The 72,089-nt window shown below is 43.8% G+C and overlaps 3 protein-coding genes across 4 annotated transcripts; all 3 read right to left on the minus strand.

Annotated features, from left to right (window-relative positions):
• Positions 1–4,404: 4,404 nt before the first annotated feature.
• On the minus strand, positions 4,405–11,131 carry LOC311105422 (sushi domain-containing protein 6-like). 2 transcript variants are annotated; one of them, XM_084147573.1, is made up of 5 exons: positions 10,897–11,131; positions 8,956–9,062; positions 8,405–8,608; positions 6,793–6,925; positions 4,405–5,594 (listed from the first exon to the last, which is right to left on the minus strand). In XM_084147573.1, exons 2-5 carry the CDS (start codon positions 9,047–9,049, stop codon positions 5,285–5,287), a joined length of 741 nt encoding a protein of 246 aa, XP_084003699.1. In that variant the 5' UTR covers positions 9,050–9,062; positions 10,897–11,131; the 3' UTR covers positions 4,405–5,284. The 2 variants fall into 2 exon arrangements, with proteins under 2 accessions (XP_084003699.1, XP_084003698.1); XM_084147572.1 differs by having other exon boundaries at positions 4,405–5,597; positions 10,897–11,020.
• Positions 11,132–14,689: 3,558 nt separating this feature from the next.
• Positions 14,690–43,015, minus strand: LOC311105377 (serine/threonine-protein kinase PAK 4-like). The gene is made up of 10 exons (XM_084147515.1): positions 42,857–43,015; positions 24,854–25,075; positions 24,096–24,319; positions 23,542–23,974; positions 22,940–23,389; positions 22,474–22,607; positions 21,749–21,875; positions 16,031–16,156; positions 15,807–15,941; positions 14,690–15,676 (listed from the first exon to the last, which is right to left on the minus strand). The coding sequence occupies exons 2-10, from the start codon at positions 25,052–25,054 to the stop codon at positions 15,521–15,523; spliced, it is 1,986 nt and encodes a 661-aa protein (XP_084003641.1). The 5' UTR covers positions 25,055–25,075; positions 42,857–43,015; the 3' UTR covers positions 14,690–15,520.
• An 8,101-nt stretch (positions 43,016–51,116) lies between these two features.
• On the minus strand, positions 51,117–70,289 carry ccdc9 (coiled-coil domain containing 9). Its single transcript, XM_084148311.1, has 15 exons — positions 70,198–70,289; positions 69,599–69,656; positions 69,117–69,221; positions 67,960–68,121; positions 64,764–65,207; positions 62,830–62,913; positions 62,543–62,710; positions 62,114–62,298; positions 61,134–61,198; positions 58,303–58,423; positions 58,105–58,222; positions 57,455–57,974; positions 57,059–57,220; positions 56,327–56,440; positions 51,117–53,001 (listed from the first exon to the last, which is right to left on the minus strand). The coding sequence occupies exons 2-15, from the start codon at positions 69,599–69,601 to the stop codon at positions 52,997–52,999; spliced, it is 2,256 nt and encodes a 751-aa protein (XP_084004437.1). The 5' UTR covers positions 69,602–69,656; positions 70,198–70,289; the 3' UTR covers positions 51,117–52,996.
• Between the last annotated feature and the right edge of the window lie 1,800 nt (positions 70,290–72,089).

The raw sequence follows: 72,089 nt of genomic DNA on the forward strand, positions 1-72,089 counted from the left end.
AGGTAAAGCTAATCTCGGAAACCCAGAACTAAAATTTCAGTTATGTTACATGCATCTGTCCACGAGAGATTAGGGAAACAAAATCAATATACTTTAAAATGACTAGAAAATCGAAACTGTGTAGAAATGATAATGGACCTACATTCATACAGTTTATTGACTGTGTCCAGCTCCCTAATAACCACAGAAATTAAAGCTAGACAGTCAGGGAGCATCGAAAATTACAAAAAAGATGGATTGACAATTTTTTGCAAATTTTGACGGCAAGGAAATATTTTTTAAAAAATGTTCAGTGCGACCTTCCGGACAGCGTTGAAGACTGAATGCGGCCCCACGGCGCAAAATGAGTTTTGACACCCCTGCTTTAGAGGGAAGGTAAAGAATGCTGTGAAGCATGATCCATTTGTGGAGACCCACACTGACGCTGACTAAAACATGTTGAACTACACTACCGGTCAAAAGTTTTAGAACACCTACTCATTCAAGGGTTTTTCTTTATTTTTACTATTTTCTACATTGTAGAATAATAGTGAAGACATCAACTCTATGAAATAACACATATGGAATCATGTAGTAACCCAAAAAGTGTTAAATCAAAATACACTGCTCAAAAAAATTAAGGGAACACTGAAATAACACATCCTAGATCTGAATGAATGAAATAATCTTATTAAATACTTTTTTCTTGACATAGTTGAATGTGCTGACAACAAAATCACACAAAAATTATCAATGGAAATCAAATTTATCAACCCATGGAGGTCTGGATTTGGAGTCACCCTCAAAATTTAAGTGGAAAACCACACTACAGGCTGATCCAACTTTGATGTAATGTCCTTAAAACAAGTCAAAATGAGGCTCAGTAGTGTGTGTGGCTTTCACGTGCCTGTATGACCTCCTTACAATGCCTGGGCATGCTCCTGATGAGGTGGCGGATGGTCTCCTGAGGGATCTCCTCCCAGACCTGGACTAAAGCATCCTGGACAGTCTGTGGTGCAACGTGGCGTTGGTGGATGGAGCGAGACATGATGTCCCAGATGTGCTCAATTGGATTCAGGTCTGGGGAACGGGCGGGCCAGTCCATAGCATCAATGCCTTCCTCTTGCAGGAACTGCTGACACACTCCAGCCACATGAGGTCTAGCATTGTCTTGCATTAGGAGGAACCCAGGGCCAACCGCACCAGCATATGGTCTCACAAGGGGTCTGAGGATCTCATCTCGGTAACTAATGGCAGTCAGTCTACCTCTGGCGAGCACATGGAGGGCTGTGCGGCCCCCCAAAGAAATGCCACCCCACACCATGACTGACCCACCGCCAAACCGGTCATGCTGGAGGATGTTGCAGGCAGCAGAACATTCTCCACGGCGTCTCCAGACTCTGTCACGTCTGTCACATGTGCTCAGTGTGAACCTGCTTTCATCTGTGAAGAGCACAGGGCGCCAGTGGCGAATTTGCCAATCTTGGTGTTCTCTGGCAAATGCCAAACGTCCTGCACGGTGTTGGGCTGTAAGCACAACCCCCACCTGTGGACGTCGGGCCCTCATACCACCCTCATGGAGTCTGTTTCTGACCGTTTGAGCAGTTGTAAATGAGAACTTGTTCTCAACTGGCTTACCTGGTTAAAAAAAAAAAAAAAAAAAAAAAGACACTTGCACATTTGTGGCCTGTTGGAGGTCATTTTGCAGGGCTCTGGCAGTGCTCCTCCTGCTTCTCCTTGCACAAAGGCGGAGGTAGCAGTCCTGCTGCTGGGTTGTTGCCCTCCTACGGCCTCCTCCACGTCTCCTGATGTACTGGCCTGTCTCCTGATAGCGCCTCCATGCTCTGGACACTACACTGACAGACACAGCAAACCTTCTTGCCACAGCTCGCATTGATGTGCCATCCTGGATGAGCTGCACTACCTGAGCCACTTGTGTGGGTTGTAGACTCCGTCTCATGCTACCACTAGAGTGAAAGCACCGCCAGCATTCAAAAGTGACCAAAACATCAGCCAGGAAGCATAGGAACTGAGAAGTGGTCTGTGGTCACCACCTGCAAAACCAGTCCTTTATTGGGGGTGTCTTGCTAATTGCCTATAATTTCCACCTGTTGTCTATTCCATTTGCACAACAGCATGTGAAATGTATTGTCAATCAGTGTTGCTTCCTAAGTGGACAGTTTGATTTCACAGAAGTGTGATTGACTTGGAGTTACATTGTGTTGTTTAAGTGTTCCCTTTATTTTTTTGAGCAGTGTATATTTTATATTTGAGATTATTCAAATAGCCACCCTTTGCCATGATGACAGCTTTGCACACTCTTGACATTCTCTTAACCAGCTTCACCTGGAATGCTTTTCCAACAGTCTTGAACACCTCCTTCTCCATGCTTTATGGTGGGAAATATACATGCGGAGATCATCCGTTCACCCACACCGCGTCTCACAAAGACACGGCGGTTGGAACCAAAAATATCAAATTTGGACTCCAGACCAAAGGATACATTTCCACCAGTCTAATGTCCATTGCTTGTGTTTCTTGGCCCAAGCAAGTCTCTTCTTCTTATTGGTGTCCTTTAGTAGTGGTTTCTTTGCAGCAATTCGACCATTACGGCCTGATTCACACAGTCTCCTCTGAACAGTTGATGTTGAGATGTGTCTGTGACTTGAACTCCGTGAAGCATTTATTTGGGCTGCAATTTCTGAGGCTGGTAACTATAATGAACTTATCCTCTGCAGCAGAGGTAACTCTGGGTCTTCCATTCCTGTGGCGGTCCTCATAAGAGCCAGTTTCATCATACCGCTTGATGGTTTTTGTGACTGCACTTGAAGAAACTTTCAAAGTTCTTGAAATGTTCCGTATTGACTGACCTTCATGTCTTAAAGTAATGATGGACTGTAATTTCTCTTTGCTTATTTGAGCTGTTCTTGCCATAATATGGACTTGGTCTTTTACCAAATAGGACTATCCCCCCCCCCCCCCCCCCCACCTTGTCACAACACAACTGATTGGCTCAAACGCATTAAGAAGGAAAGAAATTCCACAAATTAACTTTTAAGAAGGCACACCTGTTAATTGAAATGCATTCCAGGTGACTACCTCATGAAGCTGGTTGAGAGAATGTGCAAAGCTGTCATGAAGGCAAAGGGTGGCTATTTGAAGAATCTCAAATATAAAATGTATTTTAAAGACATTAAAATGTACTTTTTTGGTTACTACATGATTCCATATGTGTTATTTCATAGTTTTGATGTCTTCACTATTGTTATATAATGTAGAAAATAGTAAAAAATAAAGACAAACCCTTAAATGAGTAGGTGTTCTAAAACGTTTGACCGGTAGTGTATGTTCTATTGCGTATCACTTCCTACTTGAAACTGTTTGATGGGGAAACAACCATAATGTACCAACTCTGTTTTGTCAATGGGTCTTTCCATTCACTATAATTAAACCTCAATCAGGGCTAAACACACAGAGTCATTACTCAACTGATTCCAGTAAATAGGTCAGTATAGTAGTTCTGCATTCCTCATAAGCGGATGTTTTACTTCTCCATTTGGACACAGTAAGCAGGCTTGAGAAGTTAAAGTGAGTCTACTCAACTTCCCTAACAGTGCCTTGCCCTGGCCATCCTGCTTGTACAAAGTTGTGTGTAACATAAAATAATTCGTTGGTCAGCATGTCAAATCCCATGTTAGAACTTTAGCTCAGGCAGGTTAAAGGGGCAATCAGCAGTTGCTGCATCCATTGTTGGATTCATATGTACCTGTTGATTCTTGAAGAATATAACTTATAAATGCCTCATGAGCTTAGTTCAACTGTCATACCCCATCAGATTCCAGCATAGAAATGTAAAGGTAATTTACGATTGAGCAGACATATGCAGCATTTACCGTGAATGCAGTCTCTTCTATCGCGGAATATGTAATGCTTCAGCTTTACAGATTGAATAGAGCCCCAAGCTTGTTTTACGCCAATGTTTAAAACAAAGAAAATGTAAACAAACATTATATAACCTCAAAACATCGCTAAAACACATCCATAGTCTGTCTATGAATAGTCTGTCTATGAATTTGAGAGTGGTTACATTTCTCCAGCCCCATCCCTCAGCTTTTTACCGAAACGGGGGTGGACTTTGTTATTGTTTCAACTGTTGATTGCCGCTTTAAGCTGAAATTCCCACATAGAACTTTAACTTAATTATTCAACATGGCACAACAAGAGCTGGTTATTAGACTAGCTCTGTCTGTGCTGTGTCCCAAATGGCGCCCCATTGCCTATAGAGCTCTGGTCAAAAGTAATGCATTTTATAGGTAATAGAGTGGCATTGGGGTGCAAACTGTGTCTCAGATCAACCATGTGATCTACTTTCCTTTGACTAATTCGTCCCAGAGAGCACCATAACCGAGTAAGGCCAAGAGGTTTAACAATGTTGACTTTTAATCTTCTGTGCAATACAATAATTGCAATATTATGTAAATGTTACATTACATACATCCATTACATTTTGTTCTATTGAAAAGAAAAAGAGAAACAACTACATTCAATGTCTATAACAAATAAGTACATCCCGGGGGTTTCTGCCCCCCACCCTCCCCAAAGCAGATAGAGGAGAGGTGAAAGGTGGGAACAGGGCGGTGGAGGAGAGAGGGGTTGGTGGAAACTTGGTGTGGGGTATGCTTGGCATGGTGGAGGGTGTCAAGTGCGTGCCTGGTGGGTGTAGGAAGTGAAACGCTTCCATGTGGTCAGTCTGTCACCATTCCCAAAAATGCCAGTCAAAATTGGACTGGGTTGTAGCTAGAACTCAAAATATGTTTCAGGGGAGAGCGAACACAGATTTAACTCCTAAACTGACCAGCACGTGATCTCTGTGTCCACTGTCCAGTCGCCTGCTGGTTTCCATATCGACGCTACAATTCTGCCATTATCTCAAATCATAAACCAACAAAAATGAAAGGAGGGAGAGTAACCTCCATTTCCACTCTCACCAGCTGGGTTTACCCATAGTGCACAATCAATCAGTCACAATAGAGACGCGCAGGTCCCTGTGATATAACAGTAATGGCATTACCAAAGTCACCTCAACAAACGAGGCTCTGGTCCCATCACTGATGGGATATAAACCATGTCTCCATGGCAGGATACTTCTCATAACATTACAAACAGCCAATCAGAACTGGTGTGCTATGTATAAGGTTGAAACCTGATAAGAAAGTGGATCCATGCTGGTAGGCTTGAATCCATATAAGTGCCTGAGCACATGATTTTACATGTCATTGGTGGGTAACACAAATACGCCAGTCACTCAAATGTCCTTATCATCGGAAAGTGCAACTTGTAAGGCCTGCACGTCCACCTCACTCTGACGGGATTGGATCTCCTCGTAAGGGGGAGGAAGGATCTGGGGGCGTTGATTGGATGGATTGATACGGTGACTGTAATCTGATTGGTTGTGAGCTAATGATGGACCTAGAGACTCCTGGGCCAATAGGAGCTGGGTGGGCCCTCTGCAGGGGGGCAGGTGTTGCCCCCAGCTCCCGTAGACAGCCTCCTCATAGGTGGGCAGAGACACAGGCAGGCCATCCACCATCAGATCCATCTGGTCAGAGGAGCGCCTGCTGAACAACAGTAGAGAGATGATCAGATCACTTCAAAGACACAGCACTCACACAGTGGGTGGAGTTATCTACAATCTAACAGATACTACAGCTATGAAACACCCACCACTGATGATAGCAAGATGCCTATCAAACCACTGAATTCTCTTCTTCCTCTTTCACTCATCAGATTATAACATTTACATTTTAGTCATTTAGCAGACGCTCTTATCCAGAGCGACTTACAGTTAGTGAGTGCATACATTATTTTTTATACTGGCCCCCTGTGGGAATCGAACCCACAACCCTGGCGTTGCAAACGCCATACTCTACCACACACACACACACACACACATCCCTGCCGGCCATTCCCTCCCCTACCCTGGGTCTCCCGGTCGCGGCCGGCTACGACAGAGCCTGGATTCGAACCAGGATCTCTAGTGGCACAGCTTAGACCACTGCGCCACTCGGGAGGTTATTATAAAGATGCTTTCATTACAGAATGTGATGCATTTCCAAGCCTCTACTCTACAATGCCACTACAGCGCTGTAACCATCCCTACAGAGCAACACACCTGATTCAACCAATCATTACATTTACATTTTAGTCATTTAGCAGACGCTCTTATCCAGAGCGACTTACATGAGCAATTAGGGTTAAGTGCCTTGCTTAAGGGCACATCGACAGATTTTTCACCTAGTCGGCTCGGGGATTAGAACCAGCGACCTTTCGGTTACTGGCACAATGCTCTTACCCACTAAGCTACCTGCCGCCCCATCTCTCTATCTCTCCAGTTCATCCCTCTCTTTCTCACTCTTTCATCTCTCCTCCCTCTCGTGGCCACTTAAATGCTCCGTACCTCTTTTTCCTTTCACTCTCTCTCCATCTGTCCGTTTTTCCTTCACTTAACCTCTTCTATTTTACATATCCGTCCATCTGTAATTCCCTGTTTCTCTCACCCTGCTCTCTCCAAAACCCTCCTCTATTCCCTGACAGATAGTAGTAGTATAGTGTATTTCTGAATACATTACCAATTTACAATCATCAAGACCTTGGTTAGCTGAATCAGGTGTGTTAGTCCTGGGCTGGAACAAAACCTACATTCACTAATGCTCCAGGACCAGGGTTAGTAGTGACCACACTGCTTTAGAGGATCCAGTCGTATGAATATAGCTGTGTGAGTGACAGGGATAAGAGCCAGTCATATGCGCTTACCTGTGTGAGTGACAGGGGAAAAGGCGGGACTTGATCACCAAGCAGGCCGTGGTGGTGAGGAGGAATATGGACACGCCCACCGCCGTCGTGGCAACGCTGGGGAGTGAGTGGGCCACCTGGTCCTCATAGTTGTCTGAGAGAAAACACAACACAAACAATCAACACACACACCCATCAACTACCTACAACACACTTAGCTCTGGTCCAGTGCGTTAGTGTGTGCACTCACTAATACCCCTGAACGCACATTAACACCCTGGACCAGAGCTACAACACACTCAACAAATACATTCAGTAAGTACACACATAATTTTGGGGAAACACACTACTGACACACATATCGACAGTATAATACATGGTCTCTCAAAGGGAGTCATGCATCTGGCGGTGTGGTTTCCTATACCCATGACGCAGTACATTTCCGTGAGGTTTAATATGGCAGAGGAAAGAGACTGGTTAGTTTGGTGACTTTGCTCACTTTCCGTTTCTTGATGCTGGTTTCCTGCCTCGATGCAGCACAGGCCGAAAGAGGAAGCAAGACTGGCTCTATGACTCTAATGTAGCATGTTAAGAATCTGCTCTGTCGGCTTTTGCATCTCACCAAGTAGGTCATTGACCTCGTATGGAACTAAGGGGTTGGTACCAGAAAGTGACAACAATCGAATGTTAGCACTTAGCAGGCCACACACCATCCTAACACACTGCTCAGCTCCTCTCTAGCGCCACTCAAAGCCTATGAAGGCTATACTCAAGGCCATTGAAACTATAGCACAACGGTCATGCGTACATAAGGGTTATAGCTTTTAAATCTACTGGTATAGAGTGGATAGAGTGCATGCTTCCACTTGCCTCTTCCACATCCAATAAGAGGACGAATGAAGGAGGGTGGTCATAGCATTGCTATTAATCAGCTTATGAGATGACTATGTGGAAGAAAGCCATGTAGCATTTAAATCATCAACCCACAACCTCTATGCATTCATACAGCCCAGGCAAAGTAATTGTTAGGTGTTTGAGTTAATGCATTTACAAAGTCGGTGAGTCATTGAGTACAGGACCTACCTTAAATCACACTGCAACCTTTGACCTGACTGCAGTTGACCTAACACTTATCTCATATCAGTCACTCATGGACATACTCCACACACACTGTCACTCTCACTCAGATATCATATTAAAAACGGCTAATTTTTTTCTCCGTCCCATGGCAAAATGAGTAGAATTGCAGGAAATGAACGAGTGTAATTTCTTTTCTAAAATTGCAAAATCTTTTCTCCGCCCCATGGCAAAACATGTAGAATTGCAGCAAACTTGCTTTAAAACTGCAACATTCTATCTCCGCCCCATGGCAAAATGTGTAGAATTGCAAGAAATTAACTCTAAAACATCCATGTTTTCTCTCTGCTGTCAAGAGGGGGCCACTAAAATGTTTTGCTGTCAAGGTGGGGCTCTGACTGCATGTGTGGGTATGGATGTGGGTCATGATGAGTTCAGATTTTTGTGGTCCCCACCCCCATCAAAGTTGCCCATCCCTGCTCTAGTCCATTACACTAGGTGCAAAGGTTTACCCCTCCTCCCCCTCGGCTGTGGTGATTCAGTCCACTACACTCACCTTGTGTGAACAGACAGGTGGGCACGCTGGGGATCCATTTGCCGTGGAGGCAGCGCGAGCTGTTCACCTCTTCTGGGAGGGTGTAGCCGGGCTCACAGAAGTAGTAGATCAAGCTCTTCTGGAGGAAGCCTCGGCAGGGGGAGGGCTCGCAGCGGAAGCCCCCGTGTTCTGGCACCAGAGGGTGGCTGCAATTCCTTTGCCTGCCTGCGGATGAGGCATACAGTTCAGTTGTTAGACCTTATTGTTGAATCTAACCTGCAGTTATTGTATCTCAAAGCTCTGTGATTCAGGTTGAAGAGGGAAAAAGCTTTTGGTAGAGAGTTTATTAATAGATACAGTAGTATGGATGGAGTAAGACAGGTGGAGTCTGGGAGGAGGAGTCTTGCAGGTCTGGGGAGAGGGCTGAGTGTCAATGGATTACAGCTTTCGGGTGCAGTGGTGACTGTTTCAACAAGTGCATGGTGGTGCAACTTGGATGCCTAGCAGAGGTGATGACCGGGGTGGGCAATTGTGGGTGGTTAGGGTGGGTGGTTGGGGAGGGAGATGGGTACCTGTGGTGAGGTCTGGAAGGGCGACCAGGAGAAAGAGGCCGTAGCCCAGAGTGACGTGTCCACACAGCCATGGAGACACCCGCCGCACAGACATCAAAACAGTCTTCCTACAGGTGCAATAAACAGAGGACTCAGTGCCCTGCAGATAGTCACGCACACACATATGCACACACACAGTTGCAAAATACCAACAAATATCTAATCATGCACATGGAAAGCATCCCCTTTTGCCCTAACAAAGGCAGGGGACAGCAGTTCACAGCTGCAGCTACCATAAACACCCACAGCCTGACCCTGAATGAGTGAATCAATGCCTAACACTGTACCCTTTCATTTCCCAAAACTGAAACTAAACTTGGGTTATTGTTTAACACCTGACATTTACCAACATTACTTATATGACTGGTAGTGTGAAACTGGTAGTTTCACTGGGCCCATATTTCCTGTATTAGCACTGGACTTGGCACACACGTATGGCACGAACACAAATCCCATGGTGTGCTGGGTTTCGGAGTGCTTTCATATTGGGGGTGCCAGTCATCTCTGGAGCAGCAGGGGAGGTCCCTGCCAACTCACATAGCCTACAGATGTAGGATATTAAATTGAGCATGTTTGCTACAGCAAGAAAATAATCCTGCAGCAACAGGAAATGTGAATTATTAAGTGGATTATAATTAATTGACATTTTTGTAGGGGTCGATACAATTTTCATAAGGGAAAATCAAGTCTGAAATTTCTAAACGGAAATTACAAATTTCCGAAGCCTTTTTAAACCTCAAATACACTACAAATGTTACATTCCTGCATTGCTGAAAAGTTCTCCTGCAACAGAGTGATCAAATTAAGATCATACATCTGTATCAATCAGGCAGTGAGCTGTGACCACAATGTAGGTGGGTGGCATCTTACTCACTATCTTATTAAAAGATTACTTCTGTTCTGCACAAGCTGTGAAGTATGCCATTATAAATTTCTCCAGCTCCATTATAAAGCATTACTTTAAAACACAACACTATAAAATAAAATGTAATTAGTATGTATGAATAAATGTACTAATGTGGACACAATAAGTTGTCATCAACAAATCTAGTAAAAAACATAATTTCTCCTCCATATGGATTTGGTAACTGTTTGTCTTCTGTGTGCCTGTAATGATTGCCATGTTTGATTGGTTAGTTAACAGTAATAACCCATGGGTTGAATTACTTCTGCTATGTGGTACTTTGCACTTTCTGCTCCGATTGTCAAACTACTCAGCTGCATCCCTGTGAGATGTTACTGTAAGTGCCATACATGGATGACAGTGACACACAGTAACACTTTTCATGCCATCCCACTGATCCAAGAGGAATAGGCAAGTGAACAATTATAATATGACACACTACCTATGTCTTTGTGTTGTCATGGAAGTGAGGAAATGTAATCAATGGATTTTATGCGTCCTATCAAAACACATCCAGGCACAAATTATAAGGAAGGACCTTGTAGCCTACGGCAGAATATGGTAAGCAAAGGCTATTATGTTAATTAAAACCAGGTAGGCTCAAATAAATAAGGCTAGTGTTTGTGGAACGTTCATGACAAACCGACTAAATAGCCTACCAGCGCTTGCTGAACATAAATGCGCAACGGAGCTGAATGCACATGTGCATACCCAGAAATCACCAGATATCCCCAAATAAATACAAATGCCAAAGCTGACGCATTTATACCATATCCAGAATGCTATTATATCAAACTCACAATCACAATTTTCCCTAGGCGACTAAACTCAACTCCCAATAATTCAAAAAATATTCCTACAGCCTACATCAACACTCTGTCCTACAGGCTAGCCATATCCTACATCTCACACGTTCTATTATTGGGGTTAAACTGTTTAAATCATTTTGGAAAAAAATTACTGGCCAAAGATAACATCTCACCAATAAGGCTACTCACCTGTACAATCTAGATATATGAATATTCCGTCCAAGGATTAGTCCAAGATGGAATAAAGCAATACTTCCCCGTATGTTTGATATACGATCCGCTCGAGATTAATATCTCGTTTTTTTTATTCGACAAATCTCCTCCAGATGAATGGGGCATACAGCAACAACTGGATCTATTTCACAGCCGCTGACAATTGAATCATCGCTCAGCTGTGTTCTTGACAGGAACAGAGAGACTACCCACGCTGGTGACATTGGGCTAGTCACTTTTGCATGGCCTGGTACCCCGGGTGGGCGGAGTTGTCTCATTTTAGACCATTCCATTGGTCCTTAAGCGAAATCCCTCGACACCCAGGGCACCCGGCCATGCAATACGAACACTGTATAAAATGAGTCTTCACACAAACCCCGCCCTGAGCACGCGTCTGCTGGACCTTGCTATATTCAGGAAATTCGAGCTACATTTCGCAGAACTGTGAAAAGTGCCTTGTACGCCAACGCAACATATTTTAGTTCCTTCCAGAGATACATTAACATTGTATTATGTAATATTTTACCTTATATTTCTCCACCAATGTATCAGGTTAATAAATATGAAAATAGACAAACTACAAACGCTGGTTGTACCTAAAACACAATATAACTAAAGGACTTATTAGCAGTCAACCACCTATAGGACATGGGCTTAAAATAGATGACGATTTAAAACCATATATCATAGCCAAATGTTATCGATCATCAACACCATCATAACCATTATCATCCTCATATAGCCAAAGGCCAAGTCTAACATCATTCATCATGATATTATGTGTTATACTGAAAATTACTGGGATGAAACTATTAATGTGTCACTAAGACCATTAATAACCAACTGTAATGTCATCAAGTTACCCTGTCTTTCATTTCTTATAAGGCAGCACAATTTAAAAATAAATTAATCCCTGGTACCTCTCTGGGAGTGGCATATACAAGCCATAGTCCAAACTCTACACAGTATGTGATCATAGTCACTGATATATCCCTCATATCCTTTCTCACCACCTGTTAGGGTTACAACATAATACAGGCATAGCCCTATCTATAGGATGTATTCCTTGTGGTCGGGCAAAACGTTCCTCATTAAAGATGGAATATGTTCTCCTTTTCCCACTGTGGTTAAATGCGGAAGACCCATTTCAGTTGGATGCATTCAGTTGTGCAACTGACTAGGTATCTCCTTTCCCTTTGTTATTTCCCTTTTTGCAGTCACTGATAAAGCCTCGATTTACTATTACAGTATTGCAGGATGTTTTTGTAAATAGCAGACTCTGGCTATACACGGGCTCTTTAGATGTTTTTTTTGCAATGAGCAAATGAGTACCATCTGAGGAGAAAGACTATTGCTAGAACACAACTTTTGAAATGGTTGACATCCTCAATGGTCACACAATACACAATGAAAAGGGCATGACAAAACTTACATTTTAGAAAAACTGTATTTGCAAAAATACAGTTTGTTTTATTTTTATATATATAACCAGTGGAAATGCAAAAATCCAGGGGGGGGTTGGGACTCTTCAGAAAAACTGTCAACCATCACAAACTTGACAATACTGGTGCATAAATGATTTAGCGTACAAGAAAGTGTTAAAAATATCATACAGGCAAGTTGGAGAAATGTACACATAAATATATTTCCAAGTAGGCCAGTCAGTAGGAGTCACAGCTCCTAATTGGAATTTGAGCATCATCTCAACAAACACAAACCAACGATAACAATGATGAGTTTACTCTGAGGCACTAGAGACTCCTGGAGATGAGTAAAATCATGTACATTTGCAATTAACAGTAATTGCAAAGAAAGGGAATAATATTGATCATGTTACTTTTCTGAACGTTAAGGCATTAACACACACACAAAAACCGATAAAACTATGTTAAGCCGTTCTAACCTTGACAGCCATTCATTTAAGTAGAAGCTACATGAATGTCAAATACCAACTGAGAAATGTATGTGATTGGTTTCATACCAACCACTGCAAACTGTAGTTGACATGAGTGAAACCAATGGCAATTGAAATCTTATCTGACATGTGGGGGTTAATGAGATGCTTCAACTCTGTAGTTTGAGGAATGATAAGTCTTTTTTGTTTTTGCATTCATCGTTATACAGTATTTGATAAAAAACGAAATACCAAGTGTGTGTACCATCACTTCATGGTAATTATTAATTTAGAAATATACAGTATGCAAAGATGGCTTTAATGAGTATCAAAATAGGATTTGTTTAGAAAATTAGTTTGTGTTGAAAAGTGATCAGTTTAGAATATTGTTGAAAAAGCAGACAGTGAATTACTCTTACTAACTTTGATTGTCATTCTTTCAGCCCATCTTTTCACTCATTTTTGCAAAACTAAACTGGAAGAACATTATTTTTTTACACAGGGAACACAGACAGATCACATATTATTCAGGCTTGCCAATCATGTCACTTTTAACAGACTTCCACTTGTCTTTTGGAAATATGGAATATTGTCACACATTTAAATTCAATCAGACTACCTTTTGAGCATCAGTAAAAAGTACTGAAATGGTTTAAGTGAGTGATAAATACAATCATATTTTAAAACAATTAGTTAAATCTATATTAAATACTCAAATTTACTCCAAGCAAGTACATGAGACAGAATGTTAACAGTACACTAACCTTTGACACTACAATACTTCACAATGTAGTGTTAGTGTCTACTTATGGAATCTGTTCTGATTTCCCAACTGAAAATGGCTACTCTTTTCTGTGCACTAAGGCCTCGTGTTCTTTGGATGCTCTCTACTGATGCAATTTGTTTATGTCTTATGATAGTCTTGGCAAAATAATACATTTTCTAATACATTTAGTTGATTTCCTACCAAAGTTCAATACATTTTTGAATATTGTTGAATTCTGTTTTAATGTCTGGATTCGCGATTCCACCCGCATCGCAGCCTTTTGTAGGGCCCTGCATGAAGTGTGTGTGGGTGATTGCGTTGAGTGTTTACTACTTGAGTTGGCATCTGTGTGTCTGTGTTTTCTGCCATACAGTTCCTGTCATTGCTACATTGTGGACACAAGAGTTCAGTTCTAGCAGCTGTTGCACACTTCATTCAGCTAAGTGCAGATTTTTACCTTGTGTGTCCGTTTCCTGTTCTAATAAGCCCTTAAAGCTGGAATCCTTAATAGCGAAACAGCCACGTCCATTTGCGATATTACAACAACAAAGCAGTAACTGCAAACAACGAACACTGTCCCTGTCCCTCACACCCCCCCCCCCCCCCCCCCGCCCCCCCAACCCCACACCCCGGACACCTTTGCACGCACGATAGAAGAGCACACTATGTACTTATTTTTTTACCATGCTCCTCAGCTCAGAAAAATAAAAAATAACAATGGTGGAGGGGGTCACCAGTGACGCCGTTTCCCCCTAATGCAGATTCTATCTTTAAACACAGAGCCTGTTTGTGGCTCAGTACTACATTCACATAGTCCAGACCGGCCAGGTCAGGTGTTAAAGAAATGCATCATTAGGAAAAATGAAGAAAATAAAACTTAAGGAGAAAGCTACTTATTTAGGCAATCTGGAGGATTCCTGTATATACAGGTGTGCGGGCGGGAGGGGTGGTGCTTTCATAAGGCTTGTCCTTACATTGACCTAGTGGTTACTACTATAGACTAACAGTTGAGGTATACAGCAGCGGATCGAGGGGTTACAGGGAGCACAATCTATATAACTAAATTCCTAAAGTAAAAATAAGCCTTTAGAACAAAAACCAGCTAAAACTCTGCCTTGATGTTCACTTTATCATGATGTCCTATTAAACACAGGTCAATTAAAAGAAACAAAAATATGAATCTTGTAATAAAAAATTATTACAAAAACTATACGATATATTGGAATCAACCAGGAGTGCAGCTTCTATCTCAGAACAGTGCTTCAAATCATCTCACTGTAACCAAAAAAATCACAACATAGAGAAAACAAAGAGGATATCTATATTCATTATACTTACACAAGAAAAATAAAGAAAATAAAATCATCTGAAAAACACAACTCCAGTGTTTACCTTTGCTTAGTGTTTGTAACAGGAACCAAGTGTTTATTTTCATTTAAAAAATAATTGTATGCATCATGTGGTAAGAGAAAAGCATGGTCCTCTTTCAGTAGTAGTTTATGATGTCCTGTCTATCGGAATAGAGTTGAGTGTGGGCCATGTAGTGAGGAAGTCCTGTAGTGAGGAAGCATGGTTCAGACCATTCAGCTAGGATGCTAACAGTGCTTTTTGTGAGTCTCCCCAGCAGGCAGCTTATGGTCTAATGATCCCACAGCACTTTCCAAGCCTCATTCTGCACCAAACCGCTCAAGCTATAAATCCTTCTAGTGTCAAACTGTTTTCTCCCACAGGAAAAGGGACAGACAGAGTTCCTTTTCATTTCAAAAGGTTCTTTAAAAAATGCTTGACCAGTAAAAATGCTAATATGAGCTGAGCAGTGTTTCTCCGCTGGCCTCCCCCCCTCGCTCTAGATAAGTGTGAGTCCGAGGTGTGAGCTTGGGGGGGGGGTTGAGGGTCCATGTGACACTACCACTTAGTGGGGGAGAGGCCTCCGCCTGCTCTCATCTCATGCGGTTCTGCCTCATGAGAGGCACGATGCAGGAGGGCGGGCCAGCCTTGCTCAGGAAGGGGTGCTTGAGCAGCTCGTTGGCTGTGGCCCTCTGGGTGGGGTCTCGCACCAGCAATTTGTCCAGGAAGCCCTTGAGGAGAGGAGAAACCTGGGAACGGAGAGAAGGAACAATAACGTCAAAGGATGAGTATCAACTTCAAAACGTTGAATAACAGGGACATAGTTAACCATGTTGGGGCCTTGCGTGAGAGATGGGCTCTTTCTAGTGTGCCAAGTACCTTGTGTAAGTTCTTGAGTTTGGGTGGTAGGTTGTCACGGATCATCTTCATAGCTTTGAGGGGGGGCTCATTGAAATAGGGGGGCTCTCCGTCCACCATCTCGATCACCATCACCCCCAAGGACCAGATGTCCACCTACAGGGTAGAATATTGTATACACACAGCGATCAGCGATAGTTGAGAATTATAATGCACGCACACAGACACAACTAACTGGACCTTACCTCAGGCCCATAGGGCAGTCGTGAGATGAGCTCCGGGGCCATCCAGTAAGGTGTGCCCACCAGGGACTTGCGCCGCTGGACCTCTTTAGACACCTGGGCGCAGAAGCCAAAGTCTGAAAGCTTCACCTGGAGGGGGGGACGGACGGACGACGACGACGACGACACAGAGGAGAGGGTCAGAGCTACACTACTATTCACACATACAGGGTATTTTCTAAATAATGTCACCGCTGAGATTAGGACACCTGAGTAACTGTTGATCAAAAGCTTTGAAAATGTACTTAAATTATTTGTAGGGGAAAAACTTACATTCTAAAAAAAAAATACTGCTATCTTTGCAAATGACTACATTTCAGACTTTTCAGCTGACATGGACGTTGTGTGTTATACAGTGAGGGAAAAAAGTATTTGATCCCCTGCTGATTTTGTACGTTTGCCCACTGACAAAAAATGATCAGTCTATAATTTTAATGGTAGGTTTATTTGAACAGTGAGAGACAGAATAACAACAACAAAATCCAGAAAAACGCATGTCAAAAATGTTATAAATTGATTTGCATTTTAATGAGGGAAATAAGTATTTGACCCCCTCTCAATCAGAAAGATTTCTGGCTCCCAGGTGTCTTTTATACAGGTAATGACCTGAGATTAGGAGCACACTCTTAAAGGGAGTGCTCCTAATCTCAGTTTGTTACCTGTATAAAAGACACCTGTCCACAGAAGCAATCAATCAGATTCCAAACTCTCCACCATGGCCAAGACCAAAGAGCTCTCCAAGGATGTCAGGGACAAGATTGTAGACCTACACAAGGCTGGAATGGGCTACAAGACCATTGCCAAGCAGCTTGGTGAGAAGGTGACAACATTTGGTGCGATTATTCGCAAATGGAAGAAACACAAAATAACTGTCAATCTCCCTTGGCCTGGGGCTCCATGCAAAATCTCACCTCGTGGAGTTGCAATGATCATGAGAACGGTGAGGAATCAGCCCAGAACTACACAGGAGGATCTTGTCAATGATCTCAAGGCAGCTGGGACCATAGTCACCAAGAAAACAATTGGTAACACACTACGCCGTAGTGTGTTACCAGTGCCCGCAAGGTCCCCCTGCTCAAGAAAGCACATATACAGGACCGTCTGAAGTTTGCCAATGAACATCTGAATGATTCAGAGGAGAACTGGGTGAAAGTGTTGTGGTCAGATGAGACCAAAATCGAGCTCTTTGGCATCAACTCAACTCGCCGTGTTTGGAGGAGGAGGAATTCTGCCTATGACCCCAAGAACACCATCCCCACCGTCAAACATGGAGGTGGAAACATTATGCTTTGGGGGTGTTTTTCTGCTAAGGGGACAGGACAACTTCACCGCATCAAAGGGACGATGGACGGGGCCATGTACCATCAAATCTTGGGTGAGAACCTCCTTCCCTCAGCCAGGGCATTGAAAATGGGTCGTGGATGGGTATTCCAGCATGACAATGACCCAAAACACACGGCCAAGGCAACAAAGGAGTGGCTCAAGAAGAAGCACATTAAGGTCCTGGTGTGGCCTAGCCAGTCTCCAGACCTTAATCCCATAGAAAATCTGTGGAGGGAGCTGAAAGTTCAAGTTGCCAAACGTCAGCCTCTAAACATTAATGACTTGGAGAAGATCTGCAAAGAGTGGGACAAAATCCCTCCTGAGATGTGTGCAAACCTGGTGGCCAACTGCAAGAAACATCTGAACTCTGTGATTGCCAACAAGGGTTTTGCCACCAAGTACTAAGTAATGTTTTGCAGAGGGGTCAAATACTTATTTCCCTCATTAAAATGCAAATCAATTTCTAACATTTTTTACATGCGTTTTTCTGGATTTTTTTGTTGTTATTCTGTCTCTCACTGTTCAAATAAACCTACCATTAAAATTATAGACTGATCATGTCTTTGTCAGTGGGCAAATGTACAAAATCAGCAGGGGATCAAATACTTTTTTTCCTTCACTGTAGATTGACAGGCTCAACCCTTTGTGTACAAAGAACAATCCTCTATCTAGCAATGTCCTGCTTTATAGTACTACAAATCAAAGCAGAACACCTCCCACAGTTTTCTGAGAAAACCTTTGCAATGCCTGGGTGGATAAATATCCTGTCTGCCAATGGTGACTTCTGAAGAACTGTGCTCACTGACTAAAGCATGCTTTGAATTGGTAAGGGGAAATTAAACATGCAGTGAATACAGACACACGCAAATGCACTGGTGCTAAGGGCTCCACCCTCTTCTGCCGAGAAACAGCTGAGGGTGACTGACTTCACTTCCCCTTGGTTCAACCACAATAAGAGCTAAGTGGAGCCCTTAGCATGCTAACCATGACAGCTACAAGTGACTTCAGGGGGCTTGAGGTTGACAGTTGGGCTCAATGAAAGATCAAACTGTTGCATCATGTACAAACTGTTGTCGGGTAAAGTAAGAACTAAATTAACAGTGTGAGCTTCAAGCCCTCCATTACCTCTCATATATTACAATACTTTGGGAACAAACATGACTGCAACAAGTTCCTCTTTCCCATATCTTCATTTTGACAGATGGTTTCATATCGTTTCGCCTGTTATGACTGGGTGGTATGGAGAGGGTTGTCACGATACCAGTATCCCAATACTCTGAGGTATATCATGGCAAAGAAACAAAACATGAATCAGACATTCTACTGTTGGATACACAGAGCCTTCTTTTGTCACTCAGTCACATTATTTATTTTCCAAAGCTAGGCTTATATCACACAATATCTTATATCATACAGCAAGTTTTAGTCTATTTTGTGTTTTTGCCATGGAAAATTATAATATCATTGTGTATGAAGCATGGTTGGGTTGTGGTGAGGGAGTTAGGTGTACATACTCTAGTCTTATACAGTGGGGGAAAAAAGTTTTTAGTCAGCCACCAATTGTGCAAGTTCTCCCACTTAAAAAGATGAGAGAGGCCTGTAATTTTCATCATAGGTACACGTCAACTATGACAGACAAATTGAGAAAAGAAAATCCAGAAAATCACATTGTAGGATTTTTTATGAATTTATTTGCAAATTATGGTGGAAAATAAGTATTTGGTCACCTACAAACAAGCAAGATTTCTGGCTCTCACAGACCTGTAACTTCTTCTTTAAGAGGCTCCTGTGTCCTCCACTCGTTACCTGTATTAATGGCACCTGTTTGAACTTATCAGTATAAAAGACACCTGTCCACAACCTCAAACAGTCACACTCCAAACTCCACTATGGCCAAGACCAAAGAGCTGTCAAAGGACACCAGAAACACAATTGTAGACCTGCACCAGGCTGGGAAGACTGAATCTGCAATAGGTAAGCAGCTTGGTTTGAATAAATCAACTGTGGGAGCAATTATTAGGAAATGGAAGACATACAAGACCACTGATAATCTCCCTCGATCTGGGGCTCCACGCAAGATCTCACCCCGTGGGGTCAAAATGATCACAAGAACGGTGAGCAAAAATCCCAGAACCACACGGGGGGACCTAGTGAATGACCTGCAGAGAGCTGGAACCAAAGTAACAAAGCCTACCATCAGTAACACACTACGCCGCCAGGGACTCAAATCCTGCAGTGCCAGACGTGTCCCCCTGCTTAAGCCAGTACATGTCCAGGCCCGTCTGAAGTTTGCTCGAGTTTTTTTGGATGATCCAGAAGAGGATTGGGAGAATGTCATATGGTCAGATGAAACCAAAATACCAAAAATATAACTTTTTGGTAAAAACTCAACTAGTCGTGTTTGGAGGACAAAGAATGCTGAGTTGCATCCAAAGAACACCATACCTACTGTGAAGCATGGGGGTGGAAACATCATGCTTTGGGGCTGTTTTTCTGCAAAGGGACCAGGACGACTGATCCGTGTAAAGGAAAGAATGAATGGGGCCATGTATCATGAGATTGAGTGAAAACCTCCTTCCATCAGCCTAGCCAGTCTCCAGATCTCAACCCCATAGAAAATCTTTGGAGGGAGTTGAATGTCCGTGTTGCCCAGCGACAGCCCCAAAACATCACTGCTCTAGAGGAGATCTGCATGGAGGAATGGGCCAAAATACCATCAACAGTGTGTGAAAACCTTGTGAAGACTTACAGAAAACGTTTGACCTGTGTCATTGCCAACAAAGGGTATATAACAAAGTATTGAGAAACTTTTGTTATTGACCAAATACTTATTTTCCACCATAATTTGCAAATAAATTCATAAAAAATCCTACAATGTGATTTTCTGAATTTTTTTCTCCTCATTTTGTCTGTCATAGTTGACGTGTACCTATGACGAAAATTACAGGCCTCTCTCATCTTTTTAAGTGGGAGAACTTGCACAATTGGTGGCTGACTAAATACTTTTTTTCCCCACTGTAATTGTCTATGAGGGAGGTAGTGATGTAGAGTTGGGGTGAGAGTTAGGCAGGGGTTAAAGCAACAAAAAATCCCATGACTGAAACTTAGATCGATCTCAGATCAATTGTCTGGGGCCAAGTGAACCTCCCTTTCATGTAAGAAAGACATGACCATCATGTTGGACCAATTCCCGTCCACTTGCTTAGGTCCTACCCAGGATCATTTTTATGTAGAAGGGTTGAGCTCAGTTCTGGTGACTTTTTGAAAGGACATTCTACTCCAAAATTATTGAAAATAACATGATGCCGACACCATCTAAAATATAATTTCTACCTCCAGAAATAGGCCCAATAACGTATTGGTACAAATGTTAGTTATTTTAACATATTGGACCATGTGCATATAACCTATGCATAGTCTATATTATCAGATGGGCTATTAGCAATAAGCATTATCACCTGTAGCCCAACTGATGAAGCATGGCTATAACATTTACATAGGCTAAAGCATGGGGTTTGTCCATCTGCATTTACCCCATTGGACACAACATCCTGATTGTTGTTATTATTTTATTATAAATATGAATATATCAATTATTCAATCGAAAAATGTGCTTTTTAAAAATAATAATAATAATAATAATAATAATAATAATAATAATAATAATAATAATATGCCATTTAGCAGACGCTTTTATCCAAAGCGACTTACAGTCATGCGTGCATACATTTTTTTTGTGTATGGGTGGTCCCGGGGATCGAACCCACTACCTTGGCGTTACAAGCGCCGTGCTCAACCAGCTGAGCTACAGAGGACCACATCTATTACAAAGTGTCATTGCCCTTTTAAGACGACAATGCCCCTTTAAGTGCTCTGTTGTGCAGCTGCCCCTAAACCACGCTTGAAACTCCAATTGTAAAACTGCATTTGTAAAACTATGCCACGCGCAACTAAAGGAGTAGAGAAATAAAACGGTTTTCAAAATACATTTCCCAAAACTGCTTTCAAAAGTGCTTTCCGCAATTGCATTAAGAATTGTTGTGCATTGACTGCTTGTCAGAATACACGTTTCCCTCCTATGGCTCTCGCAACTTCAATGTGCCTCGACAGGAATATTTATCTCACATAGAACACGCAACAACAAGCCGACTAGGTAACTAGGTAAACTATTCTACTATGGGGTGTTTGATTGTGTTTTAATAACAACATTAAATGGCAAAAATAGTAGCACTGAAAAGTTCCATCCTAAGTGATAAAGTATAGGCTTTGCATGTCTTTGCCAGAAGCTACAGTAGGCTACACACAGCTGTCTGAGTTGAGTCACAGAGAACTTTAACCTCTGGAGTTAAGTGTACGTACTCTGCCGTCGTGGGTGAGCAGGATGGAGTCACTCTTGATGTCCCTGTGGATGACACCCTGGGTGTGCAGCACTGACAGAGCCTTCAGCACAGACAGACACACTGTGGCTATCTGCTCCTCGTTCATCCTGGACACACACACACAGGTCATTAGCACTCAGAGTTGACAGAGAAATAACAGATTGCAATGCATTGACATGAGGGTGTAGCTATGCGACACTGCCACCTAGTGGTGAAACAAATAACTCAACAAAAAACATTTTGAGTGGTTACCATTGCTTGTATTGTAAAAACAGCTAAGATATGAGCAATTGAATGCTATATGACTGGTATGAAATACAGACAATATTAAATCTAATCACCATAGCCCAGGGCTGCCCATGCCTCTTCCTGGAGATCTACCATCCTGTAGGTTCAGTTCAAATCTATTTAACCACCTTATTCTACTTATTAGCTGCTCACCAAAACCTTAACTAGCTGAATCAGGTATGTTAGGTTAGGGTGGGACTGAAAACCTACAGGACGGTATAGCTACAGGAAGAGGGTTGGGCAGCCCTACCATAGTCTATGGTCCTGCTGGTCAAAGCAGCAGATCAACGGTCATTGCTATCCGGGATCCTTGGTATGTCCAACTCTGACATCACCCCATTGAAGTTGAAATTTTAAATGGTTAGGGTTTAGGGTAGCACTAACCGCAGATCAACAGACAGATCAACAGATACCCACCTGGTGTGTGTGACGATGTCAGTTAGAGCCCCTCCCTCCAGGAACTCCATGACGACCCAGAGTTCATCTCCCACCAGGTAGCTGTTGTACATCTCCACCACGTTGTCATGGTGATAGTCCCGCATGATCACCACCTGGAGAGCACAGGAACCAGCGTCACTAAGGACACCGTGGGAGATTACGCGGCATATGACATCACTCATTACACCCCTGCAAAGATATGCATGAACCGCTCCCTCCACGCAGGACAAATCTTTCAAACGTTAGCAAATCAGCTCTGTAATAGCCAATGCCACTATAAAAGGTTATGAATCACACAACTAATAGCTTATAAATTCACGGCCTGTATTCCCAGAATATCCACAATCTTAAAACCTCCATCATCTCAATTGCATTCTGTTCAAGTCAATACAGGTACTAAAACAAGACTCCCATCCAAGTCCATTACAGTGACCATCGTCCCCACCTCATTGAATAGCAGCTCCCGGCGCTGCTGCTTGCGCAGGTCCATCTTCTTGACGGCCACCAGTTTGCCGGTGCTCTTGATGGTGGCAATGCATACAATGCCGGTGGAGCCCTCTCCGATCTTGATGTAGTGGTCCAGGTAAGTGCGTGGGTCTCCTGGGTCCACCACCATCTGCAGCGCGGCGCGGAACTGCTCATGGGACACCCGCTGGGGCTCCCTCTGGTGCGAGAGGGCCTGCTGTGGTGGTAGGGCAGGGGCCGGGGGGCGGGGAACAGGAGCCTTCTGCTGCTGGTGGCCATGGGGGGGCTCAGGGCCCAGGACAGGGTGGGAGGTGTGGTGGGGGTCCCCTCGTAGCTGGCCCTTCTGTGGAGCTTTGCCCTCGCCTCGGCTGGGGGCACTAGAGGGACCGTTGTGTGGCGGAGCTTCGTGTGGTCGGGCTGGCTTCAGCTCCTAGAAGGGAGAGAAAATGATGACACTGTATGAACAACACTTTTATGTCGGAGACGTCTGTCAGAGACAGACAATAGAACATTAGCTACACTGGTTTCCATTCTCTTCATATCTCCCAATGTCCTGGCGTTCACCTAGCAGCCAGTCAGTACCTGGCTGGGGGGGCTCCTTCCTCCTTCACTGTCAGCGCGAGGGTAGGTGTTGAACGGCCTGCTGCTCTGCTGTGCTGTCTTGATCACCTCCTCTGTGACAGGCAGGTTAGGCATACGGATGTTGGGCCCCGAGAGAGGCCTCTTATCCCGGGGCGACTGGGGGCTGCCGTCCCTGCCCGTGTAGCTGGACTTGGGCCTCTTGTCGCTGGGCCCTTCCCTGCGGACTACCTGGTCGTGGTGATCCTGTGGGTCCATGTTTCTGGGCTTTGGCGGGGGAGGGGGTGGGCCAGGGCGCTCCCTCTCTCGGTGCCTGCTGCCTGGCTCCTGACCCCGGGGATGCTGCTGTGGCCGGCCGTCCTCTCTCTGAGAGCGTGGTACCCGCTGGGGCAGCCGGGGGTCTCCACCAGCAAACTGGTCCGGCCTGGGCCACTCCCTAGTGCAACAGAGACACGGTAAACAGGTTACATCTCTCTGGAGTGGTGGAAACGTTTCCTCAGAGTCATTTTACAGGTGAGATCTGAATACCCCCTGGCCCCCTTCTGCCGACACTGTACCTGTCTCTGATGTCTCCATAGTGATCTGGGTGGTGGTGTGGCCGGTGGGCCAGGTCCCCGTTCTCATGGCCTCCTCCCCCCGAGGATCCTGAGTCTCTGCGGGGCTGGATGGGGGGGCTTCCTCGCCTCAGGGAGTTGGAGCGGGTCACCGACATGGTGTCAAACTCATCCAGCAGCCATGTCAGCGAGCCGTCCACAGCGATCTTACTACCCCGCACTATGGTCTACAGGAGGGAGAGACAGAGACACCCAGTAAGGAGGAGTGAAGATCAGATCGGTCAGGACAAGAGAGACTTCCTGGACTGTCACAGCTTCAGTCTAAAAAGAGAAATGATGACCGGCAGATTCTATTTTCAGTGCTGTCTTTTGCCTTTGCTGTGTTTATTGTTTAGGAAAGAAGACAATCATGTTAACTGGTTAGGTTCTGTGCATTCAGACTGTGATCCAAATCTGACGTACAGTAATCTGAGACAGTTATAGTTTAGTGCCCTTTCCCATGGCCTACACACTGAAGAAGGCCGCAAAGCCGGAACTTCTGTGTACGCTTTCCCTGATGCAGATAATTTTTAAAAACAAAAATAAGTAAGCTTCATGCGACATCTTTTTGAGTGCATGACCATCACACCTTTTGCCATGGCATTCTCTCAAATTACAACTTCTCAATATTTGTCAACAGAGAATGACCCTACAGTGAAAACATAATTTCCTGTTTGTGACACGCCCCTTTCCTCCCACGTCCCATTTTCATGACCCCTGACCTTGCGGGGCTCCACCGTGGTGATGATGGTAACGTCGATGAAGGGCTTGGGCCTCTTGGCCGTGTCCTCGATCAGAGACTGCCATTGCCGCGGCAACCCCACAAACTTCTGTTCCTGCTCGTCAAAGTCTGTGTGCACGCGGTGCTCGAAGTTGGAGGGCGCCGAGATCTGGACGCGGGGCTTCTTCTTCTTAGTGAACATGGCGGCAGCCGGGCATCAGACCTGGAACACAGAGAGGATAAACATTTTGCAAGGATAAACGGTTTGCAACAAAAAACAAGTTTCTTATTTGACAATTCCAGGTTGCTCCCTCCCCGTTTCGGTCTGTTTGCTTCTGTTTGTTTCCTAGTGAATACACCCAGGAATGACTTTGGAACAGTGATAAACACATCAGCAGTTCATGGTGATAATAAGTGATAATATCAAGGATGTCCTGTTTCTTTTCAACAGCGCTGAGAGACTAACATATGAAAACTTGATCTGCCATGCAGCCATTGACAAACTTCAGACTATTGAGCGTCTCTGAAAACCTTTTCATATAGACTAACACAAAATCACACTGAGTGAATGTCCTTTGGCAAATGCACAGAGACACAATCAGAGTACACAACCGTGTATGTAAAGTTGACAGAATATGACAGTATAATTTGTAGGGACACCTCCCACCTCCTTATACAAGTAGCAGCAATTGTTTCAGAGCCAAAACATGTATTAGTCAGGTAAGTACTACTCAGAGGCCCCCAGCTGCAGAGAAAAATGACTTCCCTTTTCCTTCACTAGCACATTTTCCCACAATTATTTTCTCTACACTCAAACACACTTTTGAAATTCTGGATTCCTTCTCTCGCTTTAGATATCAGAGAGGAGGCGCTCCCTGAATTCAAACACTGGGCTGCCAGCCTGCAATATGCTGCCCGTTCCTGACCACGGTCCTAGACCCACCCAAGCTGCAGGGAAGGGGTGCTTGGCGAGGGGCTGAGGGATACCACCTGACTGGCCCATAAAGCAGAACTGACTCAGTGAGTGTTTGAAGTGTAATGGAATCATCCACCCATCTGCACTAAGCTGTACAAAGGGCCAGAGATGAGAGGTCAACATGGGCTTTCCATTAACTATTTAAAAGCCACTACTGCTGGTCAGTTGAACGCACAAGTCAGCATGATGACTATATCAAATAAGGCGGCGGCTACTGACAGCACTGCTAGATTATTTATTTGTTTAGAAAAACTGCTAGATGAGTTATCGGTTTACAAAAACTGATTGAATGGGAAACATACTGAGCAGCAACCACAGAGCCCCACATAAATTAATCTTGCTGACAGGCTTGTAAAGTGGTTTGCTGAAGTATTCGGTTGCTCCTCTGGAACCCTGCCTTAGTGGAGCCAAGCAATGATGGGGGAAAATATTTTTAGTGCAGCCAAGGAAAAAGGACTATTCAATGTCAGAAGGCCAAATACCATCAGAAACTACTGAGATGACGAAAACATGTCCAAACTGATATTCAATAACTCTTGAGTCAGAGAGACTGACAGAGTTGAGTTGCATTATGATCTGCTTGAGAACTTGGGTTTGTCATGAAAACAGCAATAATATGGCATATGCCTAGGATAAGTGACTGAATGAAAGTGGAAAGCACCACAAACCACATGGTGGAGCTCAGACAGCAGTCTGTGGGCAGTGCACCGGTGAGACAGGTTTGAACAGATGAGGCCCAGCTGAGAGTGACTGCAGCAGCAGCAGCTGTAGTAGCCCCTCCCCCAGAAGGCCCCAGGACACAGACCTCTCTCTTCCGTGTTCTACACTTCCCCCTACAGAGCAGGTAGCTGGGGAAGAGAGAGACAGGTGTCCATGCACTCAATTTTCTTCTTCCTGTCTGTCAGTAAAGCGGTCATAAAGCCTAGCTTATATCACTACCATTCATTGACTATTTCCCTCTGTGTATGAAGAGAGTAGAGCTGCAACCACCCACAGTGAACAAAAAACTGAAGTTCATGACACGCCATCCCGGTTTTGGAGTCTCTCACATTACATTAGCATACTATTATGCACCAGTGAGCAGCAAGAAAGGCACCTCTGTGGCAGCGTAGACCCAGATGGGTCATGGCCAGAGAGCTACTGTCTGTCCAAGCACAAGGGGTGGTCCACTTGACTCCAGGCACAGCCATGTGTGTCAACTCTGTACTGTAGCAACACAAAACACCTCATTTTAACTATGTGATGGGCTAATGCGGGGCTCTCGGTCAAAGTAGTTAACATTAAAACAATTGTGCTCAGGGCATGCCCACTTTGGAGGAGGATAAACAGTAAGGCATGACTGACGCAGCGGCCATTAACAGGAAAGCGCCTCATCATTCAGACTGCACTGTCAACACACAGACCGGGACAACGGCACTTCTAGTTGTCAACTGCCTTATTCTGCTAACTCAACTGGTTTTCCTCTGTCCCATTTAGGCATATCTCACATACCATTTTAGAAGGACTACACTTGGGGGTTAAAGGACATGTAAACACATTTCAAACCCAAAGATAGATTTAAGTGATGACTTATTTCCAGGAAGGCTTCTTAAGAGATAAACTGTATGAGAAAGTCATAGCTAATCACTATTCCAAATGCACGTTTATGTCAGATAATATAATAAGAGTACGCACCTGGCTTAAATTGTCTCACCATTGTTCAACGTTGCAAAACCTTGTGTTCATACAGAAATACACCTATATTGTATAGTACAACACACACATGCCTTTGACATGATAATGAATCATGTCATGCCAACTATATTCTATTCTATCTGCAATGTTCAGTGTGTTGCACTCCCTCCTGAATGCAAACGCAGTAGGTTATGTCATCGCGGACACTATGCAGATGAGTTGCACCTGGGTTCAGAGGTGATGAGGTCACACAAAATGAGGTAACATCTTCAGGGATTTGTCTCACTTTGTCCCGCATCACTGCCTGTAGCATCAATAATTCTGTCAACTTATCATGATGTAGCCTAGTCTAGATGTTTGTGGACGTGCTCCACCCTTTCATTTGAGGTTTAGCTTACTGCCCAGTGATGAGTCAGAAGTGCTAACTAACAGAATTCTCCCTCTGACTGAGATTCCTAGATTTACGAAGTGCAGTGCAAACACAGTGTGACCTTGGAGCCGACCCCCGATTCCAGCCAGAGCGCTTCTCATCAGTCTTGCCTATCTGTTGTTGTTTACCAAGCCTGGTGTTGGGGTGCAATTTGCAGCAAAACAAACGAGGAGTAGGTCTGTGAGCAATTACAGTAAATGTAGGAATTAAGATAAGAGTCCCAGCTTCCAATACACTAGCACTTGGCCTACACGCAGTGACTATACTGACAGTGTCAGATCCAACTAAATAACTACACCATTGTTTTCATTACTTTGAAACAAAAGAAAGCATAACAAACATGTGCGTTAGGCTATAGCTTGCAAACACACTACCAAAGAGATGAAAGCTACTGTCTGAAAAATATATTTACTTCAGGGTGTAGCCTACCTCTCTCAATTTCACTGACAGTTGTTTACATGTCAATAAACACTAGGGAAGTAGTGTTTCATGATTGTATAGCAACATAAATCTACATTTCTTTAAAAATAACAGATATGAGCAGGTTTATGAACCAAATGTCAGATGGGAGGAGTAAATAGATACCAGATGTCTGGAATACCACACGCTGCTGGTACAGATTATGTGTAGCGAAATGTGTAGTGAGAAATCACTGTGTTTATTATTAATGCATTTGTTGGATTTGACCGCTATAATAACGTGTTTGAAGTAGGTTGGCGGCTAACCGTATGAGTGAGTTTAGACCTCAGAAGTATAAAGATTCATTTTGCAGCGGGGATTAAATTTCTCACGGTCGAGAAGCATTAGGTTAGCTTCTATTCGCTATTTTGAAGTAAGAATAACTATGAAAACAATGAATAGCGACAGTAAAACAACAACTTTGCCTTCGATTTACTCACCAGAAGGTCTACCCAACGCGATACAATCCACCTGATATCATTTCACGATCACGCATGAGAACAAACCTGGAAAAAAAGCATCCATGCAGCCTCGCTCTATGAGAAAAGACTCCCCAAAGTGAGATCAGGAAGTTATTTCCGCAGCGTTACAAATCGATAAAGAGCTGCTGTTAGTGCACATGCCGTAATTTATCCAAAACGGTACGTTTATGACAGAACGATTTATGAATAACTTTTTCCTAAACAGAACTGTAAACCTCTAGGATAAATTGTCGCATTCCGATGGTTTCACTAATGCGGGCCAGTATCATGACGTCACCGGGAAAAAGGGGTAAAATTAGAGTCACGTCTTACTCTTTCAAATCCCGGAACGCCCACTAGCTATGGTGTCTGATCAATGACGAATGATCACTCCTCTTCTTACTAGTCATTGTGATTGAAAAGCAAGACATAAATCATTCTCAAGATTATTATGTAATCTATTATATGACACGACCAAGCTGAAAGCTTGACTTAGGCACAGCAGTGGGAAACAGGAATGTTCAACTACTGGTAAATACTAATGTACTCGTTTATTTATTATAGCACTGTCTTATCAAGACTTTAATGGCATCTTGTGAAATACCCAGAGTGACTGCTAATTTGAACAGGATTGTCAGCGGATGAACACAAGCAAACAGTGAAGAAAGGCTTCTCGGACCAAAAACATGCATAGTAGCTTCCTCCATCAAAACTGTTCATAGTGTAAGCAAACGTCCTTAATGCTGATGAAGCAAATGTCATCAAGAAGAATTGTAATGCTCCCCTTTGACTGCCATTGCTGCTAATGTGCAGGGGAATACTTACACACACACACACACACACACACATATATATATTCCCATATACATTACAGTTACGGGCCATTCTACTGCCAATGTTTGTCTATGGAGATTGCATGGCTGTGTGCTCGATTTTATACACCTGTCAGCAATGGGTGTGGCTGAAATAGCCAAATCCACTAATTTGAAGGGGTGTCCACATACTTTATATATATATATACATACACACACACACACACACACAATGTGGCACCGTCACAGGATGCCACCTTTCCAACAAGTCAGTTCGTCAAATTTCTGCCCTGCTGGAGCTGCCCCAATCAACTGTAAGTGCTGTTATTGTGAAGTGGAAACATCTAGGCGCAACAACGTCTCAACCGCGAAGTGGTAGGCCACACAGGGACCACTGAGTGCTGAAGCACGTAGCGTGTAAAAATCGTCTGTCATCGGTTGCAACTCTCACTACCGAGTTCCAAACTGCCTCTGGAAACAACGTCAGCACAAGAACTGTTTGTCTGGAGCTTCATGAAATGGGTTTCCATGGCCGAGCAGCCGCACACAAGCCTAAGATCACCATGCGCAATGCCAAGAAGAAGATGGCTGCCGTTTTACAGCCCTCTAACCAATTGTACTATTATGTGTGGTTTTTCGCGTTATTTGTAATATGTTTCTGACCAAAAAGAGCTTCTGGATTTCAGGACAGCGATTACTCACCTCGTACTGAACAAATATTTTTTCTTCAAAGAGTCGGACGTGAAGGATATTCTACAGACACCCGACAAGGCCCAAATCCCCGTCATTCACATGAGAAAGAGACGGAGATGTCATGGACGTAGGTCGGGGCGCCTTGTAAGGATCCGACGGCGAGCGAGTAAACTGCTTCTTCCATCAATCCTATTAGCAAATGTTAAATCATTTGAAAATAAATTACGACATGGATGACATACAGCTGGCGGGATATACGCTACATCGGCAGGATAGAACGGCTGACTCCGGTAAGACAAGGGGTGGTGATCTGTTTATATTAGTAAACAACAGCTGGTCCATAAAATCTAATACGAAGGAAGTCTCGAGGTTTTGCTCGCCTGAGGTAGAGTATCTCATGATAAGCTGTAGACCACACTATTTACCAAGAGAGTTTCTATATTTTTCGTAGCCGTTTAATTTACCACCACAAACCGATGCTGGCACTAAGATTGCACTCAATGAGCTGTATAAGGCCATAAGAAAACAGGAAAACGCTCATCCAGAGGCAGCGCTCCTAGTGGCCGGGGACTTTAATGCAGGGAAACTTAATCCGTTCTACCTCATTTCTACAAGCATGTTAAATGTGCAACCAAGGAGAAAAAAAAAAAAACTCTAGACCACCTTTACTCCACACACAGAGACGTGTACAAAGCTCTCCCTCGCCCTCCATTTTGCAAATCTGACCATAACTCTATCCTCCTGATTCCTGCTTATAAGCAAAAACTAAAGCAGGAAGCACCAGTGACTCGGTTAATAAGGAAGTGGTAAAAGGTAAAAAGGCACATGACAGCCCACTTTGAGTTTGCCAAAAGGCACCTAAAGGACTCTCAGACCATGAGAAACAAGATTCTCTGGTCTGATGAAACCAAGATTGAACTCTTTGGCCTGAATGCCAAGTGTCACGTCTGGAGGAAACCTGGCACTATCCCTACGGTGACGCATGGTGGTGGCAGCATCATGCTGTGGGGATGTTTTTCAGTGGCAGCAACTGGGAGACTAGTCAGGATCGAGGCAAATGTGAACGGAGCAAAGTACAGAGAGATCCTTGATGAAAATCTGCTCCAGAGCTCTCAGGACCTCAGACTGGGGCGAGGGTTCACCTTCCAACAGGACAACGACCCTAAGCACACAGCCAAAACAACGCAGGAGTGGCTTTGGGACAAGTCTCTGAATGTCCTTGAGTGGCCCAGTCAGAGCCCGGACTTGAACCCGATCTAACAACTCTGGAGAGACCTGAAGATAGCTGTGCAGTGATGCTCCCCATCCAACCTGACAGAGCTTGAGAGGATCTGCAGAGAAGAATGGGAGAAACTCCCCAAATACAGGTGTGCCAAGCTTGTAGCGTCATACCCAAGAAGACTCGAGGTTGCTTCAACAAAGAACTGAGTAAAGGGTCTGAATACTTATGTATATGTGATATCAGTTTTTAATTTGTAATACATTTGCAAAAATGTCATAACTTGTTTTTGCTTTGTCATTATGGGGTATTGTGTGTAGATCGAAGATTATTATTATTTTTTAATCCATTTTAGAATAAGGCTGTAACGTAATAAAATGTGGAAAAAGTGAAGGGGTCCGAATACACTAATTAGCATAAAGTAATATAAAAAGTAGTTCTCTCATTTCATAAATTGTTTCAAATTGTTACAAACTCTTCCGTTTTGCATAAAGCATGATGTGTTAATAATAACCACCCTACCTTAAATTATTGGGCTTAAGTTACTGTAATTATGTATTCCGTACTGCCTCATTTGCATAATATTGCATATTAATTTCATACATATTTTATTTGAATATTGAACATGTGTTCTACATCAACCCTGAAAATGTCATAACAATATGACCACTATCTTAAGATATTGGACTAAACGTGTTGAAATTAAGAATTCAGACGGGTGTTTTCGTGCCTTTTTGACAAGGGATTATCATTGACCTGTCCGCAACCTTTTCTGATCAGGTGAAAATAAGACCTCAGCAATGGTAAATCCTAACCTCATAAACTAAAGTGTTCTGTGTTCCTGATAAACTGCTCTATAACATGGAATACAAAGTATAACACCAGAAACAATGTTTCATTTTGACCCCTAACACCCTATTAAAGGGGTGTACAATTTTCAATTACAGCATTTCATCTGCAGTTATTCTTCTGCTATTTATTATGTTACCAATAACATTTACATGTTAATAGTATCTTCTGATTACAATTATTATGTCTGATCTTTTACTAAATGCAATCTATTACATTCCAAAATGTAAGTAGGTATATCTAGCTGTCTGATAACACATTCTGTTGGAATGGCTTGTCCTGCACTTTGTAAAAACCCAGAGTCCATTGAGTGAATGTTAGGAAAATATCTTGGTTTCTTTCTAAACATAGAAATGTGAATGCAAAGAGGACTCAGACCACAAAATATGTGAAGTGAACTGTCAAAAGAGTTGAGTCCTCATTCAAAGGCAAGGGTAGTGTGGATACAAAGAGAACAGTTCTCTATATGTGAAAACACCCTAACAATACAGTGTGAATGTGAAATGGGGCTTGACATGTCAGATACTAACCAATCCAGAAGCTGGGTTCAAACAAAGCCCTTGCTGCCTTAGCCAATCCATGCAGACTTCCAGGTCTGGCTGAGGAATGTGGAAAGGTCAATGATAAAGGAGTGAACGTGAGCTTCCACTGGGATACAGGAGTCAGTCAGTTCAAAGTGCTTTGATAGCCAACACTACATCTGAAATAATCTGTCTGTCTGGACTTTGTTGACAGTCAGAGAGAAGGACCTCCCTAAAAATCTCATCATAAATACATGCCGTCACATAGGCCAAGAAAAAGAGAGAACTATATGAGATTCATTTCCTAAGCTTCCAGCTTGCAACTCAATAGTCGTAATAATGGTTATCTTTAGTTGAGCCTAAAGCACACTGCAGGGGTTGACAAGCCAGGGCTTTCATTGCAGAATGACTTGGGGGCTATTCAAACATCTTGTCAAACTAAGCTAACAAGCATGTTTGACATATCAAGCTATGCTGAGTCAGTTGAGAAACAAAACAATTACATTTCAAATTAGGAGAGTTCATGTTAACTGAATCGGTCAATCAAGTTAAAGGTAGAGTCAGCAATTCACAAAGTAAACAACATTATGGGGCTAACCTCCGCAACAACTAAGAGCAAAAAAGAGTGAGGCTAAACTTCTCTGCTGTTTTTGTCCGGCTGCTATCACGTTGTAGCTTAGTGAAGCCCATGCACATGCGCAGGTACTCTGTGTGACTGTGAGTGCATCATCTTGCATTGCGTTCATTTGCAATATATGCAATTCATCCTGCTGCTTGTGGTAATGTCATACCGCTGAGTCTCAGTTTAAACATGTGATCTTAACAAAACTGTCCATTCCACCCACAGTCTGTCTGCAGTTGATGCCGAGTCAACCTTAAACAAACCCAGAAAGTGTACTCATACAATGTGATGACAAACTTGGCAGGTGCCAGGGAGAGGAAGTAATGCCTTATGCAACTGCTATAAGAGTTGTGTTGCGAGAGATGTCACAGTATGTTATTGTGCTGCTGGTCCCAGGAACTAGTGGGCTTGCCTCTAGAGCAGGGATGGGAAACTCCAGTCCTTTTGCCCCAGCTAACACACCTAATAATAATCATGACCTTCAGTTTAGAATGCAATTAGTTTAAATCAGCTGTGTTTGCTAGGGATGGGGAAAAAGTGTGACACCACTCCGGCCCCCCGAGGACTGGAGTTGCCCATCCCTGCTCTAGAGCTCTCTCCAGTGCAAACAGAAAACCACACAAAGCCTAGCAGCCCAGGGAGGGCTGCGCCTCAACGTAGTAGGTCCACACATCAAAGGACCTGGGAGATGAAATAATAAACCAAACTCTTCAACCAATAGTCTCCAATTTCAAAGAAGCTCCGTTTGGTTGTGAACGTGGATGTATGAATCACATAGCTACATCTTACACATTGTAATTTGCAAGGTAATGTTGCCGTGCTTAGCCCTGTAATTAGCCTATGGTATGTTACCATCATCAAAACAAAAATGAAATCATACTGTCAAGCACTTGTATGACCACATGTAAACATTGAGGTAAAAGTGGGCCCCCTAGGCTAATATCTATCTTGTGCAGAGCAACTTAGAAAGGTTGGTGTGAAATAGAAAAATTGATAATATTAGTATCAAAATGGCAGTCAACGCTGTCTTTGCTCAGTCTGCACATTCAGTGTTGTTCTTTTCATGCATACAGTGGCAGGGCCTATTCACCGGCAGGAACAAAAGCACTGTCTCATTCACTTATAATATTCCAGGGTTATGCCTGCATAATGCAACATCAGCACTTTTTTCTTGTTTTGCACCCACAATTCATTATTCTATTTTCACGTTGTGCAACAGTTAAAGCAGAGGTGAAATGTGGCCAGCCCATTACCCACAATCCCCCGCCAAGCTGTGTACACAAGGCCTTTCTATTGCCAGGGAAGCAGGTCCTAGCTTGATTGTGGACCTCTCCGATTGAAACGATTACACATTGCAAACATGGAAAACAATTCACTGCACTGTACTGTGTGTAGCCTATAGTCTACTACTCTGAGCCTATACTACAGTGAGGCTGACCTACACAGATAGGGCTTTGTTTAAGAGACATAGATGACAAGAGATTCACGACGCTATCACGGTTACCCACAGAGTGACATATCAGCCTTATCTGAAAACAATGCCAGCCAGCTGCAATCGCTGGTTAATGGCAATGTGAAACTGAAATGCAGAGTATGCAGAAATTCATTTTGTTAATATGAAGCCAGGGCTGAAGAGATGACGTAAATGTAAATGTAAGAGATGACCAGTCCACTCCACACATTCAGGACTATAGCATAATGTCCTCTGGTCACTCTCCACTCAGTGAGACTAAGTTGCTCCGAAGAGAAAAGAGAACGCGAGACAGGAATGTGCGAACAAGAGAGAGAGAGAAGAGCTACTGATGAGAAAGTGAGTCCATTAGATTGTGTTTTATAAAATTATATCAGAGAGAGAAAGTGACTTAAAGACTGAACGAGGGATAAACTCCATCTAGTTGGAAAGTGAGGCGCCTCCCTGGGTCAAGGTCAGATGAAATGGCGCCGGAGGAGATGGCTGCTGTTTTACGGAATTCTGACCTATTGTGCTATTGTGTGTGTTGTTTTGCGTTATTTGTAACTTATTTTATACATAATGTTTCTGCCACCGTCTCTTATGACCGAAAATAGCTTCTGGATATCAGGACAGCGATTACGCAACCCGTACTGGACGAAGATTTTTTCTTTAACGAGTCAGACGCGAACGATTTACTTCAGACACCCGACAAGGCCCAAATCCCCGTCATTCGCAGGAGAAAGAGACGGAGATATCGGGGACGTAGGTCGGGGTGCCTTGTAAGGATCCGACAGCGAGTGGATAATCTGCCTCTACCATCAGTCCTATTAGCCAACGTACAATCATTGGATAACAAAATAGACGAGCTACGACCATGAATATCCTACCAACGGGACATTAAAAACGGTAATATCTTATGTTTCACTGAGTCGTGGCTGAACGACGACATGGATAACATACAGCTGGCGGGGTTTACGCTGCATCGGCAAGATAGACAAGCCACCTCCGGTAAGACAAGGGGTGGCGGTCTGTGTATATTTGTAAACAACAGCTGGTTTATGAAATCTAATATTAAGGAAGGTTTTGCTTAGGTGAGGTAGAGTATCTCATGATAAGCTGTAGACCACACTATTTACCAAGACAAGTTTTCATCTATATTTTTCGTAGCTGTCTATTTACCATCACAAGCCGATGCTGGCACTAAGACCGCACTCAATGAGCTGTATAAGGCCATAAGCAAACAGGAACGCGCTCATCCAGAGGCGGCGCTCCTAGTGGCTTCATCAATAAGTGCATCGATGACGTCGTCCCCACAGTGACCGTACGTACATACCCCAACCAGAAGCCATGGATTACAAGCAACAGCCGCACTGAGCTAAAGGGTAGAGCTGCCGGACACGGACGCTTATAAGAAATCCTGCTATGCCCTCAGACTAACCATCAAACAGGCAAATCGTACTACACCTGCTCCGACGCTCGTCGGATGTGGAAGGGCTTGCAAACTATTACAGACTACAAAGGGAAGCACAGCCGCGAGCTACCCAGTGACACGAGCCTACCAGACGAGCTAAATTCCTTCTTTGCTTGAAGCATACATGAGAGCATCAGCTGTTCCAGACGACGTAGCAGATGTGAGTAAAACCTTTAAACAGGTCAACATTCACAAGGCCGCAGTGCCAGACGGATTACCAGGACGTATACGCCGAGCATACGCTGACCAACTGGCAAGTGTCTTCACTGACATTTTCAACCTGTCCCTGACTGAGTCTGTAATACCAACATGTTTCACCACCATAGTCCCTGTGCCCAAGAACACTAAGGTAACCGGCATAAATGACTACAGACCTGTAGCACTCACGTCTGTAGCCATGAAATGCTTTGAAAGGCTGGTCATGGCTCACTTCAACACCATTATCCCAGAAACCCTAGACCCACTCCAATTTACATACCGCCTCAACAGATCCACAGATGATGCAATCTCTTTTAAACTCCACACTGCCCTTTATCACCTGGACAAAAGGAACACCTACGTGAGAACGCTATTACATTTTAGTCATTTAGCAGACGCTCTTATCCAGAGTGAGTGCATACATAAAAATAAAAAAAAGTAAATATTTTTTTCATACTGGCCCCCCGTGGGAATCGAACCCACAACCCTGCCGTTGCAAGCGCCATGCTCTACCAACTGAGCTACACGGGACTATTCATTGACTACAGCTCAGCGTTCAACACCATAGTGCCCTCAAAGCTCATCACCAAGTTAAGGACCCTGGGACTAAACACCCCCCTCTGCAACTGGATCCTGGACTTCCTGACGGGCCGCCCCCAGGTGGTAAGGGTAGGTAACAACACATCTGCCATGCTGATCCTCAACACGGGGGCCCCTTAGGGGTGCGTGCTCAGTCCCCTCCTTTACTCCCTGTTCACCCAGGACTGCATGGCCAGGCACGACTCCAACACCATCATTAAGTATGCCGATCAGTGGTAGGCCTGATCACCGACAACGATGAGACAGCCTATAAGGAGGTGGTCAGAGACCTGGCCATGTGGTGCCAGGATAATAACCTCTCCCTCAACGTGATCAAGACAAAGGAGATGATTGTGGACTACAAGAAAATAAGGACCAAGCACGCCCCCATTCTCATCGACAGGGCTGTAGTGGAGCAGGTTGAGAGCTTCAAGCTCCTTGGTGTCGACATCACCAACAAACTATCATGGTCCAAACACACCAAAACAGTCGTGAAGAGGGCATGACAAAGCCTATACCCCCTCAGGAGACTGAAAAGATTTGGCATGGGTCCTCAGATCCTCAAAAAGTTATACAGCTGCACCATCGAGAGCATCCTAACTGGTTGCATCACCGCCTGGTATGGAACCTGCTCGGCCGCAAGGCACTACAGAGGGTAGTGCGTACGGCCCAGTACATCACTGGGCCAAGCTTCCTGCCATCCAGGACATCTATACCAGGCGGTGTCAGAGGAAGGCCCTAAAAATTGTCAAAGACTCCAGCCACCCTAGTCATAGACTGTTCTCTCTGCTACCGCACGGCAAGCGGTACCGGAACGCCAAGTCTAGGTCCAAAAGGCTTCTTAACAGCTTCTACCCCAAGCCATAAGACTCCTTAACAGCTGCCGTGCTGTTAAGGAGCTTTCCTTAACACTTATTTTTCTTAAAACTGCATTGTTGGTTTAGGGCTTGTAAGTAAGCATTTCACTAAGGTCTACACCTGTTGTATTCGGCGCATGTGACAAATAAAATTTGATTTGATTTGATGAAAGCATTTTAATAGCCAAATAGTGAGTCATGCTGAGAAAACACAGCAGTAGCTGTGCTTAAGCCCTCCAAATGAAAAGCCGACTCCCTTTCACCAGGGGCGGAGGGAAGAGAGAGGGCTCCTAAAAATAAATAAGTAGGCCTACAGGGTGTGGAATAGCGAGTAGTGGGAGAAAAAAAAAGCAAAAAGCACCACATCATTATAGGCTAGCCTACAGTACTTTGGTAGCTGAAATGACGAGAAGTTTTCACACATAATGGCCATTAACATCTGTACATACGCTGGAAGTCTGGTTTTAGGCCTAGTCTAGGCTAGGTCCTACATGTTGTGTGGATGAGTTAAACCTGAACACGTTCATAAGTAGTCTACGAACATGACCAATGAATGCACGTAGGCCTTCCTCTATAAATCAGCACTAGAGGCTACTGATGCCTTTTATTTTTCTGTCCGAGTCCTCTACTGGAAGCGACTTATACAGCTGTTTTCCTCTCCCCTATGGAGGCAACCTTAGGGCTCAGATCAAAAGAAAGACAACATACCATCCGTGATCATGTGAACCCAGTGTGGCCTCTGATCTAGGGTGTCTCCACTACAACCTCACGCTGCTGCCCCACTCCACACTGCTCTCTACTAAAAGCAGGCAGAAAAAAATGAAAATGAGAAATGGAGCTAATTGAAGCCTCCTGTTAGAAAGAGTTACAATTGTAAGCCTAACTATCGGTGAACTGAATGGTCTGGACGTGGACATGGAGGTATTGGAATAACCACCCCCCCAAAAAATACATTTGAGAGCACAGAGCAGTAATAAAATGGCTTTTCTACTGACCACTAGCGACAGCATAGGCCAGGCGTTAAAGAATTTGTTTCCTATTTAATTCGCTTCCATTCCAAAACTCTCAGAATTCATGGGGCAAAATTTGCCTATGCCACACAAAAATGCTTATCAGAAAAGTGTTGGTCCTGATAAATAGCCACATATCACAGTGGTTGTGGGTAAACAAAAATATAACAAAAATAAAAAACCTATTTCTGGGCAGCGTGTAGATACCCTGTCATAATCTCCTGACAACACAAAACTGGGAAGAGCTTAAAAACTTGACAGATAGCCTAGGTGGGGGAGCACACTAGTCATGACTTTTCCAAAACGCCTTACAGCTTATCACTGCGTCTGTTGATCTCTAACACCCATCCCTAACAAACAGAGATGGCGTTGTGGTACAGTTTGAGTTCTTGGGGGTGATTGGGTGTAGTGTAGGTCTTTGTTTGGGTAGAGTGCAGGGGTTCCTTCTGTGTGACCCTCAGTGGCACTCAGACATGCCAGGAATGTGTGGAGTGCCCGGCACTGATCGCACAACCCTGCTTACTTGCACCCTGTCACACCAGCACTAAACATTTATCAGCTGCTACAGTTGAAGTCGGAAGTTTACATACACTTAGGTTGGAGTCATTAAAACTCGTTTTTCAACCACTCCACAAATGTCTTGTTAACAAACTATAGTTTTGGCAAGTCATGACACAAGTAATTTTCCCAACAATTGTTTACAGACAGATTATTTCACGTATAATTCACTGCATCACAATTCCAGTGGGTCAGAAGTTTACATACACCAAGTTGACTGTGCCTTCAAACAGCTTGGAAAATTCCAGAAAATGATGTCATGGCTTTAGAAGCTTCTGATAAATGATGTCAATTAGCCTGAGTCAATTGGTGGTGTAACTGTGGAAGTATTTCAAGGCCTACCTTCAAACTCAGTGCCTCTTTGCTTGACATCATGGGAAAATCTAAAGAAATCAGCCAAAAAAAAATTGACCTCCACAAGTCTGGTTCATCCTTGGGAGCAATTTACAAACGCCTGAAGGTACCACGTTCATCTGTACAAACAATAGTACGCAAGTATAAACAAAATGGGACCACGCAGCCGTCATACCGCTCAGGAAGGAGATGCGTTCTGTCTCCTACAGATGAACATACTTTGGTGCGAAAAGTGCAAATCAATCCCAGAACAATAGCAAAGGACCTTGTGAAGATGCTGGAGGAAACAGGTACAAAAGTATCTATATCCACAGTAAAACAAGTCCTATATCGACATAACCTGAAAGGCCGCTCAGCAAGGAAGAAGCCACTGCTATAAAACCGCCATAAAAAAGCCAGACTACGGTTTGTAACTGCACATGGGGACAAAGATCGTACTTTTTGGAGAAATGTCCTCCGGTCTGATGAAACAAAAATAGAACTGTTTGGCCATAATGACCATTGTTATGTTTGGAGGAAAAGCTTGGTCGCAAATGGGTCTTCCAAATGGACAATGACCCCAAGCATACTTCCAAAGTTGTGGCAAAATGGCTTAAGGACAACAAAGTAAAGCTATTGGAGTGGCCATCACAAAGCCCTGACCTCTATAGAAAATGTGTGGGCAGAACTGAAAAGGCGTGTGCGAGCAAGGAGGCCTACAAACCTGACTCAGTTACACCAGCTCTGTCAGGAGGAATGGGCCAAAATTCACCCAACTTATTGTGGGAAGCTTGTGGAAGGCTACCCCAAACGTTTGACCCAAGTTAAACTATTTAAAGGCAATGCTACTAAATACTAATTGAGTGTATGTAAACTTCTGACCCACTGGGAATGTGATGAAATAAATAAAAGCTGAAATAAATCATTCTCTCTACTATTATTCTGACATTTCACATTCTTAAAATAAAGTGGTGATCTAACTGACCTAAGACAGGGAATTTTTACTAGGATTACATGTCAGGAATTGTGAAAAACTGAGTTTAAATGTATTTGGCTAAGGTGTATGTAAACTTCCGACTTCAACTGTAAGTGTCCAAAAGCAAGGATGGAAAAAGAGAGAGGACGTGTCTAAACTTGACACTTACATGCGACTTCTGCTATCAGAATACGAAGATCGCATTGAAAAGACGGGTCGAGACGCACACAAGTCGCTTTGTGGTCTGATTGTGTTCAGATCCGGCTGACCATTTCAGGAGGTGGTCAGGGCTGCAGCGGATTTCTCTTCAGTCTAGACGCAAACAGGCTACCGAAAGCGCATAGTGGGCGACATCATCAGCACTCCTCCCACAAGTCTCCAGAAAACTTGTGTTTTGTTACCAAGAGGCACCTTTTCATTATAACGTTAGAGGAAATACGTTCCTAGCGTGTGAGGAACGTGTTTTCTGGCCTCATAAATGCTAGCCAGCTAGCTAATATTTAGAAAAAAACATTTTTGTTTGGCTAGTGTTATGCTAATCCATTTGCAATACCTTTAGCGTAGTTTGCTAGCTTGCTGGCTAGCTACAGAGGTTAGCTGACTAGTTAGCTACAGTAGTTAGCTAATGCCATCAGTTGTTATTGTGTTATTATATTTTGCCTATTCCACCGTTTGTATAATGCATACTGGCATTTGAATATAGCGCAGGAAAAGGGAATCAGGACACACTGTGGACACATTTAAATTCGATGATCAGAATACAAAAAAAATCATGAACTGTCAAGTCTAGACATGGCCAGAGAGAGAGCGAGAGTGTGTTCAGGATTAGAGTTGTACAGGGCTAGAGTTCAGGATTTCATTGATCAGATAAATAATAATAAGGTGGGTGCTTACATTTGTCCTATTTCACACATGTACAAATGTGTATTGTGTGAGAATTTGCCATTTGTTTTTGCATATCCCACTGAGACACCGTCGGAGAGTGGGTTCACGGCCAGGGATCAGCCATTGTTGATGGCGACCCTGGAACAATTAGGGTTAAGTGCCTTACTCTAGGTCACAGACATATTTTTCACCTAGTCGGCTCGGGGATTCGAACCAGCGACCGGCCCAACGCACTTAACCCCTAGGCTACCTGCCGCCCTGTTCTTCTTACAATAAAGATTAAATAAGGCCATAATACAAGGCCTGAATTATTCGATCAGATAGCTAGATTAGACTGCAACTAACATCAAAGGTCTCTGGATAGAACCTCAAATCTTGACTTTCCAAACAAAGTAATTGTTCCTCCTAGTTCTACTACACTACAGCACAGACAACACATCACTTAGCTCCCCTAAACTTTAGGGCGTTTGAATAGTTAGAGCAAGTTAGCAAAATCATTGTTTCTCAGTATACCAGCTACTTTGAGGTACAAGGTTTCTAGCTATAGCAGTGGATTACTAACAGACTTTAAACAAGGTAATGTTTGTTAGTTTACCAGTTGGATTTATCAGCTCACTAAACTAGCTTAGGGGTTCTTATTGGCCGCTAGCTAGTTAGCTGCTATATATTTTTTACAATGAAAGAGTAGTCTAACGTTAGCTCGTGACTCATTTCACTGGGTTTCAAGACCCATCATGAATTACTTTATATTGCATAAAGTTACTATTCTAGAAAAGTTCGTTTTTGGTTCACTAGCCAAACTATCCAAACAAATTCACTTTAGCTATCCACCTGCTAGCTAGTATTAATGGTAGCAACTAGCTAACGTAGCTAGCTAAACTTAGTTTGGGCTGGCTAGCTAAGATATAGATAGCTAACAGTAGGCATGGCTGAATGAATGAAAGACAAATTATTCGTGTCATAATTACCTTAAATTTCCTTCGTGCACCGCTTAAATGTCACGAAAGTGGATAATTTATTGATTCGCTTAATAAAAGAAGCTGCCCAAATTCAGTAACATTAGCCGAAGTCTCACTTTCTCGTCGCCATGTTGAGGCTGCTGGTGGTATCACTACATCCGGGGAACTGCTACGACTACAAGCTCGAGCTCCGTAGCAAACAATACAACCATACTTTATTGATTGACTGAATGATTGTATTATTTGATTTGATTGATATGACATCAGGAACCATTCACTATTAACCGTGCCAAAATCACAGTTGGTTTAACACAAAAAGGAGGGTAATGACTAGGGAGTTCAGCATGGTTGCCCCAGAGCCATACATTTATATATCTAAATATACAGCTCTGGGTAACCCCATAAATGTAACTCTATGGGCAAACCATGTTCAATCGAGAATTACCACTGAACCTTTTAGTCCAGGGTATGCTACACACCTCAATATAATGGAAGGTGAGCCCTTTAACTCCCCCTCATGGCCCCCTTACCAAAATACAAAGAGCCTACCTGTCATGTTTTTTTAAATGTATTTTATTTAACCTTTATTTAACCAGGTAAGCCAGTTGAGAACAAGTTCTCATTTACAACTGTGACCTGGCCAAGATAAAGCAAAGCAGTGCGATAAAAACAACACAGAGTTACATATGGGGTAAAACAAAACATAAAGTCAAAAATACAACAGAAAATATATATACAGTGTGTTCAAATGTAGCAAGTTATGGATGTAAGGCAATAAATAGGCCATAGTGCAAAATAATTACAATTAGTATTAACACTAGAATGATAGATGTGCAAGAGATGATGTGCAAATAGAGATACTGGGGTGCAAATGAGCTAAATAAATAACAATATGGGGATGAGGTAGTTGGGTGGGCTAATTTCAGATGGGCTGTGTACAGGTGCAGTGATCGGTAAGGTGCTCTGACAACTGATGCTTAAAGTTAGTGAGGGAGATAATAGTCTCCAGCTTCAGAGATTTTTGCAATTCGTTCCAGTCATTGGCAGCAGAGAACTGGAAGGAATGGTCGGCCAAAGGAGTTGTTGGCTTTGGGGATGACCAGTGAGATATACCTGCTGGAGCGCATACTACGGGTGGCTGTTGCTATGGTGACCAATGAGCTAAGATAAGGCAGGGATTTGCCTAGCAGTGATTTATAGATGGCCTGGAGCCAGTGGGTTTGGCGACGAATATGTAGTGAGGACCAGCCAACAAGAGCGTACAGGTCACAGTGGTGGGTAGTATATGGGGCTTTGGTGGCAAAACGGATGGCACTGTGATAGACTACATCCAATTTGCTGAGTAGAGTGTTGGAGGCTATTTTGTAAATGACATCGCCGAAATGAAGGATCGGTGGGATAGTCAGTTTTACGAGGGCATGTTTGGCAGCATGAGTGAAGGAGGCTTTGTTGCGAAACAGGAAGCCGATTCTAGATTTAACTTTGGATTGGAGATGCTTAATGTGAGTCTGGAAGGAGAGTTTACAGTCTAACCAGACACCTAGGTATTTGTAGTTGTCCACATACTCTAGGTCAGACCCGTCGAGAGTAGTGATTCTAGTCGGGTGGGCGGGTGCCAGCAGCGTTCGATTGAAGAGCATGCATTTAGTTTTACTAGTGTTTAAGAGCAGTTGGAGGCTACTGAAGGAGTGTTGTATGGCATTGAAGCTCGTTTGGAGGTTTGTTAACACAGTGTCCAATGAAGGGCCAGATGTATACAAAATGGTGTCGTCTGCGTAGAGGTGGATCTGAGAGTCACCAGCAGCAAGAGCGACATCATTGATATACATGGAGAAAAGAGTCGGCCCAAGAATTGAACCCTGTGGCACACCCATCGAGACTACCATAGATCCAGACAACAGGCCCTCTGATTTGATACATTGAACTCTATCTATCTGAGAAGTAGTTGGTGAACCAGGCGAGGCAGTCATTTGAGAAACTAAGGCTATTTAGTCTGCCAATAAGAATGCGGTGGTTGACAGACTCGAAAGCCTTGGCCAGGTCGATGAAGACGGCTGCACAGTACTGTCTATTATCGATCGCGGTTATAATATCGTTTAGGACCTTGAGCGTGGCTGAAGTGCACCCATGACCAGCTTGGAAACTGGATTGCATAGCGGAGAAGGTACGGTGGGATTCGAAATGGTCGGTGATCTGTTTGTTAACTTGGCTTTCAAAAACTTTCGAAAGGCAGGGCAGGATGTATATAGGTCTGTAACAATTTGGATCTAGAGTGTCACCCCCTTTGAAGAGGGGGATGACCGCGGCAGCTTTCCAATCTCTGGGGATCTCAGACGTTACAAAAGAGAGGTTGAACAGGCTAGTAATAGGGGTTGCGACAATTTCGGCGGGTAGTTTTAGAAAGAAAGGGTCCATATTGTCTAGCTCAGATGATTTGTAGGGGTCCAGATTTTGCAGCTCTTTCAGAACTTCAGCTGTCTGAATTTGTGTGAAGGAGAAGCGGGGGGGGGGGGTGAGTGTGTTAGTGGAATGACCCGTGGCCACTGCTCCACCTGTTCAGCTATGTCCCCACTCCTCCTCCAGCCACTGACTGACCAGGTCATCCAGAACCCTCTGCTCTGCCAGTCAAGAGCCAGAGAGGAGTATGTCTGCCACTCCCAACCCTACGAATCACCACAGAGCTCAGGGGAAACGCCCAGGACTAGGTTAATCGCTAGCTGGCTGAAAAGAGGACACTCCTATAGTATTGACCAGCCTCCCACAGAGGTCAACTCCACCAAACCCTCTGGTAGCTTCTGGAAATGGATGACACCCAGATGAGTGCTGCTGAGCACTGCTGAGCCTGGACCTCTCATCCCTCTGACTGACACCTCTCCAGAGCCACACTCAGAAAACTACAATCCCCTACAAGATGAGTCTTCCTCCACCACCTCAGCATTGGAGTCCCACTACACATCTTCAGCCACCATGCTCCAAAACTGGTGCTTTCTGGAGGAAGGATATGTTGGGAGTAGGATGACAGATGGTTCTCTACAAACAGGGTATGGGAAACCTCACAGGGACAAACGATGCAGCCTGCCTAATGTGATGTTTGGCGTGAGCAGAAATAGAGACAGCAGGTCAAGCTTCGCCCCTACTGTCACTCAGGATCTAGGTCTAGGTGTAACGTGTTCCGAGCTCTCCGCCGCCACACAGCCCCAGAGTTGAACTTCCTAAGGGAAGGGTCTGACACTGATCTGGAGGAGCTGGTTCCTGAGGACTACACTGAGACTGAGAGAGTCTCAGACTGATGACTGGCTGACAACAATTCAATCTAAGAGATTCTGTAATGCCAACATGATAATGTGAGTTGTCCATGTGAACTGTTGTTGTTTTACTATACTATCTGGTTTTGTGCTTTACAGAATGTTAGAAAGGCAGGTTTTAATTATGAAAACTATCAAGCAAATATTGATTGCTGAGAATGAGCAAATACAACGTTAATTGTGTGCTTACGTTACAATACAAACACTGATATTGTATTTAACATATTTTGTAGTGGAAATACAATATTAATGTCCAATTGCAACTGGATGTTTCAGTATATAATTATTTTTGGGAAGTCACCAAGTACAGCAGATACAGCTGTTACGGATAGGAATAGAAGACTGGCATGATTTGATAGTCCACATACTTTCTATTTATGTAACAATGACCCCTAGTGGTGAAACAGGTATCTTCTCCCTTATTTGTATTGTGTTGAAGGGAAAATGGTCAGAAATTATGACTTCACGCATTTTACACATTTTCTAAACTATTCAGACCCCTTGATATTCTTATTATTACCTGTATATACAGTGCCTTCGGAGAGTATTCAGACCCCTTGACTTTTTCCACATTTTGTTACGTTACAGCCTTATTCTAAAATTGATTAAATAAATAAAAATCCTCAGCAATCTACACACAATACCCCATAATGACAAAGCGAAAACAGGTTTTTAGAAATCTTTGCAAATGTATTAAAATAAAAAACAGAAATACCTTATTTACATAAGTATTCAGACCCTTTGCTATGAGACTCGAAATTGAGCTCAGGTGCATCCTGTTTCCATTGATCATCCTTGAGATGTTTCTACAACTTGATTGGAGTCCACCTGTGGTAAATTCAATTGATTGGACATGATTTGGAAAGGCACACACCTGTCTATATAAGGTCCCACAGTTGACAGTACATGTCAGAGCAAAAACTAATCCATGAGGTCGAAGGAATTGTCCGTGGCGCTCCGAGACAGTATTGTGTCGAGGCACAGATCTGGGGAAGGGTACCAAAACATTTCTGCAGCATTGAAGGTCCCCAAGAACACAGTGGCCTCCATCATTCTTAAATGGAAGAAGTTTGGAACCACCAAGACTCTTCCTAGAGCTGGCCACCTGGTCAAACTGCGCAATCGGGGGAGAAGGGCCTTGGTCATGGAGGTGACCAAGAACCCGATGGTCACTCTGACAGAGCTCCAGAGTTCCTCTGTGGAGATGGGAGAACCGTCCAGAAGGACAACTATCTCTGCAGCACTCCACCAATCAGGACTTTATGGTAGAGTGGCCAGACGGAAGCCACTCCTCAGTAAAAAGGCACATGACAGCTTGAATGGAGTTTGCCAAAAGGCACCTAAAGACTCTCAGACCATGAGAAACAGGATTTTTTATTTTATTTTTCTCTGGTCTGATGAAAGCAAGATTGAACTCTTTGGCCTGAATGCCAAGCATCACGTCTGGAGAAAACCTGGCACCATCCCTACGGTGAAGCATGGTGGTGGCAGCATCATGCTGTGGGGATGTTTTTCAGCGGCAGGGACTGGGAGATTAGTCAGGATCGAGGCAAATGTGAACGGAGCAAAGTACAGAGAGATCCTTGATGAAAACCTGCTCCAGAGCGCAGAAGACCTCAGACTGGGGTGAAGGTTCACCTTCCAACAGGACAACAATCCTAAACACACAGCCAAGACAACGCAGGAATGGCTTCGGGACAAGTCTCTAAATGTCCTTGAGTGGCCCAGCCAGAGCCCGGACTTGAACCCGATCTAACATCTCTGGAGAGACCTGGAAATAGCTGTGCAGCAAACGCTCCCCAGCCAACCTGACAGAGCTTGAGAGGATCTGCAGAAAAGAATGGGAGAAACTCCCCAAATACAGGTGTGCCAAGCTTGTTGCCAAGAAGACTCAAGGCTGTTATCGCTGCCAAAGGTGCTTCAACAAAGTATGGAGTAAAGGGTCTGAATACTTATGTAAATGTTATATTTCAGTAGTTTTTAAATACATTTGCAAACATTTAAAAAAAAGTGTTTTTGCTTGGTCATTATGGGGTATTGTGTATTGATTGAGGAAATAAAACAATTTAATCAGCTTTAGAACAAGGCTATAACATAACAAAATGTGAAAAAAGTCCAGGGGTCTGAATACTTTCCAAACGCACTGTAAATAACCACTTAGTGTTCTATTAGAGCACAACAAATGCAATTATGTGTATTTTTATGCTATTCTTTTATTACTTGATAAATAATAGTTAAAAGACAATTCTACCTTTCTAATGACTTGACCTTATTGAATTTCCATCGGTCCAACGGTCTTGATCCCGGAGTGGATATTGTTATCAAGAGAATTCCCCAAAACCAAACTAAGAACTTTGAGGAAATTACATGATTTCTTGTGGAAATTAAACTAGCAGTTAGGGAGATGGTTAGGGAAAATGTCCTATCTTGTTTCCAGTGGATGTAATGAGAGAACATTAGGGCACGGTGCTCCCATGGCAGGGTCCAATGGCATCGTAGAGCACCAGTGTCATTTTCGAATCAGTGTTGTACAGTGTACTGTTTAATATCAAGTACAGCAGTGTGGTTAATACTTCTTTCCCTACACAGAAGGCAGAACTCCAATAGAGCTGATCCTGACAGCAGCAAGCTCAGGGGGCATGTCTGGTAACGGGCCTTCTAGGGGTCAGATCAGACAGTTCCCTTCTTATCAACACTTACCTTTGTCATCTTCTCTCAGGATTGTCCACCCTAAGCCACCTTCCCAGTTCCCACCTTGCTTAATCAAAAGTTTGGTAAAAAAAAAGTTGTCAACTAACAGGATTCTTCAGGAGCCATCACATCACAGCTGTTGAAAAAGTGTGAACTCCTTGGGGCCTTTGTTTCGTCGTGCTGAGTCATACATGGGTGTCGCCTCGGAGAGAGGAGATGGAGGCAAAGGCAGCCAGGGAGAAGGAATGGGTCCTGACAACTTTCAGTGCAATTTAATTATTGATCGAAGGAAATGTTGCAGCGCTCTCCCGCGTTACCCATATGCCCCCGAGACATAGGGAGAGAGTAGTGGGGTACACTGACAGACTGTTCAGTGGTAACAATAATTGTCAATCATAGCTACTGTCCTGATGTTTGATAGCCTACCATTAGCCCACTGCTATGTGTTTACTTCTCTTAGCAATAGACCAACTGAAGTTTGATTAAACAAAGAAAGATAGACCGACAATGACGAAAATTGACAAAAAATAAGTGGATTAAGATGAGTTTACATAAATACCTGGGGGCCTTAGAGGACAAACTGCAATCTTTCATCACTATTGTGAAGCATGTAGGATCGTAGGAGACACTTGCCTCGTTAAAATACAGAGGCAGATTTAGTGTGCCCAATTCCTGTGCCTGTTCTCCATGGAACAGTAGCAAAGGATGCATCTGCTTGATTCAAATTTCCTTTTGAGAATATCTTATTACACACAGAGAATAATGAAATTGAAGCATACATTGTGAATGTTTATTATGTACTTAGAAACTAAATGTTGTCTATAATGAAAAAGTAAAAACGGTCACAATTTTGATATACCCCTTATTTAAATAGTACAAGGGTGGTACAGTGCAACATAATAGATAACAGATAGTTCATTGGGGTTGACAACAGTTTCACTGAAGGTTTAGTATTTGTCTATGCTCTGGAGTTACGTGCTAAACTGTCTACATTTATTTTGTAACAGAGAGAATCTGAGTGGATGGGTTAATTGATTAAATATACCCCCCTCCGCAAGCGAAAAGCTACAGGCAATCACGTTTTTAGGCTGTCAAACTCTATACTTTGATTCCTCGGTAGGCTAACCTGAATAGTTCAGCAGACTGCACAAAAATCCCAATATCCTTCTTCAAATAATGTCTTGCTGTTCCCTCTGTCGCGGACCATTGCTGCGTGTGCCGGTGTTCTCTCCAGGTGTCCTAAAGCGCATCTAAAAAGTATCAACCATTGCGCGGGATATCACCGCGGAGAATGGCCTACCGATCTAAAGCAGTCATAACCTTGGCTGGCACGTTGTGTTGTTGGCTACTGCCGGGATGGTGACATTGTCCGATGCCGGGCTATTGACAGGATCTGGACTCCAAAAGAAAACATAGTAGATTGTCAGAATAAAGGCAGCTATTGACACGCATAGGAAATAAGCAAGCGTCATCGCCACTTTCACCCAAATCTTTGTGGTTATGTTGGCATGTTTCACCCGCTGGTCGCCTGGATAGCTCGGCCTCCTGTTCTTGTCCCCGTTCTGCTTCACGGTGGTAACTTGTGTGTTGGCTTTCATCCTGCAATTGTTATATCCTTGTTCTGGCAATGAATGTAGTCTGTTCATTTGTCAGTGTCCAAAGCCTCCAAATTATCTCTTTCCCCTTCAAGTCAGGTGGGTATTGTGGAAACCGCTGTCACTGCTCCTCGTGGGACGATGCTTTAATTAACCCTCTCTAAGAACTGGACAGGGCGTCTGGAGCGCACCAGCTATGCATAACAGCTTGCAATTTAAAGGAATCAAATGGGGCGGGTCAAACGCTACAAAAGCACATTGATTGGATTATAGTTTCACAGTTAGCAGTTCGCCTACGTCCCAGAAATATGATAGGTGCATTTGCCTATGATTATCGCACAGACGTCTATCAAAATGTTGTCCGCGAGGGTTGTAGATCTAAAATGAAGTTAGATTTATTTACCAAGGGATGAACATACAAACCTGCAGGGCGGGGGGTATTCATTTTATTTTCATATTTCTGGTGTCGTGTTGGGGAAATAGCTTTAAAGGCATCACAAACAATATTCTCCCTGGAGCATTCACGGTCGAAACCATGGGCAAAACCATAAACTAAAAAGCCAGGGCACTGCATTCACTTTGTGCGACAGGCAAAAACATAATTATAATCCCTACACGCACAATACATCAGTCAACTGTTTGAGGTTGCACTTATTGTAAATCACGAGAAACATTATTGAGACCGGACCACCATACATTTATTTGATATGAAAACTAAGAAGCAAAATAAACAGAATACATTTCATGTTGTACATTTGACAGTTGCGCATGAACCAATGAGTTTCCTGCCAAATCATAATTTTATACTTAAAGAAAAAGCTATCAAATGTAATCTCCTGATTGATTGATTAAAGGGTCAATATCTTGGGATAAAAACGAATGAATGGTAATCAACGGATAAACAGGAAAAGTCTAGAATTTAGGATCATGCTAGTTTAGATAGGCCAGTTACACTCCATTCCAAAAATAAACCCAAATAATGCAGTTTTATATTCAAACGAAGATATTATAGAAGTTTAGGAAAATTCGATGCTTATAATACAATCACTAAGTCATCAGAAACGGAAAAGAATGAGGATATAGAATGCAAATCACAAAGAACAAAAATTGATGCCTTTTTTCCACACAAAACATTGGAATTTTTAGTTGCAATTAAAAATATTAAATTATAAACTACATATTGCATTTCCTAGAGTTATTGACATGATCCATTCATTTCACCTCTTCATTCCTTTTTGAGAAATACAATTTAAGCATAGTTTAATATCTGTGCTCCTGTTCATTATAGGTGAGCCAGATTTTGAGTTCATGACCAAGAGTACGCTAAAAAAAGCCAACAAGACTTAAAAATCTAAACAAAATCGTGGTCTGTTGAGGTACATGTTCGGATGCTCCTTGATTAAAACTAGAAAGGCCACTAGCGATCTATCGCAAATGAGAAGCAAAAGGAAAGCTTTGGATGGTCATGGTTATTAACAAACATTGTCAGGGTCACATGATGCCTATGTGCTTGGTTAAGTACAATGTACCTCACTTAAAAAGAAACTAATAACATTTTAACTATACTCCTCTTGGGGTCACAAATGTAAACCAACTTTGTTACATGATTATCAGGAAACAGAATGTACATTTTTCAATGCCATGGCTTAAATTTGTTCACATAATTAGTTTCATGACAAAATACAACTAAAAAGTATTGAGTTAAGGATAAAGGGGGCCAAACCATATCCATACAAACTACACAAAGAGAGGGTTTGTGTCACGAATGGCACCCTATTGCCTCTATTGTGCACTAATATTGACCATTGCCCTTAGGACTCAAAAGTAGTGCACTGTATAGAGATAGTGACATTTGGGACACAAACAGTGTCCAATAACATTCACAATCATTAATTCAGTTTTTACAGGCTAACAGGGGAGGACAGTTTTGGGTGTTTGGGTCTTGGGAATCTTTAAAGTAAGGGCAATTAAAACAAGTGTGGATAAGCTGTCGTCAATAAGCTGCCTACATTCAGGGAGGAGAATGCTCTTTCAACTGTTAGCGTGCCAAATATGTAATTTTTAGCCATGTTGAAAGGGCATAAGAGTCTCTTTGACCTTCCAAAAGAAGAGAGGTGGAGTTTTTGTTTTTTTAAATGCTAAGGTTGAACAAGTGAGGTGAGAGAATTTCATATTTGTGAGTTTTCGCGAAATGTAATAGTTTCATTTGTTAATCATACACAAATCAATAACACAAAACGTAAAAACAAGTTGGGGATTTGTTGACTTGACATCACAGTAACATCCTAATTGGCTGCCATAAAACCCAAGCCATTTACCGTAGTGGCTCAGATGAACGGCAGTATCACTATTCTATGCAAGTCAAACAGTACAGAACATACGTGGTCTGATTGTTGAGGAGAGGGAGAGGTTTGGAGGCCTCCAGGTTGTCTGTGATGGCTGCTCCAGTCATGGTGCGCGAGGCCCGGTTTCCTTCCTTCTTGTCATTATTTTCTCCCCTCCTCATCCCATCATCTGTGAACCACTAGCACTGAAAAGTCAGTTTCCCAGAGCAGCTCTCAGCCTGTTGATAGAGAACAGAGGGAGTGGGGGGGGGGGGGGGGGGGTCACTGTGCTGCAAGCTGGCTTAATCTGCTGTCTGTCTCCAACACTGCTAACACAGCACCACATGCATGGGACAGCATGGTATGGCATGGTCTCGGTCTGGTATTAGCTCTCAGCAGAAAAATAACTACCAATGGTCGTCCAAATAGGTATATAAAGCTCATACATGATATTATAGTACTACGATATATGGAATATGCATAGATTAATGTAACCCAAGCTACTCACCATTGACAGTATGTTTCCATCAGCCAAACAGGCCTTTTCTGCAATGCTCATTTGATTGCCTATTCAATGCGGGATTGGGTAACAGTCCTCTCATGGACCAATATTAGTCTCCCTAGCCTCAAAAACATCAAAGAACTCGAAGAGAGGCGGTTTTAATCAATCAGGCTCAGAGTTCAAAAGGGTTTCCATTACATCCACACCATCATTTGTCGGTCAGACTGTGGCTAATCTCCTCATAAAAGCCTTTCAACGTTAATTGGGCCTCTTCTTCCAGTACTTCACCGATCTCCACCCTCACTAGACTAACGGGATTTGGTGCAGTGACTGTCTTCATTCAGCCAAAGCATAGACACCCAAGTTTAGTCCCAAATTACACCCTATTCCCTTTATAGTGCACTACTTCTGACCAGAGCCCTATAAAAGTAGTACATTATAATAATAATAAGCCATTTAGCAGACGCTTTTATCCAAAGCGACTTACAGTCATGCGTGCATACATTTTTTTGTGTGTGGGTGGTCCCGGGGATCGAACCCACTACCTTGGTGTTACAAGCGCCGTGCTCTACCAGCTAAGCTACAGAGGACCACATTATGAAGGGAATAGGGTGCCGTTTAGCATGCACACCAGCCATTAGCTGTGGTGATTACCACCAGAGAAACACACTTAAAGGGTTGTAAGGAGAAGCCTAATAATGATGACAAGGACCAGACAACAAGGAAACATTTATCTCCTCAGAAGAGCCTTTTACAGACTGGGAGTTTTCTCTGCAAGGGCTTCAATAAGAAAAACAGTCATAATGGTATCATGTTGTGATACCAAGGTACTGCTGTCAATCACATCATATGTGAAGTCATGGGGTCAGAAGGGTGCAAAATAACCTACAAAAGCCAAAACTAAAGGAAAAAACATAAATCTGTGTTGAAGCTATCGGTTTACAACAGAACACTCATAAGGGTTGGGGGAAGGATTCTACATTCTAGTACTCACGACTAAACATCTACAAAAATCTAGTCATACAATCCCACCTTCATAATGGCAATTTTTTGGGGCATTTAAGCTGCCTTGTCAAAGTGCAGTGCATTGTAGCTCAACAGAGAAATGCTCAATTCATTTGTTCTGTGTATCACTAAATATACCATCTGGGCTGTTACAAACTCTACTGATGTATTAAAGAGTATAAAAAGCTTGAGTCAGAAATAAATGATCCACTTCTAAAAAGGCATGTCATTGCTAATTCTTAGCACTCTGCCCTCAGAGACAAAGGGAGTGCAATGAATGCACATTATCCTACACATCATTAAAACATGATTTAGAGTGCATTTACTGCGCTAATGGGCCACATTATTTTTTAAACTAAGCTCATGAGAAAGCAATAAATGGTTTCTGAAACCATTAATGCTAGATTTCTTAATTGAAAAAATAACGAAGTGTCCACCCCGCTTCTGTTTTGGTATAACGCTAAGGGATGGGCCTGGAGAAATCTAACCACTCTCAAATTCATAGACAGATCTATGGGATGCAGACTGACCATCCATGATATCAAGATGATAGTTTTAACCATCTTTTGAGGCTATTGTGTTTGTTTACATTGTTTACAAACTTATATTTTGGGTTCTCTCATACAGTTGAACTAAGCTCAAAAGGTGGGGGGGGGGGGTGTTTAGTACTTTTTACCCCTTTTTTCTCCCCAATTTCGTGAGATCCAATTGTTAGTTACAGTCTTGTCCCATCGCTGCAACTCCCGTACAGACTCGGGAGAGGCGAAGGTCGAGAGCCACGCGTCCTCCAAAACACGACCCTGCCAAGCCGCACTGCTTCTTGACACACTGCTCGCTTAACTCGGAAGCCAGCTGCACCAAAGTGTCGGAGGAAACACCATACAACTGGCGACCGTGTCAGCGTGCATGCGCCCGCCACAGGAGTCGCTAGAGCGCGATGGGACAATGACATCCCGGCCCGCCAAACCCTCCCCTAACCCAGACGACGCTGGGCCAATTGTGCGCCGCCTCATGAGGCATTTCTAAGTTATATTCTTCAAGAATCAAATGGGTATACATCATTAACTTATACGTCCAACAATGGATGTGGCAACTAAGTATTCTAACTTTAAGTGAGAAACACAGGCATCGTTTGTGTTTGTCATTGAAGGGCTTTACAGAGAGGTGCTATTCAACCTTTCTAGGGATGTCAAAGTGGAGACTATGGGAAAGGCTAAATTATGCATTTTGATGACATTGAGACAAAATACATAAACAGGGCAAAAAAAATAAAAAATCTAACATGTTTTTTTGGTGGTTTCAATTGAGTAATGCACTGTTTAAACATGTTCTGTTATCATCCAATGGGTGTCTGGTTCTGGTTAGCGTTATTACATTTCAGGCGTAGTGAAGTCTTAGCCAAACAGACATCAATTTAAGAGGCAGACAGCATGATGAGGAGAAATGAATGGAAGAGCAAATTTGATTCTCATCCTTCTCAAGCCACTCTTCATCCATATGTCAGCCATGCGATTAACAAACCCATGAAAAACAGAAAATATATGTGATTTTGCTCATTCGAGATTTGGGACAGGGTGGGCAGTAGTAAATGCATTAACCCACAAAACAAGGAAACGAGAAGGCAAACCCAAAGGAAAGTGTTCAAAGGGTAAAACGGCAGGGTTTCACACAGTGAGGTGTGGTAGCCATCGTGAAGGGGGCGGAGGTTAGTACATTCAGTTCCCCAGGAGGAAACGGCAAGGCGGAGGAGTTTCACAGAGGATTTGGAGAAAAAAAAAAAGAGGGCTCCCATTGGCCAAAGAATGCAGTGAGTGACAGACAAGCCTTGCCCGTGCCCAGTAGAAGTTGTTCGTGGGGTCATGCCAGCCAGCCAACTTCCGACAGACAGATGGAGAGGACACAGAGAAGAGGGGTGAGTGGCAAACAAAGAAAAATCAATAAAAGAGGGAAAGATAGAGGGAAGGAGGGAGGTACGTTGGTTTGTGGTTAGTGCTCGGCGGGAGTCAGAGACTTCTTACAGAAAGCCACCGTCTCAAAGTCAGTGATGTGAACCGCACCTGAAGATGGCTGCTCCAAGGTGTCTGGGGCAGTCTCTGGGACAGTGGCCGGCTCAGACAGGCTCTGGTCAGACTCCAGGACAGGGGCAGGAGTGGCGGCAGGGTCCTCCTCATCTGGATCAGATGGTTCAGGGAAGGAAGAATGAGTCAGACACATCATTTGATTTTTACCACAGCCTTCAGGTGGTCATAAAAATAAAACGTCAGATGACCATAAGCAACAATGCTGCTTTGCCTGCATTTTGATTCTGTGTGTAATTCAGCCCTATGGAATCTTCTAGTCTCCATTTTAGCATTAAAAGGCACAGTGCAGTTGAAAACGTGATATTCCTGTGTTTTATATACATTTCCACACTATGAGGTTGGAATTATACTGTGAAATTGTGAAAATGATGATAATGTCCTTTTAGTGTAAGAGCTGTTTGAAATGACCACCTGAAATTTCAGCCTGTTTTGGTGGGAAGGAGTTTTGGCCTTCCTGATGACATCACCAGGCGGTAAATAAGAAAGAAAGTTCTAAACCTTTCTGCCAATAACAGCTAGTTTTCAGTTTTCCCCTCCCCACTCAGACCACTCCAAGACGGTCCTAGCTATATTCTTGTTTGAGAAATTGCTATTTTAGTTGATGTTTTACCATTTTATTTGAAAACAATTACAGTAAGGTACTTACTTGTTACCCAGAATGATTTGATATTAAGATAAAAAACGGCTGCTTTGCAGTGGGATAGTTACCCTCTGTGGGGGTAGCAGGTGTCTCCTGGGCTGGTGGAGTGGTGGTGGTCTCCTCTTTCTCTGGGGGGTCAGTGGGGGTAGAGACAGGCTCTAATGGTGACGATGATACAGGAGTTTTTTCCTGGATCAGAGTCTCCTCTGGTGGAGCATTAGTGACCACAACTGAGAGTTATAGAGAGAATGATGGGGGGGGGGGGGGGGGGGGTTTAGTGCGGATGAAGAAAACCCAGAACAGACAACTGACAGAATGCTGAGCATCAACAGACACATATCATTCTGATCAACTTTGCTGGTTTATCCTGAATTTAAATGGTAGCACATTCAACAGCATGTCAAATGTACGGTATGATCTTGCAATATAATACAACGGTCAAACCAGTAAATAAATATCTGTACCTGTCCGTGTGTCCCTCTCCTTCTCTGGCTCTGCTGGCTTGCTGGGACTGGGGGTTGGGCTGGGGCTGGAGTTGACCTTAACCTGTGCAGGGCTCCCCTCAGCGCTTGTGGGTTTCAGGGGGCTCTCCCCCATACTGCTCCGGGGGGACTGCATCTCCATCTCCTCCCCCCAGTCTGTGACCGCCTGGTGGCCGTCCAGGGGAGAGAAAGGGCTGAGAGGCTTGGGGCCATCGGGGGAGTCCTGAGCCTCCTGTGGGGAGGGGATGTAGACTTTGGGCCTCGGGGTGCGCTGCTCTTTGGGACTGGCTGCGGAGGGGGGAGTGGAGGGAGGGGGTGAGGTGGCAGCGGACTTCCCTGCTGTGGTTTCTGGGCGAGGTGCCTTCTTCGGGGACTGTCCGTCTTTCTCCTCCGAGTCGTCTCCCTCAGAGTCGTCCTCCCCGTCCGTATCTTCGTCCTCTCCATCGCTGGCATCCTCCCACTCATCCTCATCTTCCTCTGCGTCACCACTCTTCTCCTCCATCTAAGAGGAAAAGAAGCAGACAAGTCACCTCTTAATGTGGATCATGGAAAGAGATCATGTTAAAAAAACAACACTGGCATACATGTGTTAAAACACAGATCCCAGTTTATGGTGGTAGGAGACGACATACCTTTTGTGATGAGGGAGCTTTGGTCTTCCGATCCTCCTTCTGAGTCTTCTCCTCCTTCTTGTGTTTCTCCTCCTCCTCCTCCTCCTTCTCCTCCTCCTCCCAGCGGTTATCGTGCATGCTGTCAAAGAGATCCAGTCATTGGAATGGTGAGGAACGAAAACAACAGATCTAGTCAAAGCGTTAGAAGAGGGGCTGTACCTGTAGTTGTGTCTCTGTCCTCGTCCCCTCCCCCGCTCTCCACTGCCCCCCTCCCTGGGTCCTCTACCCTGCCCCAGGAAGTCTCCGAACGTGGGCGCCTTGGGAGGCCCCTTCACCTCGTCTGTGGAAGTGAAGGACGAGGGAGGAAGAGAGTTCAGATTAGAGGGGTTGGCGTGGAAGAACAGGTTTCAAGACCTTGAAAATAAATGAATGACAGCCCCAGTACTGACACAGCAGTGCCGCTCTGAAATGGCATCATATTCCCTTTATAGTGAACTACTTTGACCAGGACCCATAGGGCTTTAGTCAAAAGTAGTGCACTATTTAGGGAATAGGGTGCCATTATGGGACACACATTTGTCTATTCATCACTTTGTTGGATAGCTTGTAAAGTGCCGCTGGGTTTTGAGGAAGGGATGGAGAAAGACTGCAACACATAGCAGCTTAGACGAACACACACAGACACACAGCCAAAGCAAGTGCATTCAATGAGGGAAGCTAATTTCATCCTCGGTTGAGCATCTGAGGGGCAAGGCATATATTCTGACAACAAACATACTAGTAGTTCCAGTCTAGGTTGTGCTTGAGCAACCCCAGTGACAGCATTCCAAGATTGTCTGTGGAAGTCAGACCTGACGTCTAGAATAGGGTTCAGTTCCAAATGGCACCCCTATTACCTATTTAGTGCAGTACTTGGGGTCCAGGTCAAAAGTAGTGTGTTATTGGGAATGGGATGCCATTTGGGACACAACTTAACACACAGCAGAATGCTGGGGGGGGGGGGGGGGTGAGCCACACGTAACGCACACCAACTCAGTCCCATGCCATTGGCTAACCTGAGGCCCCGCCGTGAGGCTGTGTGCGGGAACCACGCCCCCTGGCTGTGGGGAGGACACACAGAGTGACGTCACTCACGTCACTACACACAGGGTCACCACAACAACACTATCTACCGTATACACAGATAATACAATATGTTAACGGGGCTTGGAAAAATTAGAGTGTTGCTCTGACAAAGCATCAATGAGAGTGTGCTGCGTCTAATGGAAAGGTTTGAAGTGTTGTTTGTGTGTATGCACTTACAGTGGGGGAAAAAAGTATTTAGTCAGCCACCAATTGTGCAAGTTCTCCCACTTAAAGATGAGAGAGGCCTGTAATTTTCCTCATAGGTACACGTCAACTATGACAGACAAAATGAGAAAAAAAAAATCCAGAAAATCACATTGTAGGATTTTTTATGAATTTATTTGCAAATTATGGTGGAAAATAAGTATTTGGTCAATAACAAAAGTTTCTCAATACTTTGTTATATACCCTTTGTTGGCAATGACACAGGTCAAACGTTTTCTGTAAGTCTTCACAAGGTTTTCACACACTGTTGCTGGTATTTTGGCCCATTCCTCCATGCAGATCTCCTCTAGAGCAGTGATGTTTTGGGGCTGTCGCTGGGCAACACGGACTTTCAACTCCCTCCAAAGATTTTCTATGGGGTTGAGATCTGGAGACTGGCTAGGCCACTCCAGGACCTTGAAATGCTTCTTACGAAGCCACTCCTTCGTTGCCCGGGCGGTGTGTTTGGGATCATTGTCATGCTGAAAGACCCAGCCACGTTTCATCTTCAATGCCCTTGCTGATGGAAGGAGGTTTTCACTCAAAATCTCACGATACATGGCCCCATTCATTCTTTCCTTTACACGGATCAGTCGTCCTGGTCCCTTTGCAGAAAAACAGCCCCAAAGCATGATGTTTCCACCCCCATGCTTCACAGTAGGTATGGTGTTCTTTGGATGCAACTCAGCATTCTTTGTCCTCCAAACACGACGAGTTGAGTTTTTACCAAAAAGTTCTATTTTGGTTTCATCTGACATTCTCCCAATCCTCTTCTGGATCATCCAAATGCACTCTAGCAAACTTCAGATGGGCCTGGACATGTACTGGCTTAAGCAGGGGGACACGTCTGGCACTGCAGGATTTTAGTCCCTGGCGGCGTAGTGTGTTACTGATGGTAGGCTTTGTTACTTTGGTCCCAGCTCTCTGCAGTTCATTCACTAGGTCCCTCCGTGTGGTTCTGGGATTTTTGCTCACCGTTCTTGTGATCATTTTGACCCCACGGGGTGAGATCTTGCGTGGAGCCCCAGATCGAGGGAGATTATCAGGGGTCTTGTATGTCTTCCATTTCCTAATAATTGCTCCCACAGTTGATTTCTTCAAACCAAGCTGCTTACCTATTGCAGATTCAGTCTTCCCAGCCTGGTGCAGGTCTACAATTTTGTTTCTGGTGTCTTTTGACAGCTCTTTGGTCTTGGCCATAGTGGAGTTTGGAGTGTAACTGTTTGAGGTTGTGGACAGGTGTCTTTTATACTGATAAGTTCAAACAGGTGCCATTAATACAGGTAACGAGTGGAGGACAGAGGAGCCTCTTAAAGAAGAAGTTACAGGTCTGTGAGAGCCAGAAATCTTGCTTGTTTGTAGGTGACCAAATACTTATTTTCCACCATAATTTGCAAATAAATTCATAAAAAATCCTACAATGTGATTTTCTGGAATTTTTTTTCTCAATTTGTCTGTCATAGTTGATGTGTACCTATGATGAAAATTACAGGCCTCTCATCTTTTTAAGTGGGAGAACTTGCACAATTGGTGGCTGACTAAATACTTTATTTCCCCACTGTATCTGTGAATGGGTGAATGTGTTTGTTTGGGATAGAGAGGGAGAAAGGGTTGAGTAAAGTCTGCCGTCCTTGTCCGTCAGTGATTGTGTAACACTGGTAACAAACAACGCCTTGTCATCAGAGTCTGGGGGGGGGGGTGGGAGTTTGGGTGTGACTTGCCTCTCCTGCTGCCTCCCTGGTCTGGCAGCATGCCCTCTGCAGCCACAGCTGGGTCCTCCTTAAACCTGTGAAAGCACCGCAGGGTCAGACCTCCTCACCTTCACATCGCATTACCACTGGACCTGTCAATCCCTCCCTGCCACCACCCCCACACCTATCGCACCGTCACAAGAAACAAAGACATGGCTAAAGGACAATCAGACTTGTGAACATAATCCCTAGCTGTGTATTACCGCTTTCTATGTTATCTGTTTGTAGCTTGTGAGGTGTGGAAACACTGTTGCTGTTATGTATTTTGTTTTGTTGCTTTTTGTGCTATTACTGTCTGTCACATGTTGCTTGTCCTATGTTGCTCCGCATGTGCTCACTGCTCACTGTTTGTCTGTATTATTGTAATTGTTTTTAATAACCTGCCCAGGAACTGCGGTTGAAAATTAGCCGGCTGGCTAAAACTGCCACTTTTACCGAAAAGTTGATTAATGTGCACTGTCCCTGTAAAAATAAAAATAAACTCAAACTCAAACACAAACCCTGCCCAACGCCAAGCCTCTGACCAGCCTCCCCAACATGTACCTGTATGGGCCTCCTAAACTCACATGGCCTTCATGCTCTTATGGCTAAAGAAAGAGCATGTGTTGAATGCTGAATGTGATACATTTTTATCCACTATCATTTAGATATGTTCTAATCCACGCATCTTGTTCCTGTGGTTCTCCCTTTCTGGGCTGCATCTCAGGATGTACAGTAAATGGAACACAACATCTAAAACATAAAGTGTGGCAGCCGGTAATCATTTGATATTTTGGAGCGGTGTTGTCATCTTGGGCTTCAGTGTGCACTGCCTGGTTTGGTGCACTGAATGCCTGCTGTTGTGGTGTTTTTGTTAATAAAACCCTGGCTGTCTCCAAGGGTATTTGTGAGCGAGATGTGATCCCAGTGTGTCAGTGGTGTTAGCGGTCCTCCTCCAGTCAGTCACTCACAAGCCGTCAGTCTTCTGGGCGTCCCATTCCCGTCTCCACTGGCCCGTGGCGTTCCTGTGCCTGGCCAGACGCTCCTCGTCAATCTCCTCACGCTCCTTCTTCCAGCGGAGGTACTCGGCACGCTCCCGGCCCGTCATAGACATGGTCATATCCATGGAGCCCTTAGGGCCTCCTGGTCTCCGACTCTGTTGGAGAGAGAGAGAGGGGGGGGTGGAAAAAGGAATGTAAAGTAGCAGGATTGATAGCAGGATGTAAGAGAGAAGGGAATTAATAGCATGATGCAGAGGAGAGAAAGGAAAGACATAAAACAGATAGATCAAACTTTGTTCTAATTTTCAATAAAGGAAATGTGTCAACAAAAAGGAGAAGACAAACCACACAGAACATTTGACCGATCATGTCGTCTACAAAACAGAACAGAGCACTCACTGTCCACTCCTTCTCCAGCTCAGATCCCGTCTTCACGTTGTCAAAGTCTACTCCGCCCCAGTTTCGGACGTGTCGGCGGCTGCCCTCTTTGCGGTCCATGTCCGGGACTGGGCCGGAGCGCCGCGGGTCATCCAGGAAGTTACGGATGGGCTTGTCTCCCTCGGCAGGCTGCAGAGGGATTCCAAAGACAGCATCCTTACACTATCTATGTCAGGTCTTCAATGCTAAACTGTCATCAAATAATCTGATTGTAATCCGATTTTCACAAAATGGCTTCCTGTACATACCATTTGTCCTCTTTCATACTCTGCAATCTTCTCCATCTCCTCGTTCATCTTCTCAATGTTCTGCCTCCTTTTCTCCTCCCACTCCTACAGAGAGGCACAACATTTTAGAAAGAATATAGAAAATAGAGTAGGCCATTCCAATTCGCTAAATTTCACACCCATATGTTCTTTCTAAATCTTGTTCAGTCTTTTTCTCCAATTACTATAGTATGTACAGTCGTGGTCAAAAGTTGAGAATGACACAAGTATTGGTCTTCTCAAAGTTCACTGCTTCAGTGTTATGAGATATTTTTGTCAGATGTTACTATGGTATACTGAAGTATAATTACAAGCATTCCATAAGTGTCAAAGGCTTTTATTGACAATTACATTAAGTTTATGCAAAGAGTCAATATTTGCAGTGTTGACCCATCTTTTTCAAGACTCTGCAATCCGCCCTGGCATGCTGTCAATTAACTTCTGGGCCACATCCTGACTGATGGCAGCCCATTCTTACATAATCAATGCTTGGAGTTTGTCAGAATTTGTGGGTTTTTGTTTGTCCACCCGCCTCTTGAGGATCGACCACAAGTTCTCAATGGGATTAAGGTCTGGGGAGTTTCCTGGCCATGGACCCAACATTTCTATGTTTTGTTCCCCGAGCCACTTAGTTATCACTTTTGCCTTATGTCAAGGTGCTCCATCATGCTGGAAAAGGCATGGGTCGTCACCAAACTGTTCTTGGATGATTGGGAGAAGTTGCTCTCGGAGGATGTGTTGGTACCATTCTTTATTTATGGCTGTGTTCTTAGGCAAAATTGTGAGTGAGCCCACTCCCTTGGCTGAGAAGCAACCCCACACATGAATGGTCTCAGGATGCTTTACTGTTGGCATGACACAGGACTGATGGTAGCGCTCACCTTGTCTTCTCCGGACAAGGTGTTTTCCGGATGCCCTAAACAATCGGAAAGGGAATTCATCAAAATGACTTTACCCCAGTCCTCAGCAGTCCAATCCCTGTACCTTTTGCAGAATATCAGTCTGTCCCTGATGTTATTCCTGGAGAGAAGTGGCTTCTTTGCTGCCCTTCTTGACACCAGGCCATCCTCCAAAAGTATTCGCCTCACTGTGCGTGCAGATGCACTCACACCTGCCTGCTGCCATTCCTGAGCAAGCTCTGCACTGGTGGTGCCCCGATCCCACAGCTGAATCAACTTAAGGAGACGGTCCTGGCGCTTGCTGGACTTTCTTGGGCGCCCTGAATCCTTCTTTACAACAATTGAACCTCTCTCCTTGAAGTTCTTGATGATCCGATAAATGGTTGATTTAGGTGCAATCTTACTAGCAGCAATATCCTTGCCTGTGAAGCCCTTTTTGTGCAAAGCAATGATGACGGCACGTGTTTCCTTGCAGGTAACCATGGTTAACAGAGGAAGAACAATGATTTCAAGCACCACCCTCCTTTTAAAGCTTCCAGTCTGTTATTCTAACTCAATCAGCATGACAGAGTGATCTCCAGCCTTGTCCTCTGACAAGATGGCAGCTAGTCCTTTTGTGGCAGGGCTGAAATGCAGTGGAAATGTTTTTTTGGGATTAAGTTCATTTTCATGGCAAAGAGGGACTTTGCAATTAATTGCAATTCATCTGATCACTCTTCATGACATTCTGGAGTATATGCAAATTGCCATCATCAAAACTGAGGCAGCAGACTTTGTGAAAATCTGTATTTGTGGCATTCTCAAATCTTTTGACCACGACTCATCTTCCCATTACTCATGTCATTGCAAAGTAACCAACATCATCATTAAGATATACTGTACAACCTAAAGGTCTAACCATCATTACGGAGACTATACCACTGGTAAACCTGTGAGCCTATTGAAACTATACAACCTGGCACATCTACAGCAACATTGCCTCACTAGTTATTAGCTGATATGGTTTTGCTCACAGACCTTAGACTTCCTGTCACCACCCTGTGGTCCTCCTCCTTCTTCTCTTTCTCGTCCTCCTCGTCCTCCTCTTCCTCTCCTTCCTCCGCGTGGGGCACGTTCACTGCGGCCGGGGCCCTCTCCTGGCCCCTCCATGCCTGGACCCCTCTCCTCTCTTGGACCCCTCTCCTCTCTTGGACCCCTCTCCTCTCTTGGACCCCTCTCCTCTCGTGGTGGTCTCTCCTCTCGTGGTGGTCTGTCATGGGCCTGGCGTGGGTCTGCTAGGGGTCTGTCAGGGCGTTGCTCTCTCCTCTCCTGCCGTTGTCCTCCCCCTCTCTGTCCACCCCTGCTGAGCCGCCCGGACCGCCGCGGGGGGCTTTCACCTTGGGGTCTGGGGCTGTCTCCCTCCTCAGAGTCCCTCCTTCCTCGGGGTGGCCCTTGTTTCCAGTCATTGATCACCCGTTTCTCCTGCAGGGAGAACATACGTTTTGATTAGACCCGCTTTGACCCACTAAAATACCGGAAAATCCCTGGCATACATACAGTGTGGGGAAAAAAGTATTTGATCCCCTGCTGATTTTGTACGTTTGCCCACTGACAAAGAAATGATCAGTCTATAATTTTAATGGTAGGTTTATTTGAACAGTGAGAGACAGAATAACAACAAAAAAATCCAGAAAAACACATGTCAAAAATGTTATAAATTGATTTGCATTTTAATGAGGGAAATAAGTATTTGACCCCCTCTCAATCAGAAAGATTTCTGGCTCCCAGGTGTCTTTTATACAGGTAACGAGCTGAGATTAGGAGCACACTCTTAAAGGGAGTGCTCCGAATCTCAGCTTGTTACCTGTATAAAAGACACCTGTCCACAGAAGCAATCAATCAGATTCCAAACTCTCCACCATGGCCAAGACCAAAGAGCTCTCCAAGGATGTCAGGGACAAGATTGTAGACCTACACAAGGCTGGAATGGGCTACAAGACCATCGCCAAGCAGCTTGGTGAGAAGGTGACAACAGTTGGTGCGATTATTCGCAAATGGAAGAAACACAAAAGAACTGTCAATCTCCCTCGGCCTGGGGCTCCATGCAAGATCTCACCTCGTGGAGTTGCACTGATCATGAGAACGGTGAGGAATCAGCCCAGAACTACACGGGAGGATCTTGTCAATGATCTCAAGGCAGCTGGGACCATAGTCACCAAGGAAACAATTGGTAACACACTACGCCGTGAAGGACTGAAATCCTGCAGCGCCCACAAGGTCCCCCTGCTCAAGAAAGCACATATACAGGCCCTTCTGAAGTTTGCCAATGAACATCTGAATGATTCAGAGGAGAACTGGGTGAAAGTGTCGAGCTCTTTGGCATCAACTCAACTCGCCGTGTTTAGAGGAGGAGGAATGCTGCCTATGACCCCAAGAATACCATCCCCACTGTCAAACATGGAGGTGGAAACAATATGCTTTGGGGTGTTTTTCTGCTAAGGGGACAGGACAACTTCACCGCATTAAAGGGACGATGGACGGGGCCATGTCCCGTCAAATCTTGGGTGAGAACCTCCTTCCCTCAGCCAGGGCATTGAAAATGGGTCGTGGATGGGTATTCCAGCATGACAATGACCCAAAACACACGGCCAAGGCAACAAAGGAGGTGCTCAAGAAGAAGCACATTAAGGTCCTGGAGTGGCCTAGCCAGTCTCCAGACCTTAATCCCATAGAACATCTGTGGAGGAAATGACTTGGAGAAGATCTGCAAAGAGGAGTGGGACAAAATCCCTCCTGAGATGTGTGCAAACCTGGTGGCCAACTACAAGAAACGTCTGACCTCTGATTGCCAACAAGGGTTTTGCCACCAAGTACTAAGTCATGTTTTGCAGAGGGGTCAAATACTTATTTCCCTCATTAAAATGCAAATCAATTTATAACATTTTTGACATGCGTTTTTCTGGATTTTGTTGTTATTCTGTCTCTCACTGTTCAAATAAACCTACCATTAAAATTATATAGACTGATCATGTCTTTGTCAGTGGGCAAACGTACAAAATCAGCAGGGGATCAAATACTTAATTCCCTCACTGTACAGTGCTATGCTGTCACTCCAAATTCCCAGACACATGCACACAACAGAGATGTCTCTGAAAACCAACGTCACAGATATAATACAAGGTGTCAGAAGACTTAGGTGTCTGAGCTTTTAACTCTAAAACGTATCCATATAATAACCCTATCAGACCAGTACATTTAGGGCAATACCACAGCACCCTCAACAAGTCCCTTCTTGTCTGAATGAGTGACCTTTACAGTGTGAAGCGTGGGGTGGATCACAGCTGTAGGGGCCATTTGAGAACCGAAAAGATCTCAACAGGCTTTGATTAAAATGCACTCCAGCCTGTCTCTCCACAGGAGGCTGTTTAAAAAAACACACTGTCTGAAAGGAAGTGGCACGTACTGTAACTACCTTCAAGAGCAGCAATGGCATGAGAGCATCCCCTTCAGGTGGAAATACAGGGCGCTACCCAAATGTAACCCTATTCCCCCATAGGCTCTGGTCAAAAGTAGTGAATAGGGTGCCATTTGGGACGCAGCCATAGCCAGGGATTTGCATTCACCTCTATCTATGTAGAATGGAATTATACAACTTTTACCCATCTGAATATACAGGAGATGTATTATCATCAAGCTGAAGCAGGGGTATAAAGTTGGAACCAAAACATCTCTCTGTTCATGGTGTACGTCATCACTTTCCTGTTCTGTGTGAGGTGTACCAGACTCAGCTAGCATAATTTCACCCAGCTGCTGTAAGATATATGGCCCTCTCAGGTCCACCTCATTTCGACGTCCTCCATTAGGCATCCCTAATCTCATCCAGCTGCCACAGCAGGGGAATATGAATGGTTTGACTGACAGGTCATTTGGATGTGAGCGGGCAAATAGATGGGTGCCTGTCAAAGTCTATGAGACTTGTTCTGGTAAAGGCCATCTTTCAGAGCTCAGGGGGTTATCTCCAAGCCAAGTGTTTGAGAGTGCACATTGTCTAGTTTTTGGGTCTTCTTAAATCATGTTTGTTCAGTTGGCACAAACGGAATAAATTGTTTTCAAATGGAAAATGTGTGTTCTTATTGGTTCAGATAGTAACTAGTCCATATCTCATAGTTAGCTTGGTCTGATATAGCCTGGTACTACAGTATGTGCTGAGACAGAGCCCTCATCCTGGTCTCACCCCTGCAGGTTTGGAGAGGTCTACAGTGACAGTGAAGTTCTCTTTCTCTGTCCTCCGTCTGTCTCCCTCTGGCGGGCCATCGTGAGGGCGGCTCTTCCTGGGTGGGTGCGTCTTCACGGCAATCCCCTCCTGTTCCGCCTTCTTTTTGTCCTCTTCTATTTCCTGTAGAAAGATAACAAAACAAATGTTGGCTGATGATAGGCTGACAAAGGCTCATCAGTGTCTCACTAACCTGATAAATCAAGCATGAATTCTGGGAGATTCAACAGAAAAGTGACCGATGACCATGATTTGAATACCCGGACAGTCAGAAAGCTATTTTGCAACGTGGCTATGCGATTTAGCTGTTTGACATAAGCTAATAATTTTACATTTACATTTTAGTCATTTAGCAGACGCTCTTATCCAGAGCGACTTACAGGAGTAATTAGGATTAAGTGCCTTGCACAAGGGCACAGAGTTTTTCACCTAGTCGGCTCGAGGATTCGAACCAGCGACCTTTTGGTTACTGGCCCAACGCTCTTAACCGCTAGGCTTGTTCCTAACCCATTAGAGACCAACAATCTCAGACTTTCTTTGTGAGGAAACTGGCAGTGAGCAATACAACCAGATCCACTACTTCTTAATGCAGGGACAATGTTTCAGACAAACTATAGCTAAACAGATGGCATCCATAAACATGGGGATTTCTGAATTGCTCCGAGGATGAAACTGAGACAGGTGGCAAGTACTCTCAGGAGAACTCAGTGGGGTTTGTTTATCCTTCACAACCTCTTCTTGAATCAAAGACATGTACACACACACCTCCAATAACTAGTAACCCAGTGCAAAAAACATTTACAGGCAATGCACTTGAGGATATATTCATATCTATACATTTCTTTTAATTTAAACTATTTACAGAGAAAAAAAAAGGCACCCCTTTAAGTGAATATAAAGATTAAATAATAATAATATAATACAATAGGGTATACTATCTAGCAGACACTTTTATCCGAAGCAAACTTATAGTGCGTGCATACATTTTCGTATGGGTGGCCTCATTGGGAATCGAACCCACAATCCTGACATTGCAAGTGCCATGCTCTACCAACTGAGCCACACATATGATGCTGCTGCTACAACAGGACTATAAATCTGATCCTGTGGGAGCTCACCTGGTACCTCCGGACCAGAGCTTCATTCTTCTTGCGCAGAGCCTCGATCCGTCTGTCAAGCTCTGCATCCTTCTCCTCCTTTGTCTTGAGATCCACCACTGTAGACTGAGAAATTGAAGGTATACATAAATTTTGAATAAGATTCTACAACGGGTTGGTCAAAACAAGCATTGTGATTTGTGCTGATCTACGGTACTCGGCTCCGCCTCGAACCTATGAACGCAGCACAGCCATGCTAAAAAAGTTGTTTAGCACGCCCTCTCGTGTACAATTGCTTTAGTATTGCATGTCATAGTTAACCAACTGTGATACTAGTATCAGCACATTTGATTCCCATTATGGTTTGGTTTGCATTCTCAGAGAAGCTAGTATGTATGATTTTGGCAATGTCTAAATTAAGACTGAAACAATATATCAGCCTAAACTACAGTCAATCTGCAAAATTACAACACATAATATATAATTGCATTTCAGAAGCTCACCATGGCCTCTAGCCCGTCCTTATGCGCAGGTGGTGGGCTGGAATCCTGACTCTTCCAGCTGATGTGGGTTTAAAAAAGGACTGTGAGAAATGCAGCTTGGAGGGTTGTTTACACAATAACCACTGCGGTGCATAGAAGGGGGATGCAAATGTAAAACAGCCGTATTTACAGCATGAACGGAGTACCAGAATGGAATTGGCTACTTAAAGACTATGGGTAGCCAATAATTACATCAGGCGAAGGTGTTGTAGCCTACGTGAATTCATAAATCCTTCATGAGTCCAGCTGCGTTCTGTGAGAAAGCCTTCTTAAGCTTTTAGTGAGTGCACATAACCTAGAAATGAGTTTAAGATGACACGCAAATGACATGTTATAGCAAATACCTTACACATTAGCCTACCTTTACAAATTAAACAAGTAAGTAACATTGGTTTTAGTAGTTTTCTTTAGACACTTGTGAGGTAAGCACACCACACCGGGCCATGTCTACGCTATCAGTCAGTTGGAAGTAACTTAACTGCAGAAAAAATATGCAACATTGTTTACAACGAGGTTGGCGTAAAGATACAAAGTATCACAATACAGTCGAACTAGATTACCTTTATCAAAGCGAGTTGTGGTTACAGACAGTGTGCTCAATACAATGTATCAAATCCAGCTCCACGACAATGTGTCCTCATATTCATTTCCTGTAATACAAATTCAACTTCCTGCCAAATTTGGAACCAGTTTTTAAAGAGACAGTACGCATATCATGCTATTTCAAATCTGCTTTCACAATCATGAAAATAACTTATCTAAAGACCTGAAATGTAGGCTATGTTAACGGATAAATAGCCTATATATCTTGGAAATAAATGAACGGATAGCAGTTTATGTTTGATAATGATTTACATTAGTGAAAATACAGATAGTTTGCCTACATCTGCCAAATCCACAAGGGGGCGACAATGTCTACGAAATAAAAAATACATTAAGAATCCTACGTTGTCTAGTAGTCTGGTGGTCTACATCTACCAGTTATTATGGTTATTATAAGGGTTCGGTTATTAGAGTCAGTGGTCTTATAATTAAGCTACTTAACTGGGTCAGGGACAGAGCAATATAACACCCCCTTCACATGAACATATGAGATCTGCATGATCATCTTCTGGCCACATGTTGCCAAATATTAATTATGGAAACAAAATGTGTAATTGTGGTGAAATGGGAATATAACATTTTAAAATAACAAGAATGTGTAGGTCTATAACAATTGAAACAATTTGGACAATTAAAACAATTTGGACAATTAAAACAATTGGTCCTTATACAGTTTAAAAATAGGTGCATGTGTCACTATCCCCTGAATAGGCGGCCAGACAAATGGAAAACCTTGATGTCGGTTGATGTTAAAACCGAGTGACACAAGCACTTAATTGAGTTACTGACATCCTCTCAAGGCTTCCAAGGCAAGGGATTCCGGGGCTGCCGCGCGCAGTTCCAACCAATCGCTCATGACCTGCCACTGCTGCCGATACGCTGTTTCGGGGCAGAAGAGTTTTATCAAAGGAAAACAATCCGTGGTGAGATATGGTATCTCTCTATCGCACGCACTCTCTGATGTGGGGACGCATAATTCGAGATAATCAATCATTATGTGGTGCATTCAGCAGATTCTTTATGAGGTCTTTTCCAGGGGTGTCATGCAACCCCAAAATATGAGGGGGCACAAAGTATGTCAGGATGGCTGGTCTGGAAAGGTGCTATGCCCATAAATTGGAGACTATTGTATTTTTCAAACACCTGAAACAAAATCTGAGGGGGCACAAGTACATGAAGATGGCTGGGGGCTGATCCGGAGGAGTGCTATGCCCAGTCCATAAATTGGAGACAATTGCATTTTTCAAACACCTGAAAAAGCTTTTTCCTGCAATCTACACTCTTAGAAAAAATGGTTCCAAAAGGGTTCTTCGGCTGTCCCCATAGGAGAACCCTTTTTGATTCGGTTCCAGGTAGAACCATTTTGGGCTCCATGTAGAACCCTCTGTAGAAAGGGTTCTACATGGAACCCAAAAGGTTCTTCAAAGGGTTCTTTTTTTTTTTTTAAGAAACAAAATATGCTTCTCTGCATCTCTGCTAAAATCTGTGTAAAAGATTGAAAGGAATGTGAGTCTTATTCAGTACATTTAGTTATTGCTTGCTTTTCTAAAGTCTACTAACCTTGCCAGCAGGCATGCCAGCTAAGCTAGTTAGACAAGCTAGCTACTCTAACTTGATTGATAGTCTGAAATGGCTTCTTGGTAGCTAGTTATGAGGGTGGGACATTGGGATCCTATCTGGGCTAGCTAAAGACAACTTCATAAAATTGCTATGTGGCTAGTAGTATTACAGGACAAATCTGAGGGGGCACGTACCCCCGTGCCCCCTATGGGAATGACGCCTCTGGTCTTTTCTATGGCAGAAATAATGATTCAGGTGCAACAGGTTAGAAAGTTGTGTGTCAAGAAAG

Source organism: Coregonus lavaretus (assembly GCF_964263955.1).
Source record: "Coregonus lavaretus genome assembly, chromosome: 30".
Lineage (NCBI taxonomy): Eukaryota > Metazoa > Chordata > Actinopteri > Salmoniformes > Salmonidae > Coregonus > Coregonus lavaretus.

Bases quoted from the DNA above. Each gene is read 5' to 3' on its own strand.
- ccdc9 (XM_084148311.1), bottom strand. The intron at 68,122-69,116 runs GTGAGCTCCCAC...ATCTTTCTACAG, and splicing joins CTCTGGTCCGGAGGTACCAG to GAAATAGAAGAGGACAAAAA. The intron at 58,424-61,133 runs GCAAGTCACACC...TCACTTCCACAG, and splicing joins CCAGGGAGGCAGCAGGAGAG to ACGAGGTGAAGGGGCCTCCC.
- LOC311105422 (XM_084147572.1), bottom strand. From the start codon at position 9,049: ATGTCTGTGCGGCGGGTGTCTCCATGGCTGTGTGGACACGTCACTCTG. The intron at 8,609-8,955 runs GTACCCATCTCC...CCTCATCCGCAG, and splicing joins CCTTCCAGACCTCACCACAG to GCAGGCAAAGGAATTGCAGC. The intron at 6,926-8,404 runs GTGAGTGTAGTG...GTTTTCTCTCAG, and splicing joins CACCTGTCTGTTCACACAAG to ACAACTATGAGGACCAGGTG.
- LOC311105377 (XM_084147515.1), bottom strand. From the start codon at position 25,054: ATGTTCACTAAGAAGAAGAAGCCCCGCGTCCAGATCTCGGCGCCCTCC. The intron at 16,157-21,748 runs GTACGTACACTT...CCCCCCCTCCAG, and splicing joins TGCTCACCCACGACGGCAGA to GTGAAGCTTTCAGACTTTGG. The intron at 15,677-15,806 runs GTACTTGGCACA...CTCCGTTCCCAG, and splicing joins AACTCAAGAACTTACACAAG to GTTTCTCCTCTCCTCAAGGG.